Below are 72,089 nucleotides of genomic sequence, written 5' to 3' on the forward strand. Positions count from 1 at the left end.
AATGGGGGAATTCGACCCCTGGGAGCCCGCCATTAATTTCAATGGGGGATTTCGACACCTGGTAGCCCGCCATTCATTTCAATGGGGGAATTCGACCCCTGGGCACCCAAAATTCATTTCTATTGGGAAATTTAGACCCCTGGTCGCCCGCCTTTCATTCCAATGGGGAAATTTCGACCCCTGGTAGCACGGCCATTCATTTCAATGGGGGATTTCGACCCCTGGGAGCCCGCCATTCATTTCAATGGGGGATTTTGACCCCTGGTAGCCCGCCATTCATTTCTATGGGGAAATTTAGACCCCTGGTCGCCTGCCTTTCATTCCAATGGGGAAATTTCAACCCCTGGTAGCACGGCCATTCATTTCAATGAGGGAATTCGACCCCTGGGAGCCCGCCATTAATTTCAATGGGGGATTTCGACACCTGGTAGCCCGCCATTCATTTCAATGGGGGAATTCGACCCCTGGGCACCCAAAATTCATTTCTATTGGGAAATTTAGACCCCTGGTCGCCCGCCTTTCATTCCAATGGGGAAATTTCGACCCCTGGTAGCACGGCCATTCATTTCAATGGGGGATTTCGACCCCTGGGAGCCCGCCATTCATTTCAATGGGGGATTTCGACCCCTGGTAGCCCGCCATTCATTTCTATGGGGAAATTTAGACCCCTGGTCGCCTGCCTTTCATTCCAATGGGGAAATTTCGACCCCTGGTAGCACGGCCATTCATTTCAATGAGGGAATTCGACCCCTGGGCACCCGCCATTCATTTCTATGGGGAAATTTAGACCCCAGGTCGCCTGCCTTTCATTCCAATGGGGAAATTTCGACCCCTGGTAGCACGGCCATTCATTTCAATGAGGGAATTCGACCCCTGGGAGTCCGCCATTCATTTTAATGGGGGAATTCGAACCCTGGGATTCTGCGATTCGACCCCTGGTAGCCAGCCATTCATTTCAATGGGGGATTTCGACCCCTGGGAGCCCGCCATTCATTTCAATGGGGGATTTCGACCCCTGGTAGACCGCCATTCATTTCAATGGGGGATTTCAACCCCTGGTAGCCTACCATTCATTTCATTGGGCGATTTTGACCCCTGGGAGCCCGCCATTCATTTCAATGGGGGAATTTGACCCCTGGGAGCCCGCCATTCATTCCAATGGGGGATTTCGACCCCTGGGCGCCCGCCATTCATTTCAATGGGGGAATTCGACCCCTGGGAACCCGGCCATAAATTTCAATGAGGGAATTCGACCCCTGGGAGCCCGCCATTCATTTCAATGGGGGAATTCGAACCCTGGGAGCCCGCCATTCGAACCCTGGGCCCCCACCATTCATTTCTATGGGAAAATTAGACCCCTGGTCGCCCGCCTTTCATTCCAATGGGGGATTTCGACCCCTGGGCGCCCGCCATTCATTTCTATGGGGAAATTTAGACCCCAGGTCGCCTGCCTTTCATTCCAATGGGGAAATTTCGACCCCTGGTAGCACGGCCATTCATTTCAATGAGGGAATTCGACCCCTGGGAGTCCGCCATTCATTTCAATGGGGGAATTCGAACCCTGGGAGCCTGCGATTCGACCCCTGGTAGCCAGCCATTCATTTCAATGGGGGATTTCGACCCCTGGGAGCCCGCCATTCATTTCAATGGGGGATTTCGACCCCTGGTAGACCGCCATTCATTTCAATGGGGGATTTCGACCCCTGGGCGCCCGCCATTCATTTCAGTGGGGGAATTCGACCCCTGGGAACCCGGCCATAAATTTCAATGAGGGAATTCGACACCTGGGAGCCCGCCATTCATTTAAATGGGGGAATTCGAACCCTGGGAGCCCGCCATTCGAACCCTGGTAGCCAGCCATTCATTTCAATGGGGGATTTTGACCCAGGGTTGCCCGGTTATTCATTTCAATGGGGGAATTCGACCCCTGGGCACCCGCCATTCATTTCTATGGGAAAATTAGACCCCTGGTCGCCCGCCTTTCATTCCAATGGGGAAATTTCGATCCCTGGTAGCACGGCCATTCATTTCAATGGGGCAATTTAGACCCCTGGTCGCCTGCCTTTCATTCCAATGGGGAAATTTCGACCCCTGGTAGCACGGCTATTCATTTCAATGAGGGAATTCGACACCTGGGAGCCCGCCATTCATTTCAATGGGGAAATTCGAACCCTGGGAGCCCGCGATTCGACCCCTGGTAGCCAGCCATTCATTTCAATGGGGGATTTCGACCCCTGGGAGCCAGCCATTCATTTCAATGGGGGATTTCGACCCCTGGTAGCCCGCCATTCATTTCAATGGGGGAATTCGACCCCTGGGCACCCGCCATTCATTTCTATGGGGAAATTTAGACCCCAGGTCGCCTGCCTTTCATTCCAATGGGGAAATTTCGACCCCTGGTAGCACAGCCATTCATTTCAATGAGGGAATTCGACCCCTGGAAGTCACCATTCATTTCAATGGGGGAATTCGAACCCTGGGAGCCTGCGATTCGACCCCTGGTAGCCAGCCATTCATTTCAATGGGGGATTTCGACCCCTGGGAGCCCGCCATTCATTTCAATGGGGGATTTCGACCCCTGGTAGACCGCCATTCATTTCAATGGGGGATTTCAACCCCTGGTAGCCTGCCATTCATTTCATTGGGGGATTTTGACCCCTGGGCGCCCGCCTTTCATTCCAATGGGGAAATTTCGATCCCTGGTAGCACGGCCATTCATTTCAATGGGGGATTTCGACCCCTGGGAGCCCGCCATTCATTTCAATGGGGGATTTCGACCCCTGGTAGCCCGCCATTCATTTCAATGGGGGAATATGACCCCTTGTAGCCCGGCCATTCATTTCAATGGGGGATTTTGACCCCTGGGAGCCCGCCATTCATTTCAATGGGGGATTTCGACCCCTGGTAGACCGCCATTCATTTCAATGGGGTATTTTGACACCTGGTAGCCCGCCATTCATTTCAATGGGGGATTTCGACCCCTGGGCGCCCAGCCATTCATTTCAATGGGGGAATTCGACCCCTGGGCACCCGCCATTCATTTCTATGGAGAAATTTAGACCCTTGGTGGCCTGCCTTTCATTCCAATGGGGAAATTTCGACTCCTGGTAGCACGGCCCTTCATTTCAATGAGAAAATTTGACCCCTGGGAGCCCGCCATTGATTTCAATGGGGGAATTCGAACCCTGGGAGCCCGCGATTCGACCCCTGGTAGCCAGCCATTCCTTTCAATGGGGGATTTCGACCCCTGGGCGCCCGCCATTCATTTCAATGGGGGATTTCGACCCCTGGTAGCCCGCCATTCATTTCATTGGGGGATTTTGACCCCTGGGCGCCCGCCATTCATTTCAATGGGGGAATTCGACCCCTGGGAGCCCGCCATTCATTTCAATGGGGGAATTCGAACCCTGGGAGCCCGCCATTCGAACCCTGGGCACCCACCATTCATTTCTATGGGAAAATTAGACCCCTGGTCGCCCGCCTTCCATTCCAATGGGGGATTTCGACCCCTGGGCGCCCACCATTCATTTCAATGGGGGAATTCGACCCCTGGGAGCCCGCCATTAATTTCAATGGGGGATTTCGACACCTGGTAGCCCGCCATTCATTTCAATGGGGGAATTCGACCCCTGGGCACCCAAAATTCATTTCTATTGGGAAATTTAGACCCCTGGTCGCCCGCCTTTCATTCCAATGGGGAAATTTCGACCCCTGGTAGCACGGCCATTCATTTCAATGGGGGATTTCGACCCCTGGGAGCCCGCCATTCATTTCAATGGGGGATTTTGACCCCTGGTAGCCCGCCATTCATTTCTATGGGGAAATTTAGACCCCTGGTCGCCTGCCTTTCATTCCAATGGGGAAATTTCAACCCCTGGTAGCACGGCCATTCATTTCAATGAGGGAATTCGACCCCTGGGAGCCCGCCATTAATTTCAATGGGGGATTTCGACACCTGGTAGCCCGCCATTCATTTCAATGGGGGAATTCGACCCCTGGGCACCCAAAATTCATTTCTATTGGGAAATTTAGACCCCTGGTCGCCCGCCTTTCATTCCAATGGGGAAATTTCGACCCCTGGTAGCACGGCCATTCATTTCAATGGGGGATTTCGACCCCTGGGAGCCCGCCATTCATTTCAATGGGGGATTTCGACCCCTGGTAGCCCGCCATTCATTTCTATGGGGAAATTTAGACCCCTGGTCGCCTGCCTTTCATTCCAATGGGGAAATTTCGACCCCTGGTAGCACGGCCATTCATTTCAATGAGGGAATTCGACCCCTGGGCACCCGCCATTCATTTCTATGGGGAAATTTAGACCCCAGGTCGCCTGCCTTTCATTCCAATGGGGAAATTTCGACCCCTGGTAGCACGGCCATTCATTTCAATGAGGGAATTCGACCCCTGGGAGTCCGCCATTCATTTTAATGGGGGAATTCGAACCCTGGGATTCTGCGATTCGACCCCTGGTAGCCAGCCATTCATTTCAATGGGGGATTTCGACCCCTGGGAGCCCGCCATTCATTTCAATGGGGGATTTCGACCCCTGGTAGACCGCCATTCATTTCAATGGGGGATTTCAACCCCTGGTAGCCTACCATTCATTTCATTGGGCGATTTTGACCCCTGGGAGCCCGCCATTCATTTCAATGGGGGAATTTGACCCCTGGGAGCCCGCCATTCATTCCAATGGGGGATTTCGACCCCTGGGCGCCCGCCATTCATTTCAATGGGGGAATTCGACCCCTGGGAACCCGGCCATAAATTTCAATGAGGGAATTCGACCCCTGGGAGCCCGCCATTCATTTCAATGGGGGAATTCGAACCCTGGGAGCCCGCCATTCGAACCCTGGGCCCCCACCATTCATTTCTATGGGAAAATTAGACCCCTGGTCGCCCGCCTTTCATTCCAATGGGGGATTTCGACCCCTGGGCGCCCGCCATTCATTTCTATGGGGAAATTTAGACCCCAGGTCGCCTGCCTTTCATTCCAATGGGGAAATTTCGACCCCTGGTAGCACGGCCATTCATTTCAATGAGGGAATTCGACCCCTGGGAGTCCGCCATTCATTTCAATGGGGGAATTCGAACCCTGGGAGCCTGCGATTCGACCCCTGGTAGCCAGCCATTCATTTCAATGGGGGATTTCGACCCCTGGGAGCCCGCCATTCATTTCAATGGGGGATTTCGACCCCTGGTAGACCGCCATTCATTTCAATGGGGGATTTCAACCCCTGGTAGCCTACCATTCATTTCATTGGGCGATTTTGACCCCTGGGAGCCCGCCATTCATTTCAATGGGGGAATTTGACCCCTGGGCGCCCGCCATTCATTTCAATGGGGGAATTCGACCCCTGGGAGCCCGCCATTCATTTCAATGGGGGAATTCGACCCCTGGGAGCCCGCCATTAATTTAAATGGGGGATTTCGACACCTGGTAGCCCGCCATTCATTTCAATGGGGGAATTCGACCCCTGGGAGCACGGCCATTCATTTCAATGAGGGAATTCGACCCCTGGGAGTCCGCCATTCATTTCAATGGGGGAATTCGAACCCTGGGAGCCTGCGATTCGACCCCTGGTAGCCAGCCATTCATTTCAATGGGGGATTTCGACCCCTGGGCTCCCGCCATTCATTTCAATGGGGGAATTCGACCCCTGGGAACCCGGCCATCAATTTCAATGAGGGAATTCGACCCCTGGGAGCCCGCCACTCGTTTCAATGGGGGAATTCGAACCCTGGGAGCCCGCCATTCGACCGCTGGTAGCCCGCCATTCATTTCAATGGGGGATTTCGACCCCTGGGAGACCGCCATTCATTTCATTGGGAGATTTTAACCTCTGGGCGCCCGCCTTTCATTTCAATGGGAGCATTAGACCCCTGGTAGCCCAGCCATTCATTTCAATGAGGGAATTCGACCACTGGGAGCCCGCCATCCGACCGCTGGGCGCCCGTCATTTAAAATGGGGGAATTCGACCACTTGGAGCCCGCCATTCATTTCAATGGGGGATTTCGACCCCTGGTAGCCCACCATTAATTTCAATGGTGGATTTCGAACCCTGGGCGCCCGCTATTCATTTCAATGGGGGATTTCGACCCCTGGTAGACCGCCATTCATTTCAATGGGGGATTTAGAACCCCTGGGCGCCCGCCATTCATTTCAATGGGGGAATTCGACCCCTGGGAACCCGCCATTAATTTCTATGGGGAAATTTAGACCCCTGGTCGCCTGCCTTTGTTGGGTCTGATATTACAGATCCCCTTAGTTACTGACCGTGCACCAAGGAAAAAGGAGGCAGAAGCTGTTGCTTTGTTTTATTGCAACCGCGGCTGGGAGAGGAGAGGAGACGCGAGACCTTAACTCACGTTCGGCTCCGTCCGACTCTCTCTCTTCCCCCGGCCACCTTGTCGCTTTTATTACAGTTAAGTTTCAGTTTCGTTTCATACAAAACATGGTTAAGTTTCTGTTTTCATACGTCATGGAAAAATACAAAACATTAGAGAAAGTTGAGCAGCGCCTCTAAACGACAGTTGATAATATAAAAACATAAAAATATATACAGGATATTCTTTAAAATACACATAATGTTAAGACTACTGTTTTAAGCAACTTCACATTCCCTCCTGTTGTGGATTTAAAAGGACATCAGTAAATACTAAAACAATTAAGTTTTCTCAGTATTACTTCATTAATAGATTCACAACATTTGAACCATTCTCAGGAAATGGCGAAAACCCTTAACTTAAAGGGAAAAATTCCATAACTCCCCCACCGCACGGTGACGAGAACCTCTTGGTCTGAGAATGGAACTGAATTTGAAGTTAGGAAAACACAATAAGATGAGGGTCACACTTTTGTGTCGGTCTCCACAGTGTCAACATAATCCTCTACGCGTAGTAAGTTATATTGACACATCTGGGCCACGAACATACGGGCGACTAACCTCTTAGACATTGGGACAATACAGCAGGAACAAATAACACATAATAAGATAAACATTATAATGATCACAGTCCAAACAATGTCTGAAAAAGGGTCATCTTCTCCTTTGTTCTTCTTCTTTTTGACAAGAATCAGGGGGTAATCCCTTATCTGAGTTCGGTGACCTTTTTGCAGTGACTCTGGTGGATCCACGTCTCTCTCTCAGCGATTTTGAGAGCGGCGGGTGTGGTCAGGAGAACAACGAATGGGCCGTCCCAGCGTGGGCTCGACCATGTTTTCCTTTTTATCACCTTCACCAACACCAGGTCACCCGGGGTCACCGTTTCCTGTGCAGGGGGAATAGAGGTAGAGGGCAGATCATTTGCTCTTGACACAGTCCGTTCTTTAAACAAGTCACATAACCATTTAGTCAGTGGATCTGCCTCTCTTGTTTTGTCTGACCATGGCTGATTTTCCCATAAGGGGAGCACAAAGGGTCTGCCTGTTACTGCCTCAAAGTGCGTGATCCCTTGTGGGTTTGGCGTTATTCTCATGTAAGTTTTTACTAGAGATAAACACTCAGGCCATGGTTTTTTGGTTTCTTCCATGGTCTTTTTGAGTCTTAGTTTAATAGTACCGTTGGTCCGTTCAACTAAGCCTGCGCTCTGTGGATGATATGCACAATGATTTTTTAGGGTGATCCCTAAGTGGATGGCCATATTGTCAACGATGGTATTTACAAAATGGCTACCGTTATCACTCCACAAGACTCGTGGAATGCCATGTTCTGGTATTATGTGTTTACAAATAGCTTTAGCTACTGTGAGGGCGTTTGGATGTTTTGAAGGAACAAGTTCAACCCATTTAGTTAGTGAGTCTACTAACACTAAACAGTACTTGTGCTGACCACTTCTGTGTAGTTCAATAAAGTCCATGTGTAAAACTTCAAATGGGTAGGAGCCCACTGGGCATTTCCCTCTCTGTGGTCTTAAGTTTCCCTGAGCATTGTGACGACAACACACCATACATGACCTACAAAAAGTTTTAAAATAGGTTTGTAAGCCCTGTGGTATTGTCATTGTCTGTTCTACCATAGATATCATCCCTCCTGTTGAGACATGGGACTTCCCATGACTCAATGTGGCTACTGCGTGGAACAGACTGCGGGGGATGACTGGTCGGTCTTCTTTGTGGTAGAGGCCTTCTGGGGTGAGTTCAATGTTCATCATTTTCCATAGTGTTTTTTCTTTGTCTGGAGCGTTGTTTTGCATGTCAATTAGTACTTGTTTTGGAATGTTGTTGTGTTGTTGTGTTTCTTTGTGGTTGGCGAGCATGACGATCTGTGTTTTGTCTTGGCCTGCTTGCTTGGCTGCCAAATCTGCTTTTGCATTTCCTACAGAAACGACGTCTTTTGCTGAGGTGTGAGCTTTGCATTTGCATACTGCTATTTTGGAGGGTAGCAGTACAGCGGCCAAAAGGTCAGTGAGTAATTTGGCGTGTTGAACAGGTTTTCCTGTTGATGTTTTCATTCCTCGTCGAGCCCACATGGCGGCAAAGATGTGCAATGTCGAGTGGGCATATTGGCTGTCGGTCCAAATTGTTACTGCTTTGTCTTTGAATAATTTACATGCTTCTGTTAGCGCGATGAGTTCTGCTGCTTGTGCTGACAGATTTCCTATTAATCGTCCGCTCTTCAGTGTCTTTTGTTGTGTGACCACTGCATAGCCTGTGTTGGTGTTGCCTAGTTCATCTTTGCTTGAGGAACCATCTACAAACACTGCTTCTCCTTCTTGTAAGGGTGTGTCTAACAAATCTCTTCTTGGTTTGCAGATTTCCTCGGTGGCTTCTGTGCAACTGTGTGGTGTCCCATCTGTCTCCACTGGGAGGAGACTTGCAGGATTGAGAGTGCTGCATCTCTTGATGGTAAGATGGGGTTGGGACAACAGTACAGCTGTTAGGCCAAGATGTCTTGCTGGTGAGAGAAATGACATCTTTGTTTGAGTCAAAAGAACATCTACTGAGTGTGTTACTAGTAGAGTGGTGGGATGGAACAACACCAATTCGGCGGATGCTTGGACAGCCATTGCTGCGGCACACACTGCTTGGACACACTGGGGCAGGGCTCTGGCGACAGCATCAAGTTTCTTTGAGTAATAGGCCACTGGTCGCATTTGTGTACCATGTTGTTGGAGTAGGACGGATGTCATGAATCCGTCTTTGCAGTCCACTGTTTGGGTGAACAGTTTCTTGTAGTCGGGTAGGCCCAAAGGGCCTGTGCTTGTGATGGTCTGTTTTATCTGATTGAACTTGTCATTAGCTATTTTCGTCCATGTGATGGGATCGGCCAGGGCGATGTCTTCTTGGTAAATTAAATCCACCAGTGGTTGCGTTATTTCGGCGAAATCCAGAACCCATAGACGGCAAAAGTTCACTAGGCCTAGGAAGGCCATCATCTGTCTTTTGGTCTTTGGTTTGGGGGCATCAAGGATAGCTTGTTTCCGATCAGAGGTTAGTTTTCTTCCTTCTGCCGATATGATGTGACCTAAGAAAACTACTTCGGTCTGAGTCCACTGTAGTTTGGTCAGTGAGGCTTTGTTTCCTGTCTTTGCCAGGTGTTGACACAGTTTCACTGCTTCTTCTTGATTTTCTTCTTTGGTTGGACTGGCGATGAGAATGTCATCTACGTAAATCAAGATTTGAGTGGTTTCACTGTGTTCATGGAGGCTCAGACAGTTGTTGATTTCTTGAGAGAAAATGGTGGGGCTCTCTGCATAGCCTTGGGGTAGTCTCGTATAGGTGTACTTCTTTTGATTAAAGGTGAAACCAAACCAATGACGGGCAGACTCGTGCAATGGGATGGAAAAGAAGGCGTTGCTTAGATCAATTACTGTGAACCATTTCTGTTCTGGCTTCAGCGCATTGAGTAGAGTGTGGGGGTCGGGGACGCAGGGGGCTCTCTGTTTTACTGCCTGATTTACGGCTCTTAAGTCGTGGACCATTCGCCAGGTCGTGGTGTCTGCTTTCTTTACTGGAAAGATTGGAGTGTTACAAGTTACCTTGGGGGCTTCTATGAGCACTCCAGCTTTTACCATGTTCATGATTACTGGTGTGATTCCTTCTTTGGCATCAGGTTTGAGTGGGTATTGATTGATTCGTGGGCGATAGTTTGTTCTTGGTTCAATTGTTACTTCTGTGGCTGTGGTCATTAGGCCCACATCGGTTTTTGACGCTGACCACAGCTGAGGTGGTATTTGATCCATGGCGTCTTTTAGTGCCAGGATCGTGGTTTCCTCCGGATGTCATGTACTTAGGTGGGTGTTGGGGACAAATGTTGTCACCCAGTTTAGTTTTTTCCTCCAGACCACGTTTCCTGATGACATGATGCGTTTAAATCTTCCATCTTGACATGGAGTCCACGGAAGTCGTTGTTCGGACCATGTTACACCTCTTATTTTTGATCCTATGTCTTTCCATCTCCAGCCTGTTGGTTTTGCCAGTGAAATGTGGAAGGGAATGCCAAAGCCTTCATATGTGGTTAATGCATATATGTAATCTGGAAAGATTACTGTGGCTGCCATCCATCCTGCCTGTTCGTCCCAAATTAGGTCTTTTATTTGGGCCCGCATGGTTGTCAATCGGGACCATTGATCAAAGAAGTCTCTGTCCTCTTTGTTCGGGGCGAAGCGGATGGTGGAGTGAAGTGGGTACGTGGTTTGGGGCACCCAATTTGAATTTGGTAGGATTTGTTCTGGCATCTGTTGCAGATTGTTTGTTACTGATGTTGGACCTTTTTGGATCGGATCCAGACTGTAGAATGGGCATGGTTTGTCTTTTCCTTCTAGTACTAACATCTGCATTGGTGTTTCTTGTCCTCTTTTTGTCACGACCATGCTGGAGCCTTCGACCATTAATACAAGGCTCATGGCTTTTATCAAATCTCGTCCGATGAGGTTTTCAGGACAACGAGGCACGTAAACGAAAGTTTGATCTGGGTATTCTGTTCCGTCTTCATCAATAATGGTCAGTGGTTCGGTAAAGTAATGGATGGCTGGTCTACCTCCCACTCCTATGACCATTATTGTGCTTTTTGACAATTTGACACCTGTTGGTAGATCAGTGATCACGGAGGATTGTGCTCCTGAATCCACAATGAATTTCAATGTTGTAGTAAATGGCCCTAAGCCTAGTTTTCTTACTGCTGGGTCAATAGAGGACATCTGGCTAAACAGGACTGTCAGGTCAAGCACCTCGACGATCATTCTGGTGTCATCGGGGTTTTCATCACTTGACCTTTCCTGCTCGCGTCATTCGGTTGGATCCCAGTGGTCAGATTTTGGGGTCTCAATTTTTTGTTTGGAGCGGCAATCTCGGGCAAAGTGGCCGTACTTGCCACAATTGTAGCACACATCCTGTCTGGTGGCTGGTCGGCCTCTTCCTCTTCCGCGTCCACGTCCTCTACCCCGATTGGGTTGGTTTTGGTAGTAAATTGGTCCAGAAGGTGAAGGAGAGGCATGTTGAAAAAATGTGTGCATGGCATTGAAGACTGATGATTGCGCTTTTTGTCTTTTTAGGTCTTCAGCGTGTGAGGCCCAAGCTACGAGATCATTCACCGGGGCAGTTCTCCAGGTGTGGTAATGTTTCTTGATAAAATTGACTGTACCGTCCACTAGTCCATCCAGGAATGTTGCCCGCAGTAATGTTTGGTATGTGCTTTGTGCCTCAGTGCTTTCTTCGATGCCACCATGTAGTTTCAGTACGTCTTGGAGGCGGTCCACATATTTTTGTGCGCTTTCTTCAGGTTCTTGGCGGCATTGGCGGACTTTAGTTAAATCAGGTGGTTTCTTGAACACTGCGATGGCTCTTTCTAAAAGAGTATTTAGGGCGTTGTCTAGTTCTTGGCCTGGTTGGTAGACTTGGCCTCGTTGGTTGGCTGGAGCAAAGGCTCCTTGGAATCTTCCGACTCGATGTCCTGCGGTCAGACGTAGGACGCTTAGTAATTCATTGCCATTGAGGTGATAGGATCCATGTAGTTCTCTAATTGCAGCTGCCCATTTTTCAACGTTATCTTCAATGGGAGGAACTGATGCGCATGAGGCTACTTTTTCTTCTTCGGTCCATGGCCGATAGAGCAGCAAGGTCTGTGGATGAGCAGGTTGACCAGGATTTGGCATTCCATAAGCTGGGTTGGCTACAGCTACCATGGGATATGCTGCCACCTGCTGAATGTCTGGGTATAATTTTGTTGTTGCAGCCAGGACGTCTGCTGTTGGTTTGTTTGATCTTGTACGGCTTCCAATAGGAGGGGAGGCTCTGTCCCCAAAACTCGTGGAGGTTGAGTTTGGGGAGGAGGTAGACGGGGTAGGCGGTTCCCGCTGTTGGTTGACGTTTACTTCCTCTTCTGGATCATTTTGCTGTCGCACTTCAGCCGGTGCATTTCCGTTGTCTCTTCGTCTGGCGCCGGTTTCTTCCGTTGGTCTTATCTTCATCTGGTACATTTTTCTTTCTGTCTTTTCCTTTTTTCTTTTCTCACTTTCCAAAATGCTTTCTGCCCTCATTTTACACTGTTTTATCCACACTTCAACAGCACGGAGTTGTGCTTCCAATTTTTCTACATTCTTTCCCTTTTTAATCTTCTTTGCTCTTTTCTCCAATAAACTTTTCTTAACTTCCTCTTTGTTCCTGACATCTCTCAAAGACGGGTTAAAATCATACTTGGTCACCCAGGATTCCAGATACTTGCACGCATTAGCGTCAAAGCTTGCAATAAACTTAACATCCTGGTGTTGTTCTATTTCTTTTCTCAATGACTGGCCCATTGTTTCTACTCCCGAGCGGGCAGCAGTTACTCCCTCCTAACCTTATCTCATAAACACACACACACACACACAAAAACACACGCACACAAACACACACACACACAAACACAAACTCACACACAAACACACACACTTAGTCTTTTCTGTGGTGCACCACTTTCTAATTTAAAACCATGATTTGTGTTTTAGGCGATTATTTTTAATCGCAGTCAGTTCTGTTCTGACCTGATAAATCTTAGTTATATTGAACACAGATATTTTGGTAAACAATGAGTGGGGAGGTGTAAATTATTACGTATTTACGGCAACGTTTAATTTCCTCTACCCGGGCACCCGAAAACTACACTTTTTTTTTAACAAGTTAAAAACTAGTCAATAAAAGTATTTTGGATCTCATCTAATAAAACCGTGATCCCTTTGATGCCCGGATCATATATACCATGGGTTTTTTTTCTTCTTCTTCACGGGCCAACGCCCAAGCGCTTTTCTTTTACTGCCTTTCATTCCAATGAGGAAATTTCGACCCCTTTTTAGCACGGCCATTCATTTCAATAAGGGATTTCGACCCCTGGGAGCCCGCCATTCATTTCAATGGGGTAATTCGACCCCTGGGAGCCCGCCATTCATTTCAATGGGGGATTTCGACCCCTGGTAGACCGCCATTCATTTTAATGGGGGATTTTGACACCTGGTAGCCCGCCATTCATTTCAATGGGGGATTTCGACCCCTGGGCGCCCGGCCATTCATTTCAATGGGGGAATTCGACCCCTGGGCACCCGGGATTCATTTCTATTGGGAAATTTAGACCCCTGATCGCCCGCCTTTCATTCCAATGGGGAAATTTTGACCCCTGGGAGCCCGCCATTCTTTTCAATGGGGGATTTCGACCCCTTGTAGCCCGGCCATTCATTTCAATGAGGGAATTCGAACCCTGGGAGCCCGCCATTCATTTCAATGGGGGAATTCGAACCCTGGGAGCCCGCGATTCGACCCCTGGTAGCCAGCCATTCATTTCAATGGGGGATTTCGACCCCTGGGAGCCCGCCATTCATTTCAATGGGGGATTTCAACCCCTGGTAGCCCGCCATTCATTTCATTGGGGGATTTTGACCCCTGGGCGCCCGCCATTCATTTCAATGGGGGATTTCAACCCCTGGTTGCCTGCCATTCATTTCATTGGGGGATTTTGACCCCTGGGCGCCCGCCATTCATTTCAATTGGGGAATTCGACCCCTGGGAGCCAGCCATTCATTTCAATGGGGGATTTCGACCCCTAGGCGCCCGCCATTCATTTCAATGGGGGAATTCGACCCCTGGGAGCCCGCCATTCATTTCAATGGGGGATATCGACCCCTGGGCGCTCGCCATTCATTTCAATGGGGTAATTCGACCCCTGGGAGCCCGCCATTCATTTCAATGGGGGATTTCGACCACTTGTAGCCCGGCCATTCATTTCAATGGGGGATTTCGACCCCTGGGCGACCGCCATACATTTCAATGGGGGATTTTGACCCCTGGTAGCCCGCCATTCATTTCAATGGGGGAATTCGACCCCTGGGAGCCTGCCATTCATTTCAATAGGGGATTTCGACCCCCGGTAGCCCGCCATTCATTTCAATGGGGGAATTCGACCCCTGGGGGCCCGTCATTCATTTCAATGGGGGATTTCGACCACTTGGAGCCCGTCATTCATTTCAATGAGGGATTTTGACACCTGGGAGCCCGCCATTCATTTCAATTGTGGATTTCTACCCCTTGTAGCCCACCATAAATTTCAATGGGGGATTTCGACCCCTGGGCGCCCGCCATTCATTTCAATTGGGGAATTCGACCCCTGGGAGCCCGCCATTCATTTCAATGGGGGATTTCGACCCCCGGTACTCCGCCATTCATTTCAATGGGGGATTTCGACACCTGGTAGCCCGCCATTCATTTGAATGAGGGATATCGACCACTTGGAGCCCGTCATTCATTTCAATGAGGGATTTTGACCCCTGGGAGCCCGCCATTCATTTCAATGGTGGATTTCTACCCCTTGTATCCCACCATTAATTTCAATGGGGGATTTCGACCCCTGGGCGCCCGCCATTCATTTCAATTGGGGAATTCGACCCCTGGGAGCCCGCCATTCATTTCAATGGGGGATTTCGACCCCCGGTAGCCCGCCATTCATTTCAATGGGGGATTTCGACCCCTGGGCACCCGTCATTCATTTCTATGGGGAAATTTAAGCCCCTGGTCGCCCGCCATTCATTTCAATGGGGGAATTCGACCCCTGGGAACCCGGCCATCAATTTCAATGAGGGAATTCGACCCCTGGGAGCCCGACATTCATTTCAATTGGAGAATTCGAACCCTGGGAGCCCGCCATTCGAACCCTGGTAGCCAGCCATTCATTTCAATAGGGGATTTTGACCCAGGGGCGCCCGGTCATTCATTTCAATGGGGGAATTCGACCCCTGGGCACCCGCCATTCATTTCTATGGGGAAATTTAGACCCCTGGTCGCCCGCCTTTCATTCCAATGGGGAAATTTCGATCCCTGGTAGCACAGCCATTCATTTCAATGAGGGATTTCGACCCCTGGGAGCCCGCCATTCATTTCAATGGGGGATTTCGACCCCTGGTAGCCCGCCATTCATTTCAATGGGGGAATATGACCCCTTGTAGCCCGGCCATTCATTTCAATGGGGGATTTCGACCCCTGGGAGCCCGCCATTCATTTCAATGGGGGATTTTGACCCCTGGTAGACTGCCATTCATTTCAATGGGGGATTTTGACACCTGGTAGCCCGCCATTCATTTCAATGGGGGATTTCGACCCCTGGGCGCCCAGCCATTCATTTCAATGGGGGAATTTAGACCCCTGGGCGCCCAGCCATTCATTTCAATGGGGTAATTCGACCCCTGGGAGCCCGCCATTCATTTCAATGGGGGATTTCGACCCCTTGTAGCCCACCATAAATTCCAATGGGGGATTTCGACCCCTGGGCGCCCGCCATTCATTTCAATTGGGGAATTCGACCCCTGGGAGCCCGCCATTCATTTCAATGGGGGATTTCGACCCCCGGTACTCCGCCATTCATTTCAGTGGGGGATTTCGACACCTGGTAGCCCGCCATTCATTTGAATGGGGGATTTCGACCACTTGGAGCCCGTCATTCATTTCAATGAGGGATTTCGACCCCCGGTAGCCCGCCATTCATTTCAATGGGGGATTTCAACCCCTGGTAGCCTGCCATTCATTTCATTGGGGGATTTTGACCCCTGGGCGCCCGCCATTCATTTCAATGGGGGAATTCGACCCCTGGGAGCCCGCCATTCATTTCAATGGGGGATTTCGTCCCCTGGGTGCCCGCCATTCATTTGAATGGGGGATTTCGACCCATGGGCGCCCGGCCATTCATTTCAATCGGGGAATTCGACCCCTGGGCACCCGCCATTCATTTCTATGGGGAAATTTAGACCCCTGGTCGCCCGCCTTACATTCCAATGGGGAATTTTTGATCCCTGGTAGCACGGCCATTCATTTCAATGGGGGATTTCGACCCCTGGGAGCCCGCCATTCATTTCAATGGGGGATTTCGACCCCTGGTAGACCGCCATTCATTTTAATGGGGGATTTCGACCCCTGGGCGCCCAGTCATTCATTTCAATGTGGGAATTTGACCCCTGGGCACCCGCCATTCATTTCTATGGAGAAATTTAGACCCCTGGTCGCCTGCCTTTCATTCCAATGGGGAAATTTCGACTCCTGGTAGCACGGCCATTCATTTCAATGAGAAAATTCGACCCCTGGGAGCCCGGCATTGATTTCAATGGGGGAATTCGAACCCTGGGAGCCCGCGATTTGACCCCTGGTAGCCAACCATTCATTTCAATGGGGGATTTCGACCCCTGGGCGCCCGCCATTCATTTCAATGGGGGATTTCGACCCCTGGTAGCCCGCCATTCATTTCATTGGAGGATTTTGACCCCTGGGCGCCCGCCATTCATTTCAATGGGGGATTTCGACCCCTGGTAGCCTGCCATTCATTTCATTGGGGGATTTTGAACCCTGGGCGCCCGCCATTCATTTCAATGGGGGAATTCGACCCCTGGGAGCCCGCCATTCATTTCAATGGGGGATATCGACCCCTGGGCGCTCGCCATTCATTTCAATGGGGTAATTCGACCCCTGGGAGCCCGCCATTCATTTCAATGGGGGATTTCGACCACTTGTAGCCCGGCCATTCATTTCAATGGGGGATTTCGACCCCTGGGCGCCCGCCATACATTTCAAATGGGGGATTTCGACCCCTGGTAGCCCGCCATTCATTTCAATGGGAGAATTCGACCCCTGGGAGCCTGCCATTCATTTCAATAGGGCATTTCGACCCCCGGTAGCCCGCCATTCATTTCAATGGGGGAATTCGACCCCTGGGGGCCCGTCATTCATTTCAATGGGGGATTTCGACCACTTGGAGCCCGTCATTCATTTCAATGAGGGATTTTGACCCCTGGGAGCCCGCCATTGATTTCAATGGTGGATTTCTACCCCTTGTAGCCCACCATAAATTTCAATGGGGGATTTCGACCCCTGGGCGCCCGCCATTCATTTCAATTGGGGAATTCGACCCCTGGGAGCCCGCCATTCATTTCAATGGGGGATTTCGACCCCCGGTACTCCGCCATTCATTTCAATGGGGGATTTCGACACCTGGTAGCCCGCCATTCATTTGAATGGGGGATTTCGACCACTTGGAGCCCGTCATTCATTTCAATGAGGGATTTTGACCCCTGGGAGCCCGCCATTCATTTCAATGGTGGATTTCTACCCCTTGTAGCCCACCATTAATTTCAATGGGGGATTTCGACCCCTGGGCGCCCGCCATTCATTTCAATTGGGGAATTCAACCCCTGGGAGCCTGCCATTCATTTCAATGGGGGATTCGACCCCTGGGCACCCGTCATTCATTTCTATGGGGAAATTTAAGCCCCTGGTCGCCCGCCATTCATTTCAATGGGGGATTTCGACCCCCGGTACTCCGCCATTCATTTCAATGGGGGATTTCGACACCTGGTAGCCCGCCATTCATTTCAATGGGGGATTTTGACACCTGGTAGCCCGCCATTCATTTCAATGGGGGATTTCGACCCCTGGGCACCCGGGATTCATTTCTATTGGGAAATTTAGACCCCTGATCGCCCGCCTTTCATTCCAATGGGGAAATTTTGACCCCTGGGAGCCCGCCATTCATTTCAATGGGGGATTTCGACCCCTTGTAGCCCGGCCATTCATTTCAATGAGGGAATTCGAACCCTGGGAGCCCGCCATTCATTTCAATGGGGGAATTCGAACCCTGGGAGCCCGTGATTCGACCCCTGGTAGCCAGCCATTCATTTCAATGGGGGATTTCGACCCCTGGGAGCCCGCCATTCATTTCAATGGGGGATTTTGACCCCTGGGAGCCAGCCATTCATTTCAATGGGGGATTTCGACCCCTAGGCGCCCGCCATTCATTTCAATGGGGGAATTCGACCCCTGGGAGCCCGCCATCCATTTCTATTGGGAAATTTAGACCCCTGATCGCCCGCCTTTCATTCCAATGGGGAAATTTTGACCCCTGGGAGCCCGCCATTCATTTCAATGGGGGATTTCGACCCCTTGTAGCCCGGCCATTCATTTCAATGAGGGAATTCGAACCCTGGGAGCCCGCCATTCATTTCAATGGGGGAATTCGAACCCTGGGAGCCCGTGATTCAACCCCTGGTTGCCTGCCATTCATTTCATTGGGGGATTTTGACCCCTGGGCGCCCGCCATTCATTTCAATTGGGGAATTCGACCCCTGGGAGCCAGCCATTCATTTCAATGGGGGATTTCGACCCCTAGGCGCCCGCCATTCATTTCAATGGGGGAATTCGACCCCTGGGAGCCCGCCATTCATTTCAATGGGGGATATCGACCCCTGGGCGCTCGCCATTCATTTCAATGGGGTAATTCGACCCCTGGGAGCCCGCCATTCATTTCAATGGGGGATTTCGACCACTTGTAGCCCGGCCATTCATTTCAATGGGGGATTTCGACCCCTGGGCGCCCGCCATACATTTCAATGGGGGATTTCGACCCCTGGTAGCCCGCCATTCATTTCAATGGGGGAATTCGACCCCTGGGAGCCTGCCATTCATTTCAATAGGGGATTTCGACCCCCGGTAGCCCGCCATTCACTTCAATGGGGGAATTCGACCCCTGGGGGCCCGTCATTCATTTCAATGGGGGATTTCGACCACTTGGAGCCCGTCATTCATTTCAATGAGGGATTTTGACCCCTGGGAGCCCGCCATTCATTTCAATGGTGGATTTCGACCCCTGGGCGCCCGCCATTCATTTCAATTGGGGAATTCGACCCCTGGGAGCCCGCCATTCATTTGAATGGGGGATTTCGACCACTTGGAGCCCGTCATTCATTTCAATGAGGGATTTTGACCCCTGGGAGCCCGCCATTCATTTCAATGGTGGATTTCTACCCCTTGTATCCCACCATTAATTTCAATCGGGGATTTCGACCCCTGGGCGCCCGCCATTCATTTCAATTGGGGAATTCGACCCCTGGGAGCCCGCCATTCATTTCAATGGGGGATTTCGACCCCTGGGAGCCCGCCATTCATTTCAATGGGGGATTTCGACCCCTGGGCACCCGTCATTCATTTCTATGGGGAAATTTAAGCCCCTGGGAACCCGGCCATCAATTTCAATGAGGGAATTCGACCCCTGGGAGCCCGACATTCATTTCAATTGGGGAATTCGAACCCTGGGAGCCCGCCATTCGAACCCTGGTAGCCAGCCATTCATTTCAATAGGGGATTTTGACCAAGGGGCGCCCGGTCATTCATTTCAATGGGGGAATTCGACACCTGGGCACCCGCCATTCATTTCTATGGGGAAATTTAGACCCCTGGTCGCCCGCCTTTCATTCCAATGGGGAAATTTCGATCCCTGGTAGCACGGCCATTCATTTCAATGGGGGATTTTGACCCCTGGGAGCCCGCCATTCATTTCAATGGGGGATTTCGACCCCTGGTAGCCCACCATTCATTTCAATGGGGGAATATGACCCCTTGTAGCCCGGCCATTCATTTCAATGGGGGATATCGACCCCTGGGAGCCCGCCATTCATTTCAATGGGGGATTTTGACCCCTGGTAGACCGCCATTCATTTCAATGGGGGATTTTGACACCTGGTAGCCCGCCATTCATTTCAATGGGGGATTTCGACCCCTGGGCGCCCAGCCATTCATTTCAATGGGGGAATTTCGACCCCTGGGCACCCGGGATTCATTTCTATTGGGAAATTTAGACCCCTGATCGCCCGCCTTTCATTCCAATGGGGAAATTTTGACCCCTGGGAGCCCGCCATTCATTTCAATGGGGGATTTCGACCCCTTGTAGCCCGGCCATTCATTTCAATGAGGGAATTCGAACCCTGGGAGCCCGCCATTCATTTCAATGGGGGAATTCGAACCCTGGGAGCCCGTGATTCGACCCCTGGTAGCCAGCCATTCATTTCAATGGGGGATTTCGACCCCTGGGAGCCCGCCATTCATTTCAATGGGGGATTTTGACCTCTGGGAGCCAGCCATTCATTTCAATGGGGGATTTCGACCCCTAGGCGCCCGCCATTCATTTCAATGGGGGAATTCGACCCCTGGGAGCCCGCCATCCATTTCTATTGGGAAATTTAGACCCCTGATCGCCCGCCTTTCATTCCAATGGGGAAATTTTGACCCCTGGGAGCCCGCCATTCATTTCAATGGGGGATTTCGACCCCTTGTAGCCCGGCCATTCATTTCAATGAGGGAATTCGAACCCTGGGAGCCCGCCATTCATTTCAATGGGGGAATTCGAACCCTGGGAGCCTGTGATTCAACCCCTGGTTGCCTGCCATTCATTTCATTGGGGGATTTTGACCCCTGGGCGCCCGCCATTCATTTCAATTGGGGAATTCGACCCCTGGGAGCCAGCCATTCATTTCAATGGGGGATTTCGACCCCTCGGCGCCCGCCATTCATTTCAATGGGGGAATTCGACCCCTGGGAGCCCGCCATTCATTTCAATGGGGGATATCGACCCCTGGGCGCTCGCCATTCATTTCAATGGGGTAATTCGACCCCTGGGAGCCCGCCATTCATTTCAATGGGGGATTTCGACCACTTGTAGCCCGGCCATTCATTTCAATGGGGGATTTCGACCCCTGGGCGCCCGCCATACATTTCAATGGGGGATTTCGACCCCTGGTAGCCCGCCATTCATTTCAATGGGGGAATTCGACCCCTGGGAGCCTGCCATTCATTTCAATAGGGGATTTCGACCCCCGGTAGCCCGCCATTCACTTCAATGGGGGAATTCGACCCCTGGGGGCCCGTCATTCATTTCAATGGGGGATTTCGACCACTTGGAGCCCGTCATTCATTTCAATGAGGGATTTTGACCCCTGGGAGCCCGCCATTCATTTCAATGGTGGATTTCGACCCCTGGGCGCCCGCCATTCATTTCAATTGGGGAATTCGACCCCTGGGAGCCCGCCATTCATTTGAATGGGGGATTTCGACCACTTGGAGCCCGTCATTCATTTCAATGAGGGATTTTGACCCCTGGGAGCCCGCCATTCATTTCAATGGTGGATTTCTACCCCTTGTATCCCACCATTAATTTCAATCGGGGATTTCGACCCCTGGGCGCCCGCCATTCATTTCAATTGGGGAATTCGACCCCTGGGAGCCCGCCATTCATTTCAATGGGGGATTTCGACCCCTGGGAGCCCGCCATTCATTTCAATGGGGGATTTCGACCCCTGGGCACCCGTCATTCATTTCTATGGGGAAATTTAAGCCCCTGGGAACCCGGCCATCAATTTCAATGAGGGAATTCGACCCCTGGGAGCCCGACATTCATTTCAATTGGGGAATTCGAACCCTGGGAGCCCGCCATTCGAACCCTGGTAGCCAGCCATTCATTTCAATAGGGGATTTTGACCAAGGGGCGCCCGGTCATTCATTTCAATGGGGGAATTCGACACCTGGGCACCCGCCATTCATTTCTATGGGGAAATTTAGACCCCTGGTCGCCCGCCTTTCATTCCAATGGGGAAATTTCGATCCCTGGTAGCACGGCCATTCATTTCAATGGGGGATTTTGACCCCTGGGAGCCCGCCATTCATTTCAATGGGGGATTTCGACCCCTGGTAGCCCACCATTCATTTCAATGGGGGAATATGACCCCTTGTAGCCCGGCCATTCATTTCAATGGGGGATATCGACCCCTGGGAGCCCACCATTCATTTCAATGGGGGATTTTGACCCCTGGTAGACCGCCATTCATTTCAATGGGGGATTTTGACACCTGGTAGCCCGCCATTCATTTCAATGGGGGATTTCGACCCCTGGGCGCCCAGCCATTCATTTCAATGGGGGAATTTAGACCCCTGGGCGCCCAGCCATTCATTTCAATGGGGTAATTCAACCCCTGGGAGCCCACCATTCATTTCAATGGGGGATTTCGACCACTTGGATCCCGCCATTCATTTCAATGAGGGATTTTGACCCCTGGGAGCCCGCCATTCATTTCAATGGTGGATTTCTACCCCTTGTAGCCCACCATAAATTTCAATGGGGGATTTCGACCCCTGGGCGCCCGCCATTCATTTCAATTGGGGAATTCGACCCCTGGGAGCCCGCCATTCATTTCAATGGGGGATTTCGACCCCCGGTACTCCGCCATTCATTTCAATGGGGGATTTCGACACCTGGTAGCCCGCCATTCATTTGAATGGGGGATTTCGACCACTTGGAGCCCGTCATTCATTTCAATGAGGGATTTTGACCCCTGGGAGCCCGCCATTCATTTCAATGGTGGATTTCTACCCCTTGTATCCCACCATTAATTTCAATGGGGGATTTCGACCCCTGGGCGCCCGCCATTCATTTCAATTGGGGAATTCGACCCCTGGGAGCCCGCCATTCATTTCAATGGGGGATTTCGACCCCCGGTTGCCCGCCATTCATTTCAATGGGGGATTTCGACCCTTGGGCACCCGTCATTCATTTCTATGGGGAAATTTAAGCCCCTGGTCGCCCGCCATTCATTTCAATGGGGGAATACGACCACTTGGATCCCGTCATTCATTTCAATGGGGGATTTTGACCCCTGGTAGCCCGCCATTAATTTCAATGGGGGATTTCGACCCCTGGTAGCCCACCATTAATTTCAATGGGGGATTTCGACCCCTGGGCGCCCGCTATTCATTTCAATGGGGGAATTCGACCCCTGGGAGACTGCCATTCATTTCAATGGGGGATTTCGACCCCTGGTAGACCGCCATTCATTTCAATGGGGGATTTCGACCCCTGGGCGCCCGCCATTCATTTCAATGGGGGAATTCGACCCCTGGGAGCCCGCCATTCATTTCAATGGGGGATTTCGACCACTTGGAGCCCGTCATTCATTTCAATGGGGGATTTCGACCCCTGGGAGCATGCCATTCATTTCAATGGGGGATTTCGACCCCTGGTAGCCCACCATTCATTTCAATTGGGGATTTCGACCCCTGGGCGCCCGCCATTCATTTCAATGGGGGAATTGGACCCCTGGGAGCCCGCCATTCATTTCAATGGGGGATTTCGACCCCTGGTAGACCGCCATTCATTTCAATGGGGGATTTCGATCCCTGGTAGCACGGCCATTCATTTCAATGGGGGATTTCGACCCCTGGGAGCCCGCCATTCATTTCAATGGGGGATTTCGACCCCTGGTAGCCCGCCATTCATTTCAATGGGGGAATGTGAAGTTGCTTAAAACAGTAGTCTTTTTTTATTTATTTTTTTATTTTATTTTTTTTTTAGAGCTCAGTATTGTTCATTCGATTTGACATCATCATTGCTCTCCTTTTTTTTTTTTTTTTTTTTTTTAAAAAACAACAAATCAATTAAAAAAATTTTAATAAATGTTTTTTTTTTTTTTTTTTAAATACATATACATATATATATACATATACACACATATATATATATATATATATATATATATATATATATATATATATATATATATATACTTTTTTTTTGGTATGTGGGTGAGTATGTGTATGTGCGTGTGTGTGTGTGTGTGTGTGTGTGTGTGTGTGCGTGCGTGCGTGCGTGCGAGCGTGTGTGTATTCATCAGTTCACCTAAAGCCCATTAAAAAAAATCCCATACTAATAATATAATATAATAATAAATTGCCAAATGGAGAAACATCAATGTAAGTTATCACGATGTAGTGGCTCTCGCTAACAGACAGAATTAAGTAACCGGAATTAGGTTAAAAAATTCTATATACGTAGACCATGTTTCTATAAATTTTGATATTTGGTTTTTATTTGAGGCAGATATTTTTTCCATTAAAATGTGATTTATGAGGAGGTTAGACCATTGGTCGATATTCAGAGTTTGTTTATTTTTCCAGTTAACAAGAATTGTTTTTTTAGCGATAGTAAGGGCTACAAGTGTAGATTGAAATTGTTTATGTGGTAAATCAGTTGTTGTTAGGTCACCTAGCAAACACAAGTTTGGAGATAAAGGTATCCTACAGTCCAAAATAGCGGAAAGTTTTTCTAAGACTTTAGTCCAGAAATACATAACCGGAGTACATAACCATAAAGCATGAACATAAGTGTCTGTAGTGTTTTGTAAGCATTGGAGACAAATGTCGGAGTCTGAGAGTCCCATTTTCTTCATCATATATTGAGTAATGTATGTTCTGTGAATAACTTTATATTGGATAAGTTGTAAATTTGTGTGTTTTGTCATTTTAAATGCGTTTTCACAAACTTGAATCCAAAAGTCAGGTTCCGGTGCTATAGACAAGTCTGTCTCCCATTTCGAGATGGGTAAAGACATTTTATCAGTATATGAAAGTAACTTATATATTTTTGAAAGTTTTTTTGTTGTTGTCGGAGAAAGCTTGTTAATATCTTTAGCTAAAACAGGCGGTTGGAGCGTACCCCGAAGTGTTGGAATTTTTTTCTTTATCATATTTTTAACTTGTAGATAATGTAAAAAATTTCCGTTTTTTATATTGTATTTTTGGAGCAAGGATGTATATGATATAAACATATTATCTGAGAAGAGATGGTGGAGATGTGTAATTCCTTTCTGCTCCCACACAGCTAAATGAAACGGTTGGTTGTTAAGTTGAAAGTCGGGGTTATGCCATAGGGGAGAAAGTCCACAGGGCTCCACTTGGGCTTTTGTCAATTCTAGTGCCTTCCACCAGGCAGTCACGGTGGCGGAAATCATTGGGTTTTTAAAACAATTATGGCGCTTAATCGATGTTGTAATAAAGAGTAAATCTCGAAGTCTGAGGTTATTACAATCCTTCTGTTCTAGTTCCAACCAACAGTTAGTGTCTCTGTTGGGTTGTGCCCATAGAACGATATATTGTAGCTGGTTAGCTATATAGTAGTACATAAAATTTGGTGCCTCTAGACCACCTTTGGATTTGCTTTTCTGAAGAGTAGATAGACTAATCTTTGCTTTTTTTTTATTCCAGTAAAATTTTGTTACGGCTGAGTCCAACAACTGGAACCATTTAGCCGTAGGTTTAAATGGAATCATTGAGAAAAAATAGTTTATTTTAGGTAAAACTTTCATTTTAATGGTGGCTATTCGTCCTATTAGAGAAATAGGAAGATTATTCCAGCGCTCCAAGTCACTATAAATGTTATCCAGAAGTGGAGAAAAGTTTAAATGAATTAAATCAGTTAATTTAGGTGAGATTTTTATGCCTAAGTATTTTAAATTACCTATAGGAAATAAGTAGTGTGGGTCCTGGCTTGCAGGGTTCCATGAATTTTCTGTAATAGGTAGAAGTGTTGATTTTGTCCAGTTAATAGAATAATCTGATAACTGTGAGAATTTAGTTATTAAATTAAATACTTCCCCTAGCGAAGTAGCCGGCTTTTCTAAATAAAGTAAGATGTCATCGGCATATAGATTAATTTTATGTTCTGTTACCCCAGAGTGAATTCCTTGAATCCTTCTTTCCTGGCGTATGGCTAATGCAAGTGGCTCAATAAATATTGCAAATAATAAAGGGGATAGTGGGCATCCCTGTCTTGTGCCTCTCTGTAAAGTAAAGCTCTGAGATATAATCCCATTAGTAGTAACTGTAGCTTTTGGAGAATCATATAATACTGATACCCAGTGGATAAATGATTTCCCAAAGCCAAATTTATTTAAAACAGCAAAGAGGAAGGACCAGTTAACTTTGTCGAAAGCTTTTTCTGCATCCAATGATATAATAACTGCCTTTTTATCATGCCGCTGTGACATGCTAATAAGGTTAAAGAGTCTCCTAATATTATTAGTAGAGTGCCGATCTTTAATAAAGCCTGTTTGGTCGCTATGAATAATTGTCGAGATTACTGTTTCTAGTCTAGATGTGAAAGCCTTAGTGATAATTTTAATATCAGTATTAATTAGTGAAATCGGACGGTAACTTGATGGAAGGGTGGGGTCTTTTTCTGGCTTTAATAAAAGTTTAATTGCTGCTGTATTCATGTGTGGGCGTATGTAACCCTTAGTTTTAATTTCTGTTACTACTCTTAAGAATAGTGGAGCAAGCATTAACCAGAAGTGCTTAAAAAATATAGCCGGATAACCATCCGGGCCAGGTGCTTTGCCATTAGGCATACTATCTAGAGCACTGTACAACTCGTTTATAGTAAGTGGCGCATCTAACATGTCTTTATATTCAGTAGTTAACTGAGGCATATTTAAGCTACTGAGGAATGCCTCAATATGCTCAGGGTTAGGCTTGTTAGTTTCTAAGTATAGGTTACGATAATAGTTATAAAAAATGTGATTAATTTCTTCTGGTGATTGTGTGCATTCACCAGTTGTCCCTTTAATCGCCGTTATAAGAGACTTTTCCCGATTGCGTTGAAGTTGGTTTGCAAGAAATTTACCTGATTTGTTATTATATTCAAAGTTGTTATATCTCAATTGTTGTATTATAAATTCTGTCTTTTTAGTTAGCATATCGTCTAACTGTATTTTTGTATTTTGTAAGTCAGTCCATATTTGGTTATTTGGGTTTATTGCGTACTCATCCGTCAGTTGTTTAATTTTATCTTCCAAGTCTTTTTCTGATTTTTGATCCTGTTTCTTTTTATAAGATGAATATGATATAATTTTACCTCTAATTACTGCTTTCCCAGTTTCCCAGAGAAGAGATGGCGATAGGTCTGGAGAGTCATTTATTTCCAAAAAGTCTGCCCATTCTTTTCTTATAATTTTGTCAAACTCTGCGTCGTTTAGCAGTGAGATGTTAAACCGCCATGTCGGTGGTGGTTTAAAGGTATAATCAACTTGTAGGGAAAGGGAGACTGGTGCATGGTCGCTAATAATAATAGGATGTATTTTTGTAACAGTTTTATCAGCAATAGAGTTATTTGTAAGAAAATAATCAATTCTTGAAAAAGACCGGTGCACAGCGGAAAAGAAGGTAAATTCCTTCTTATTTGGGTTTTTAAGTCTCCAGCTGTCGACGAGGCCAAAGTCATCCATATATTCCCCTATTACTTTAGTAGATTGTAATCGTCTACATGTTGTTTTATTAGAACGGTCAACTAATGGATTTAAGACTGTGTTAAAGTCTCCTCCAATAATAATAGTAGAGTTCGCTGCTAAATCAAACAGCTGAGAGAAAAATTCATGGAAAAAGGCCGGATCATCATTATTAGGGGCATATAAATTACCAAGTGTATATATTTTATTAAATATAGTCACCTGAATAATAATGTATCGGCCCTCTGGGTCTATTATTGTATTATTTAAAGTAAAGAGTAAATTCTTATGTATGAGTATACAGACTCCTCTTTGTCTACTATTATAAGGGGCAGAGTACGTTTGGCTAAAATTCTTATCAATAAGTAATTTTTCTTCAGATTTTTGTAGGTGGGTTTCTTGTAGGAGGCAAATATCTGCTTTTAATTTTAAGAGATGGTCTAAAGTTTTTATTCTTTTTGCTTCTGAGCGAGCGCCACAAACATTCCAGGAAACCAGAACTAATTTATGCATACAAACAATATAGACTCAGTCCTGTGTATATATCTGCATAGGCCATTTGTCAGTATTAGTATGTTATAGGATAGAATCAAAGTGGTTAGGTGGTTTATGTAATTTGTGTAAAATATGAGGTAACGAGTAAGTAAATATAAAAAACAGGTAGGGAGGTAAAAGTAAAGGAAGTTAACGGGGGATTAAACATAAAAATACACCAATAACTGGTAACCTAAGCGAGATTTTTGTTTAAATATACTTTAGATATAGTTATGTATTTAATAATATATTTATAATATCGTCTAAACATAATGAGTATTCATATTTAAGGTTTTATAACCACATATACAGTATATGTATACATCTAATGATCAAACAAAGTTTAGTTCCACCAATGCCATTTAGAACAGCCAGGGAGTGGAGTTGGGGTTCCGGAATAGTTGGCCATCGATGTATAGTTTATCGACGACCATCGCAGTCCGTTTACCCTCCTGCCTATTTTGTTTCATTATAGGAAACAGTACCTTTCGCCGCTCATTAATCTCTCTCGGGAATTGGTCGTTCATTCCAAATGAGGTCCCTTTAAGCTCCCGTCCTTTACTTTTAACAAATTCTTTCTGTTTAAAATGCTCAAACTTGGCGATAATAGGACGGGGTCTGTTGCCCCTAGGGGCTCCAAGCCGATGTACCCGGTGAAAAGAGATGTTATTTACCGACTCCTGAGGAATTTTTAACGACGTCGTCATAAATTTTTTTATCTCAACCTCTGGATTGTCAGAGGTATTCTCGGATATTCCTGAGAATATTAAATTCTCCCGCATGCTACGGGATTGAATATCCAGAACAGTTTCTTTTAGCGTTTTATTTTCCTTTTTAACGGTTTCTAACTCGGCTGAAACGGTCACGAGTGTAGAGTGTAACTCGGCATTGTCTCGTTGGAGCTCACTTACTTGTTGGCTGAAGAATTCCATACTTACTTTCAATTCTTTGACGTCCTCGCTGATTAGGGAGAGGACCTCTAATTTTTTATTTATGGACTCCAGCATACTGACCGAAACCTCCGTAGTGGCTAGGTTCTCCGTGTCCGTCGCTGAATCATTTTTCCTCTTTTTCGAAGGTTTTCTCGACAGTTTCTCGACGGAAGGATTCTCCATCGCGCAGCTGTAAAAATATGCGTCGATGAAGCGTTCGAGGTCCTCCACGTTGGGTGGTATTCCAAATCTGTCGGATGAAAAAGAGAGGGGGAAAAAAAAGAAAGGCAAGATATATGATGGTTAAATTTGGATTAGTTTAGTATAATAGAGCTAATTCTATCTTAGCAGCAGGGCGCCGCCATGTTGGGGTTTCCCGGTCTCGCTGTAGGTCTCGCGATAGTCACAGCATCTCGCGCATGCGTCCAAACACCTGCATGCGTCCAAAACCTTCATCTAAAACAGTAGTCTTAACATTATGTGTATTTTAAAGAATATCCTGTATATATTTTTATGTTTTTATATTATCAACTGTCGTTTAGAGGCGCCGCTCAACTTTCTCAAATGTTTTGTATTTTTCCATGACATATGAAAACAGAAACTTAACCATGTTTATATGAAACAAAACTGAAACTTAACTGTAATAAAAGCGACGAGGTGGCCGGGGGAGGAGAGAGAGTCGGACGGAGCCGAGCGTGAGTTAAGGTCTCGCGTCTCCTCTTCTCTCCCAGCCGCGGTTGCAATAAAACAAAGCAACAGCTTCTGCCTCCTTTTTCCTTTGTGCACGGTCGGTAACTAAGGGGATCTGTAATATCAGACCCAACATTTAACTGGTGCCGAAACCTGGGACCTGCATCTGGACGGACGACCGCCGCCGAACCGAGGACACCGAGAATCTGTCGACAGCGTCTCCCCTTGCGGGACGGGTCTCCCTGCTCCGGCCCCGGCCGTTCGCCCGGACACCGGGTCCTGCGAACCAGACCGGCACCGAGGACTAACAGGTATTATGCTGTTTAATTATCACGATTTACACAAAAGTTTGAAAAAGGAACACTAAATATACTGTAGAAGTAACATAAAATAGAAAAGTGGGGAGTAAAAGCAAAGCGCTTGGGCGTTGGCCCGTGAAGATAGAAAAACCCATGGTATATATGATCCGGGCATCAAAGGGATCACGGTTTTATTAGATGAGATCCAAAATACTTTTATTGACTAGTTTTTAACTTGTTAAATAAAAGTGTAGTTTTCGGGTGCCCGGGTAGAGGAAATTAAATGTTGCCGTAAATACGTAATAATTTACACCTCCCCACTCATTGTTTACCAAAATATCTGTGTTCAATATAACTAAGATTTATCAGGTCAGAACAGAACTGACTGCAATTAAAAATAATCGCCTAAAACACAAATCATGGTTTTAAATTAGAAAATGGTGCACCACAGAAAAGACTGAGTTTGTGTTTGTGTGTGTGTGTGTGTGTGTGTGTGTGTGGGTGTGTACTGTATGTGTTTGTGATAAGGAAAAGGGAGTAACTGCTGCCCGCTCCGGAGTAGAAACAATGGGCCAGTCATTGAGAAAAGAAATAGAACAACACCAGGATGTTAAGTTTATTGCAAGCTTTGATTCTAATGCGTGCAAGTATCTGGAATCCTGGGTGACCAAGTATGATTTTAACCCGTCTTTGAGAGATGTCAGGAACAAAGAGGAAGTTAAGAAAAGTTTAGTGGAGAAAAGAGCAAAGAAGATTAAAAAGGGAAAGAATGTAGAAAAATTGGAAGCACAACTACGTGCTGTTGAAGTGTGGATAAAACAGTGTAAAATGAGGGCAGAAAGCATTTTGGAAAGTGAGAAAAGAAAAAAGGAAAAGACAGAAAGAAAAATGTACCAGATGAAGATAAGACCAACGGAAGAAAGCAGACACCACGACCTGGCGAATGGTCCACGACTTAAGAGCCGTAAATCAGGCAGTAAAACAGAGAGCCCCCTGCGTCCCCGACCCCCACACTACTCAATGCGCTGAAGCCACAACAGAAATGGTTCACAGTAATTGATCTAAGCAACGCCTTCTTTTCCATCCCATTGCACGAGTCCGCCCGTCATTGGTTTGGTTTCACCTTTAATCAAAAGAAGTACACCTATACGACACTACCCCAAGGCTATGCAGAGAGCCCCACCATTTTCTCTCAAGAAATCAACAACTGTCTGAGCCTCCATGAACACAGTGAAACCACTCAAATCTTGATTTACGTAGATGACATTCTCATCGCCAGTCCAACCAAAGAAGAAAATCAAGAAGAAGCAGTGAAACTGTGTCAACACCTGGCAAAGACAGGAAACAAAGCCTCACTGACCAAACTACAGTGGACTCAGACCGAAGTAGTTTTCTTAGGTCACATCATAACGGCAGAAGGAAGAAAACTAACCTCTGATCGGAAACAAGCTATCCTTGATGCCCCCAAACCAAGACCAAAAGACAGATGATGGCCTTCCTAGGCCTAGTGAACTTTTGCCGTCTATGGGTTCTGGACTTCGCCGAAATAATGCAACCACTGGTGGATTTAATTTACCAAGAAGACATCGCCCTGGCCGATCCCATCACATGGACGAAAAAAGCTAATGAGAAGTTCAATCAGATAAAACAGACCATCACAAGCACAGGCCCCTTGGGCCTACCCGACTACAAGAAACTGTTTACCCAAACAGTGGACTGCAAAGACGGATTCATGACATCCGTCCTACTCCAACAACATGGTACACAAATACGACCAGTGGCCTACTACTCAAAGAAACTTGATGCTGTCGCCAGAGCCCTGCCCCAGTGTGTCCAAGCAGTGTGTGCCTCAGCAATGGCTGTCCAAGCATCCGCCGAATTGGTGTTGTTCCATCCCACCACTCTACTAGTAACACACTCAGTAGATGTTCTTTTGACTCAAACAAAGATGTCATTTCTCTCACCAGCAAGACATCTTGGCCTAACAGCTGTACTGTTGTCCCAACCCCATCTTACCATCAAGAGATGCAGCACTCTCAATCCTGCAAGTCTCCTCCCAGTGGAGACAGATGGGACACCACACAGTTGCACAGAAGCCACCGAGGAAAACTGCAAACCAAGAAGAGATTTGTTAGACACACCCTTACAAGAAGGAGAAGCAGTGTTTGTAGATGGTTCCTCAAGCAAAGATGAACTAGGCAACACCAACACAGGCTATGCAGTGGTCACACAACAAAAGACACTGAAGAGCGGACGATTAATAGGAAATCTGTCAGCACAAGCAGCAGAACTCATCGCGCTAACAGAAGCATGTAAATTATTCAAAGACAAAGCAGTAACAATTTGGACCGACAGCCAATATGCCCACTCGACATTGCACATCTTTGCCGCCATGTGGGCTCGACGAGGAATGAAAACATCAACAGGAAAACCTGTTCAACACGCCAAATTACTTACTGACCTTTTGGCCGCTGTACTGCTACCCTCCAAAATAGCAGTATGCAAATGCAAAGCTCACACCTCAGCAAAAGACGCCGTTTCTGTAGGAAATGCAAAAGCAGATTTGGCAGCCAAGCAAGCAGGCCAAGACAAAACAAAGATCGTCATGCTCGCCAACCACAAAGAAACACAACAACACAACAACATTCCAAAACAAGTACTAATTGACATGCAAAACAACGCTCCACACAAAGAAAAAACACTATGGAAAATGATGAACATTGAACTCACCCCAGAAGGCCTCTACCACAAAGAAGACCGACCAGTCATCCCCCGCAGTCTGTTCCACGCAGTAGCCACATTGAGTCATGGGAAGTCCCATGTCTCAACAGGAGGGATGATATCTATGGTAGAACAGACAATGACAATACCACAGGGCTTACAAACCTATTTTAAAACTTTTTGTAGGTCATGTATGGTGTGTTGTCGTCACAATGCTCAGGGAAACTTAAGACCACAGAGAGGGAAATGCCCAGTGGGCTCCTACCCATTTGAAGTTTTACACATGGACTTTATTGAACTACACAGAAGTGGTCAGCACAAGTACTGTTTAGTGTTAGTAGACTCACTAACTAAATGGGTTGAACTTGTTCCTTCAAAACATCCAAACGCCCTCACAGTAGCTAAAGCTATTTGTAAACACATAATACCAGAACATGGCATTCCACGAGTCTTGTGGAGTGATAACGGTAGCCATTTTGTAAATACCATCGTTGACAATATGGCCATCCACTTAGGGATCACCCTAAAAAATCATTGTGCATATCATCCACAGAGCGCAGGCTTAGTTGAACGGACCAACGGTACTATTAAACTAAGACTCAAAAAGACCATGGAAGAAACCAAAAAACCATGGCCTGAGTGTTTATCTCTAGTAAAAACTTACATGAGAATAACGCCAAACCCACAAGGGATCACGCACTTTGAGGCAGTAACAGGCAGACCCTTTGTGCTCCCCTTATGGGAAAATCAGCCATGGTCAGACAAAACAAGAGAGGCAGATCCACTGACTAAATGGTTATGTGACTTGTTTAAAGAACGGACTGTGTCAAGAGCAAATGATCTGCCCTCTACCTCTATTCCCCCTGCACAGGAAACGGTGACCCCGGGTGACCTGGTGTTGGTGAAGGTGATAAAAAGGAAAACATGGTCGAGCCCACGCTGGGACGGCCCATTCGTTGTTCTCCTGACCACACCCGCCGCTCTCAAAATCGCTGAGAGAGAGACGTGGATCCACCAGAGTCACTGCAAAAAGGTCACCGAACTCAGATAAGGGATTACCCCCTGATTCTTGTCAAAAAGAAGAAGAACAAAGGAGAAGATGACCCTTTTTCAGACATTGTTTGGACTGTGATCATTATAATGTTTATCTTATTATGTGTTATTTGTTCCTGCTGTATTGTCCCAATGTCTAAGAGGTTAGTCGCCCGTATGTTCGTGGCCCAGATGTGTCAATATAACTTACTACGCGTAGAGGATTATGTTGACACTGTGGAGACCGACACAAAAGTGTGACCCTCATCTTATTGTGTTTTCCTAACTTCAAATTCAGTTCCATTCTCAGACCAAGAGGTTCTCGTCACCGTGCGGTGGGGGAGTTATGGAATTTTTTCCCTTTAAGTTAAGGGTTTTCGCCATTTCCTGAGAATGGTTCAAATGTTGTGAATCTATTAATGAAGTAATACTGAGAAAACTTAATTGTTTTAGTATTTACTGATGTCCTTTTAAATCCACAACAGGAGGGAATGTGAAGTTGCTTAAAACAGTAGTCTTAACATTATGTGTATTTTAAAGAATATCCTGTATATATTTTTATGTTTTTATATTATCAACTGTCGTTTAGAGGCGCCGCTCAACTTTCTCAAATGTTTTGTATTTTTCCATGACATATGAAAACAGAAACTTAACCATGTTTATATGAAACGAAACTGAAACTTAACTGTAATAAAAGCGACGAGGTGGCCGGGGGAGGAGAGAGAGTCGGACGGAGCCGAGCGTGAGTTAAGGTCTCGCGTCTCCTCTTCTCTCCCAGCCGCGGTTGCATTAAGACAAACAAGCAGCTTCTGCCTCCTTTTTCCTTTGTGCACGGTCGGTAACTAAGGGGATCTGTAATATCAGACCCAACAGGGAATATGACCCCTTGTAGCCCGGCCATTCATTTCAATGGGGGATTTCGACCCCTGGGAGCCCGCCATTCATTTCAATGGGGGATTTCGACCCCTGGTAGACCGCCATTCATTTCAATGGGGGATTTTGACACCTGGTAGCCCGCCTTACATTTCAATGGGGGATTTCGACCCCTGGGCGCTCAGCCATTCATTTCAATGGGGGAATTTAGACCCCTGGTCGCCTGCCTTTCATTCCAATGGGGAAATTTCGACCCCTGGTAGCACGGCCATTCATTTCAATGGGGGATTTCGACCCCTGGTAGCCCGCCATTCATTTCAATAAGGGAATTTGATCCCTGGGAGCCCGCCATTCATTTCAATGGGGGATTTCGACCACTGGGAGCCAGCCATTCATTTCAATGGGGGATTTCGACCCCTAGGCGCCCGCCATTCATTTCAATGGGGGAATTCGACCCCTGGGAGCCCGCCATTCATTTCAATGGGGGATTTTGACACCTGGTAGCCCGCCATTCATTTCAATGGGGGATTTAGACCCCTGGGCGCCCGGCCATTCTTTTCAATGGGGAAATTTAGACCCCTGGTAGCACGGCCATTCATTTCAATGAGGGAATTCGACCCCTGGGAGCCCGCCATTCATTTCAATGGGGGAATTCGAACCCTGGGAGCCCGCGATTCGACCCCTGGTAGCCAGCCATTCATTTCAAGAGGGGATTTCGACCCCTGGGAGCCCGCCATTCATTTCAATGGGGGATTTCAACCCCTGGTAGCCCGCCATTCATTTCATTGGGGGATTTTGCCCCGTGGGCGCCCGCCATTCATTTCAATGGGGGATTTCAACCCCTGGTAGCCTGCCATTCATTTCATTGGGGGATTTTGAACCCTGGGCGCCCGCCATTCATTTCAATGGGGGAATTCGACCCCTGGGAGCCCGCCATTCATTTCAATGGGGGAATTCGACCCCTGGGAGCCCGCCATTCATTTCAATGGGGAATTTCGACCACTTGGAGCCCGACATTCATTTCAATGAGGGATTTCTACCCCTTATAGCCCACCATTAATTTCAATGGGGGATTTCGACCTCTGGGCGCCCGCCATTCATTTCAATGGGGGAATTCGACCCCTGGGAGCCCGCCATTCATTTCAATAGGGGATTTCGACCCCCGGTAGCCCGCCATTCATTTCAATGGGGGATTTCGACACCTGGTAGCCCGCCATTCATTTGAATGGGGGATTTCGACCCCTGGGCGCCCCGCCATTCATTTCAATGGGGGATTTCGACCCCTGGTAGCCTGCCATTCATTTCATTGGGGGATTTTGACCACTGAGCGCCCGCCATACATTTCAATGGGGGATTTCGACCCCTGGGAGCCCGCCATTCATTTCAATGGGGGATTTCGACCCCTGGTAGACCGCCATTCATTTCAATGGGGGATTTTGACACCTGGTAGCCCGCCTTTCATTTCAATGGGGGATTTCGACCCCTGGTAGCACGGCCATTCATTTCAATGGGGGATTTCGACCCCTGGTAGCCCGCCATTCATTTCAATAAGGGAATTTGATCCCTGGGAGCCCGCCATTCATTTCAATGGGGGATTTCGACCACTGGGAGCCAGCCATTCATTTCAATGGGGGATTTCGACCCCTAGGCGCCCGCCATTCATTTCAATGGGGGAATTCGACCCCTGGGAGCCCGCCATTCATTTCAATGGGGGATTTTGACACCTGGTAGCCCGCCATTCATTTCAATGGGGGATTTAGACCCCTGGGCGCCCGGCCATTCTTTTCAATGGGGGAAATTTAGACCCCTGGTAGCACGGCCATTCATTTCAATGAGGGAATTCGACCCCTGGGAGCCCGCCATTCATTTCAATGGGGGAATTCGAACCCTGGGAGCCCGCGATTCGACCCCTGGTAGCCAGCCATTCATTTCAATAGGGGATTTCGACCCCTGGGAGCCCGCCATTCATTTCAATGGGGGATTTCAACCCCTGGTAGCCCGCCATTCATTTCATTGGGGGATTTTGCCCCGTGGGCGCCCGCCATTCATTTCAATGGGGGATTTCAACCCCTGGTAGCCTGCCATTCATTTCATTGGGGGATTTTGAACCCTGGGCGCCCGCCATTCATTTCAATGGGGGAATTCGACCCCTGGGAGCCCGCCATTCATTTCAATGGGGGAATTCGAACCCTGGGAGCCCGCGATTCGACCCCTGGTAGCCAGCCATTCATTTCAATGGGGGATTTCGACCCCTGGGAGCCCGCCATTCATTTCAATGGGGGATTTCAACCCGTGGTAGCCCGCCATTCATTTCATTGGGGGATTTTGCCCCGTGGGCGCCCGCCATTCATTTCAATGGGGGATTTCAACCCCTGGCAGCCTGCCATTCATTTCATTGGGGGATTTTGACCCCTGGGCGCCCGCCATTCATTTCAATGGGGGAATTCGACCCCTGGGAGCCCGCCATTCATTTCAATGGGGGATTACGACCCTTGGGGGCCCGCCATTCAATTCAATGGGGGATTTCGACCCCTGGGCGCCCAGCCATTCATTTCAATGGGGGAATTCGACCCCTGGGCACCCGCCATTTATTTCTATGGAGAAATTTAGACCCCTGGTTGCCCGCCATTCATTTCAATGGGGGATTTCGACCCCTGGGCGCCCAGCCATTCATTTCAATGGGGTAATTCGACCCCTGGGAGCCCGCCATTCATTTCAAGGGGGGATTTCGACCACTTGGAGCCCGCCATTCATTTCAATGGGGGATTTCGACCCCTGGGCGCCCGCCATTCATTACAATGGGGAATTTCGACCCCTGGTAGCCCGCCATTCATTTCAATGGGGGAATTCGAACCCTGGGAGCCTGCCATTCATTTCAATGGGGGATTTCGACCCCCGGTAGCCCGCCATTCATTTCAATGGGGGAATTCGACCCCTGGGAGCCCGCCATTCATTTCAATGGGGAATTTCGACCACTTGGAGCCCGACATTCATTTCAATGAGGGATTTTGACCCCTGGGAGCCCGCCATTCATTTCAATGGTGGATTTCTACCCCTTATAGCCCACCATTAATTTCAATGGGGGATTTCGACCTCTGGGCGCCCGCCATTCATTTCAATGGGGGAATTCGACCCCTGGGAGCCCGCCATTCATTTCAATGGGGGATTTCGACCCCCGGTAGCCCGCCATTCATTTCAATGGGGGATTTCGACACCTGGTAGCCCGCCATTCATTTGAATGGGGGATTTCGACCCCTGGGCACCCCGCCATTCATTTCAATGGGGGATTTCGACCCCTGGTAGCCCGCCATTCATTTCATTGGGGGATTTTGACCCCTGGTCGCCCGCCATTCATTTCAATGGGGGAATTCGACAACTGGGAGCCCGCCATTCATTTCAATGGGGGATTTCGATCACTGGGTGCCCGCCATTATTTTCAATTGCATTCGACCCCTGGGGGAATTTGCCCCTGGGAACCCGGCCATCAATTTCAATGAGGGAATTCGACCCCTGGGCGCCCGCCATTCATTTCAATGGGGGATTTCGACCCCTGGTAGCCCGCCATTCATTTCATTGGGAGATTTTGACCTCTGGGCGTCCGCCATTCATTTCTTTGGGGGCATTCGACCCCTGGTAGCCCAGCCATTCATTTCAATGAGGGAATTCGACCACTGGGAGACCGCCATTCGACCGCTGGGCGCCCGCCATTCATTTCAATGGGGGAATTCGACCACTTGGATCCCGTCATTCATTTCAATGGGGGATTTTGACCCCTGGGAGCCCGCCATTCATTTCAATGGGGGAATTCGACCCCTGGGAGCCCGCCATTCTTTTCAATGGGGGATTTCGACCACTTGGATCCGTGATTCATTTCAATGGGGGATTTCGACCCCTGGGAGCATGCCATTCATTTCAATGGGGGATTTCGACCCCTGGTAGGCCACCATTCATTTCAATGGGGGATTTCGACCCCTGGGCGCCCGCCATTCATTTCAATGTGGGAATTGGACCCCTGGGAGCCCGCCATTCATCTCAATGGGGGATTTCGACCCCTGGTAGACCGCCATTCATTTCAAAGGGGGATTTTGACACCTGTAAGCCCGGCCATTCATTTCAATGGAGGAATTCGACCCCTGGGCACCCGCCATTCATTTCTATGGGGAAATTTAGACCCCTGGTTGCCCGCCTTTCATTCCAATGGGGGATTTCGACCCCTGGTAGCCTGCCATTCATTTCATTGGCGGATTTTGACCCCTGGGCGCCCGCCATTCATTTCAATGGGGGAATTCGACCCCTGGGCACCCGGGATTCATTTCTATGAGGAAATTTAGACCCCTGGTCGCCCGCCTTTCATTCCAATGGGGAAATTTTGACCCCTGGGAGCCCGCCATTCATTTCAATAAGGGATTTCGAACCCTTGTAGCCCGGCCATTCATTTCAATGAGGGAATTCGAACCCTGGGAGCCCGCGATTCGACCCCTGGTAGCCAGCCATTCATTTCAATGGGGGATTTCGACCCCTGGGCGCCCGCCATTCATTTCAATGGGGGATTTCGACCCCTGGTAGCCCGCCATTCATTTCATTGGGGGATTTTGACCACTGAGCGCCCGCCATTCATTTCAATGGGGTAATTCAACACCTGGGAGCCCGCCATTCATTTCAATGGAGGAATTCGCCCCTGGGAACCCGGGCATCAATTTCAATTAGGGAATTCGACCCCTGGGCGCCCGCCATTCTTTTCAATGGGGGATTTCGACCCCTGGTAGCCCGCCATTCATTTCATTGGGAGATTTTGACCTCTGGGCGTCCGCCATTCATTTCTTTGGGGGCATTCGATCCCTGGTAGCCCAGCCATTCATTTCAATGAGGGAATTCGAGCCCTGGGAGCCCGCCATTAATTTCAATGGGGGATTTCGACCCCTGGTAGCCCACCATTAATTTCAATGGGGGATTTCGACCCCTGGGCGCCCGCTATTCATTTCAATGGGGGAATTCGACCCCTGGGAGACCGCCATTCATTTCAATGGGGGATATCGACCCCTGGTAGACCGCCATTCATTTCAATGGGGGATTTCGACCCCTGGGCGCCCGCCATTCATTTCAATGGGGGAATTCGACCACTGGGAGCCCGCAATTCATTTCAATGGGGGATTTCGACCACTTGGAGCCCGTCATTCATTTCAATGGGGGATTTTGACCCCTGCGAGCATGCCATTCATTACAATGGGGGATTTCGACCCCTGGTAGCCCACCATTCATTTCAATGGGGGATTTCGACTCCTGGGCGCCCGGCCATTCATTTCAATGGGGTAATTCGACCCCTGGGCACCCGCCATTCATTTCAACGGGGGAATTCGACCCCTGGGAACCTGTCCATCAATTTCAATGAGGGAATTCGACCCCTGGGAGCCCGCCACTCGTTTCAATGGGGGAATTCGAACCCTGGGAGCCCGCCATTCGACCGCTGGTAGCCCGCCATTCTTTTCAATGGGGGATTTCGACCCCTGGAAGACCGCCATTCATTTCATTGGGAGATTTTGACCTCTGGGCGCCCGCCTTTCATTTCAATGGGAGCATTAGACCCCTGGTAGCCCAGCCATTCATTTCAATGAGGGTATTCGACCACTGGGAGCCCGCCATTCGACCGCTGGGCGCCCGCCATTCATTTAAATGGGGGAATTCGACCACTTGGAGCCCGCCATTCATTTCAATGAGGGTATTCGACCACTGGGAGCCCGCCATTCGACCGCTGGGCGCCCGCCATTCATTTAAATGGGGGAATTCGACCACTTGGAGCCCGCCATTCATTTCAATGGGGGATTTCGACCCCTGGTAGCCCACCATTAATTTCAATGGTGGATTTCGAACCCTGGGCGCCCGCTATTCATTTCAATCGGGGAATTCGACCCCTGGTAGAGCGCCATTCATTTCAATGGGGGATTTAGAACCACTGGGCGCCCGCCATTCATTTCAATGGGGGAATTCGACCCCTGGGAACCCGCCATTCATTTCTATGGGGATATTTAGACCCCTGGTCGCCTGCCTTTCATTCCAATGAGGAAATTTCGACCCCTTTTTAGCACGGCCATTCATTTCAATGTGGGAATTCGAACCATGGGAAACCGCGATTCATTTCAATGGGGGATTTCGACCCCTGGTAGCCCGCCATTCATTTCAATGGGGGATTTCGACCCCTGTTAGACCGCCATTCATTTTAATGGGGGATTTCGACCCCTGGGCGCCCGGCCATTCATTTCAATGGGGGAATTCGACCCCTGGGCACCCGGGATTCATTTCTATGAGGAAATTTAGACCCCTGGTCGCCCGCCTTTAATTCCAATGGGGAAATTTTGATCCCTGGGAGCCCGCCATTCATTTCAATGGGGGATTTCGACCCCTTGTAGCCCGGCCATTCATTTCAATGAGGGAATTCGAACCCTGGGAGCCCACGATTCGACCCCTGGTAGCCAGCCATTCATTTCAATGGGGGATTTCGACCCCTGGGCGCCCGCCATTCATTTCAATGGGGGATTTCGACCCCTGGTAGCCCGCCATTCATTTCATTGGGGGATTTTGACCACTGAGCGCCCGCCATTCATTTCAATGGGGTAATTCAACACCTGGGAGCCCGCCATTCATTTCAATGGAGGAATTCGCCCCTGGGAACCCGGCCATCAATTTCAATTAGGGAATTCGACCCCTGGGCGCCCGCCATTCATTTCAATGGGGGATTTCGACCCCTGGTAGCCCGCCATTCATTTCATTGGGAGATTTTGACCCCTGGGCGCCCGCCATTCATTTCAATGGGGGAATTCGACCCCTGGGCACCCGGGATTCATTTCTATGAGGAAATTTAGACCCCTGGTCGCCCGCCTTTCATTCCAATGGGGAAATTTTGACCCCTGGGAGCCCGCCATTCATTTCAATAAGGGATTTCGACCCCTTGTAGCCCGGCCATTCATTTCAATGAGGGAATTCGAACCCTGGGAGCCCGCGATTCGACCCCTGGTAGCCAGCCATTCATTTCAATGGGGGATTTCGACCCCTGGGCGCCCGCCATTCATTTCAATGGGGGATTTCGACCCCTGGTAGCCCGCCATTCATTTCATTGGGGGATTTTGACCACTGAGCGCCCACCATTCATTTCAATGGGGTAATTCAACACCTGGGAGCCCACCATTCATTTCAATGGAGGAATTCGCCCCTGGGAACCCGGCCATCAATTTCAATTAGGGAATTCGACCCCTGGGCGCCCGCCATTCTTTTCAATGGGGGATTTCGACCCCTGGTAGCCCGCCATTCATTTCATTGGGAGATTTTGACCTCTGGGCGTCCGCCATTCATTTCTTTGGGGGCATTCGATCCCTGGTAGCCCAGCCATTCATTTCAATGAGGGAATTCGAGCCCTGGGAGCCCGCCATTAATTTCAATGGGGGATTTCGACCCCTGGTAGCCCACCATTAATTTCAATGGGGGATTTCGACCCCTGGGCGCCCGCTATTCATTTCAATGGGGGAATTCGACCCCTGGGAGACCGCCATTCATTTCAATGGGGGATATCGACCCCTGGTAGACCGCCATTCATTTCAATGGGGGATTTCGACCCCTGGGCGCCCGCCATTCATTTCAATGGGGGAATTCGACCACTGGGAGCCCGCAATTCATTTCAATGGGGGATTTCGACCACTTGGAGCCCGTCATTCATTTCAATGGGGGATTTTGACCCCTGCGAGCATGCCATTCATTACAATGGGGGATTTCGACCCCTGGTAGCCCACCATTCATTACAATGGGGGATTTCGACCCCTGGGCGCCCGGCCATTCATTTCAATGGGGTAATTCGACCCCTGGGCACCCGCCATTCATTTCTATGGGGAAATTTAGACTCCTGGTCGCCCGCCTTTCATTCCAATGGGGGATTTCGATCCCTGGTAGCCTGCCATTCATTTCATTGGGGGATTTTGACCCCTGGGCGCCCGCCATTCATTTCAATGGGGAAATTCGACCCCTGGGAGCCCGCCATTCATTTCAATGGGGGATTTCGACCCCTGGGCACCCGCCATTCATTTCAATGGGGGAATTCGACCCCTGGGAACCTGTCCATCAATTTCAATGAGGGAATTCGACCCCTGGGAGCCCGCCACTCGTTTCAATGGGGGAATTCGAACCCTGGGAGCCCGCCATTCGACCGCTGGTAGCCCGCCATTCATTTCAATGGGGGATTTCGACCCCTGGTAGACCGCCATTCATTTCATTGGGAGATTTTGACCTCTGGGCGCCCGCCTTTCATTTCAATGGGAGCATTAGACCCCTGGTAGCCCAGCCATTCATTTCAATGAGGGTATTCGACCACTGGGAGCCCGCCATTCGACCGCTGGGCGCCCGCCATTCATTTAAATGGGGGAATTCGACCACTTGGAGCCCGCCATTCATTTCAATGGGGGATTTCGACCCCTAGTAGCCCACCATTAATTTCAATGGTGGATTTCGAAACCTGGGCGCCCGCTATTCATTTCAATGGGGGAATTCGACCCCTGGTAGAGCGCCATTCATTTCAATGGGGGATTTAGAACCACTGGGCGCCCGCCATTCATTTCAATGGGGGAATTCGACCCCTGGGAACCCGCCATTCATTTCTATGGGGAAATTTAGACCCCTGGTCGCCTGCCTTTCATTCCAATGAGGAAATTTCGACCCCTTTTTAGCACGGCCATTCATTTCAATGTGGGAATTCGAACCATGGGAAACCGCGATTCATTTCAATGGGGGATTTCGACCCCTGGTAGCCCGCCATTCATTTCAATGGGGGATTTCGACCCCTGTTAGACCGCCATTCATTTTAATGGGGGATTTCGACCCCTGGGCGCCCGGCCATTCATTTCAATGGGGGAATTCGACCCCTGGGCACCCGGGATTCATTTCTATGAGGAAATTTAGACCCCTGGTCGCCCGCCTTTCATTCCAATGGGGAAATTTTGATCCCTGGGAGCCCGCCATTCATTTCAATGGGGGATTTCGACCCCTTGTAGCCCGGCCATTCATTTCAATGAGGGAATTCGAACCCTGGGAGCCCACGATTCGACCCCTGGTAGCCAGCCATTCATTTCAATGGGGGATTTCGACCCCTGGGCGCCCGCCATTCATTTCAATGGGGGATTTCGACCCCTGGTAGCCCGCCATTCATTTCATTGGGGGATTTTGACCACTGAGCGCCCGCCATTCATTTCAATGGGGGAATTCGACCCCTGGTAGACAGCCATTCATTTCAATGGGGGATTTTGACACATGGTAGCCCGCCATTCATTTCAATGGGGGATTACGACCCCTGGGTGCCCGCCATTCATTTCAATGGGGGAATTCGACCCCTGGTAGACAGCCATTCATTTCAATGGGGGATTTTGACACATGGTAGCCCGCCATTCATTTCAATGGGGGTTTTCGACCCCTGGAAGCCCGCCATTCATTTCATTGGGATATTTTGACCTCTGGGCGCCCGCCATTCATTTCAATGGGGGCATTAACCCCTGGTAGCCAAGCCATTCATTTCAATGAGGGAATTCGACCACTGGGAGCCCGCCATTCGACCGCTGGGCGCCCGCCATTCATTTCAATGGGGGAATTCGACCACTTGGAGCCCGCCATTCATTTCAATGGGGGATTTCGACCCCTGGTAGCCCACCATTCATTTCAATGGGGGATTTCGACCCCTGGGTGCCCGCTAATTATTTCAATGGGGGAATTCGACCCCTGGGAGCCCGACATTCATTTCAATGGGGGATTTTGACCCCTGGTAGACCGCCATTCATTTCAATGGGGTATTTAGAACCCCTGGGCGCCCGCCATTCATTTCAATGGGGGAATTCAACCACTGGGCGCCCGCCATTCGACCGCTGGGCGCCCGCCATTCATTTCAATGGGGGAATTAAACCACTTGGAGCCCGCCATTCATTTCAATGGGGGAATTCGACCCCTGGTAGCCCACCATTCATTTCAATGGGGGATTTCGACCCCTGGGCGCCCGCCATTCATTTCAATGGGGGAATTCGATCCCTGGTAGACCGCCATTCATTTCAATGGGGGATTTTGACACCTGGTAGCCCGCCATTCTTTTCAATGAGGGAATCCGACAACTGGGAGCCCGCCATTCATTTCAATGCGGGAAATCGAACCCTGGGAGCCCGCCATTCGACCCCTGGTAGCCAGCCATTCATTTCAATGGGGGATTTCGACCCCTGGGCGCCCGCCATTCATTTCAATGGGGGATTTCGACCCCTGGGTGCCCACCATTCATTCATTCATTTCAATGGGGGAATTCGACCCCTGGGAAAACGCCATTCATTTCAATGGGGGAATACGACACCTGGGAGCGCGCCATTCATTTCAATGGGTGATTTCGACCCCTGGTAGCCCGCCATTCATTTCATTGGGAGATTTTGACCTCTGGGCGCAGGCCATTCATTTCAATGGGGGCATTAGACCCCTGGTAGCCCAGCCATTCATTTCAATGATGGAATTCGACCACTGGGAGCCCGCCTTTCGACCACTGGGCGCCCGCCATTTATTACAATGGGGGAATTCAACCACTTGGAGCCCGACATTCATTTCAATGGGGGATTTCGACCCCTGGTAGCCCACCATTCATTTCAATGGGGGATTACGACCCCTGGGTGCCCGCCATTCATTTCAATGGGGGAATTCGACCCCTGGTAGACAGCCATTCATTTCAATGGGGGATTTTGACACATGGTAGCCCGCCATTCATTTCAATGGGGGATTTCGACCCCTGGTAGCCCGCCATTCATTTCATTGGGAGATTTTGACTCCTGTTCGCCCGCCATTCATTTCAATGGGGGAATTCGACCACTTGGAGCCCGCCATTCATTTCAATGGGGGATTTCGACCCCTCGTAGCCCACCATTCATTTCGATGGGGGATTTCGACCCCTGGGCGCCCGCTAATTATTTCAATGGGGGAATTCGACCCCTGGGAGCCCGACATTCATTTCAATGGGGGATTTTGACCCCTGGTAGACCGCCATTCATTTCAATGGGGTATTTAGAACCCCTGGGCGCCCGCCATTCATTTGAATGGGGGATTTCGACCCCTGGGGACCCGCCATTCATTTCTATGGGGAAATTTAGACCCCTGGCCGCCTGCCTTTCATTCCAATGAGGAAATTTCGACCCCTGGTAGCACGGCCATTCATTTCAATGAGTGATTTCGACCCCTGGGAGCCCGCCATTCATTTCATTTGGGGAATCCGAACCATGGGAAACTGCGATTCATTTCAATGAGGGATTTCGACCCCTGGTAGCCCACCATTAATTTCAATGTTGGATTTCGACCCCTGGGCGCCCGCCATTCATTTCAATGGGGGATTTCGACCCCTGGTAGCCAACCATTAATTTCAATGGGGGATTTCGACCCCTGGGAGCCCGCCATTCATTTCAATGGGGGATTTTGACACCTGGTAGCCCGCCATTAATTTCAATGGGGGATTTCGACCCCTGGGCGCCCGCCATTCATTTCAATGGGGGATTTCGACCCCTGGTAGCCAACCATTAATTTCAATGGGGGATTTCGACCCCTGAGCGCCTGCCATTCATTTCAATGGGGGAATTCGACCCCTGGGAGCCCGCCATTCATTTCAATGGGGGATTTTGACACCTGGTAGCCCGCCATTAATTTCAATGTTGGATTTCGACCCCTGGGCGCCCGGCCATTCAATTCAATGGGGGAATTCGACCCCTGGGCACCCGCCATTCATTTCTATGGGGAAATTTAGACCCCTGGTAGCCCGCGATTAATTTCAATGGGGGATTTCGACCCCTGGGCGCCTGGCCATTCATTTCAATGGGGGAATTCGACCCCTGGGCACCCGCCATTCATTTCTATGGGGGATTTCGACCCCTGGGCGCCCGCTATTCATTTCAATGGGGGAATTCGACCCCTGGGAACCCGGCCATTAATTTCAATGAGGGAATTCGACCCCTGGTAGCCTGCCATTCATTTCATTGGGGGATTTTGACTCCTGGGCGCCCGCAATTCATTTCAATGGGGGATTTCGACCCCTGGGAGCCCGCCATTCGACCCCTGGTAGCCAGCCATTCATTTCAATGGGGGAAATCGAACCCTGGGAGCCCGCCATTCGACCCCTGGTAGCCAGCCATTCATTTCAATGGGGGATTTCGACCCCTGGGCGCCCGCCATTCATTTCAATGGGGGATTTCGACCATGTGTGCCCGCCATTCATTCATTCATTTCAATGGGGGAATTCGACCCCTGGGAGCCCGCCATTCATTTCAATGGGGGAATTCGACCACTGGGAGACCGCCATTCATTTCAATGCGGGAAATTGAACCCTGGGAGCCCGCCATTCGACCCCTGGTAGCCAGCCATTCATTTCAATGGGGGATTTCGACCCCTGGGCGCCCGCCATTCATTTCAATGGGGGATTTCGACCCCTGGGTGCCCGCCATTCATTCATTCATTTCAATGGGGGATTTCGACCCCTGGGAGCCCGCCATTCATTTCAATGGGGGAATACGACACCTGGGAGCCCGCCATTCATTTCAATGGGGGATTTCGACCCCTGGTAGCCCGCCATTCATTTCATTGGGAGATTTTGACCTCTGGGCGCACGCCATTCATTTCAATGGGGGCATTAGACCCCTGGTAGCCCAGCCATTCATTTCAATGATGGAATTCGACCACTGGGAGCCCGCCATTCGACCGCTGGGCGCCCGCCATTCATTTCAATGGGGGAATTCAACCACTTGGAGCCCGCCATTCATTTCAATAGGGGATTTCGACCCCTGGTAGCCCACCATTCATTTCAATGGGGGATTTCGACCCCTGGGTGCCCGCCATTCATTTCAATGGGGGAATTCGACCCCTGGTAGACCGCCATTCATTTCAATGGGGGATTTTGACACCTGGTAGCCCGCCATTCATTTCAATGTGGGATTTCGACCCCTGGTAGCCCGCCATTCATTTCATTGGGAGATTTTGACCTCTGGGCGCCCGCCATTCATTTCAATTGGGGCATTAGACCCCTGGTAGCCAAGCCATTCATTTCAAAGAGGGAATTCGACCACTGGGAGCCCGCCATTCGACCGCTGGGCGCCCGCCATTAATTTCAATGGGGGAATTCGACCACTTGGAGCCCGCCATTTATTTCAATGGGGGATTTCGACCCCTGGTAGCCCACCATTAATTTCAATGGGGGATTTTGACCCCTGGGAGCCCGCTAATTATTTCAATGGGGGAATTTGACCCCTGGGAGCCCGACATTCATTTCAATGGGGGATTTTGACTCCTGGTAGACCGCCATTCATTTCAATGGGGTATTTAGAACCCCTGGGCGCCCGCCATTCATTTCAATGGGGGAATTCGACCCCTGGGCACCCGCCATTCATTTCTATGGGGAAATTTAGACCCCTGGCCGCCTGCCTTTCATTCCAATGAGGAAATTTCGACCCCTGGTAGCACGGCCATTCATTTCAATGAGTGATTTCGACCCCTGGGAGCCCGCCATTCATTTCAATTGGGAAATTCGAACCGTGGGAAACTGCGATTCATTTCAATGGGGGATTTCGACCCCTGGTAGCCCACCATTAATTTCAATGTGGGATTTCGACCCCTGGGCGCCCGCCATTCATTTCAATGGGGGATTTCGACCCCTGGTAGCCCACCATTAATTTCAATGGGGGATTTCGACCCCTGAGCGCTCGCCATTCATTTCAATGTGGGAATTCGACCCCTGGGAGCCCGCCATTCATTTCATTGGGGGATTTTGACCCCTGGGCGCCCGCAATTCATTTCAATGGGGGATTTCGACCCCTGGGAGCCCGCCATTCATTTCAATGGGGGATTTCGACCAGTGGTAGACCGCCATTCATTTCAATGGGGGATTTTGACACCTGGTAGCCCGCCATTAATTTCAATGGGGGATTTCGACCCCTGGGCGCCCGGCCATTCATTTCAATGGGGGCATTAACCCCTGGTAGCCAAGCCATTCATTTCAATGAGGGAATTCGACCACTGGGAGCCCGCCATTCGACCGCTGGGCGCCCGCCATTCATTTCAATGGGGGAATTCGACCACTTGGAGCCCGCCATTCATTTCAATGGGGGATTTCGACCCCTGGTAGCCCACCATTCATTTCAATGGGGGATTTCGACCCCTGGGTGCCCGCTAATTATTTCAATGGGGGAATTCGACCCCTGGGAGCCCGACATTCATTTCAATGGGGGATTTTGACCCCTGGTAGACCGCCATTCATTTCAATGGGGTATTTAGAACCCCTGGGCGCCCGCCATTCATTTCAATGGGGGAATTCAACCACTGGGCGCCCGCCATTCGACCGCTGGGCGCCCGCCATTCATTTCAATGGGGGAATTAAACCACTTGGAGCCCGCCATTCATTTCAATGGGGGAATTAAACCACTTGGAGCCCGCCATTCATTTCAATGGGGGAATTCGACCCCTGGTAGCCCACCATTCATTTCAATGGGGGATTTCGACCCCTGGGCGCCCGCCATTCATTTCAATGGGGGAATTCGATCCCTGGTAGACCGCCATTCATTTCAATGGGGGATTTTGACACCTGGTAGCCCGCCATTCTTTTCAATGAGGGAATCCGACAACTGGGAGCCCGCCATTCATTTCAATGCGGGAAATCGAACCCTGGGAGCCCGCCATTCGACCCCTGGTAGCCAGCCATTCATTTCAATGGGGGATTTCGACCCCTGGGCGCCCGCCATTCATTTCAATGGGGGATTTCGACCCCTGGGTGCCCACCATTCATTCATTCATTTCAATGGGGGAATTCGACCCCTGGGAAAACGCCATTCATTTCAATGGGGGAATACGACACCTGGGAGCGCGCCATTCATTTCAATGGGTGATTTCGACCCCTGGTAGCCCGCCATTCATTTCATTGGGAGATTTTGACCTCTGGGCGCACGCCATTCATTTCAATGGGGGCATTAGACCCCTGGTAGCCCAGCCATTCATTTCAATGATGGAATTCGACCACTGGGAGCCCGCCTTTCGACCACTGGGCGCCCGCCATTCATTTCAATGGGGGAATTTAACCACTTGGAGCCCGACATTCATTTCAATGGGGGATTTCGACCCCTGGTAGCCCACCATTCATTTCAATGGGGGATTACGACCCCTGGGTGCCCGCCATTCATTTCAATGGGGGAATTCGACCCCTGGTAGACAGCCATTCATTTCAATGGGGGATTTTGACACATGGTAGCCCGCCATTCATTTCAATGGGGGATTTCGACCCCTGGTAGCCCGCCATTCATTTCATTGGGAGATTTTGACCTCTGGGCGCCCGCCATTCATTTCAATGGGGGCATTAACCCCTGGTAGCCAAGCCATTCATTTCAATGGGGGAATTCGACCACTTGGAGCCCGCCGATCATTTCAATGGGGGATTTCGACCCCTCGTAGCCCACCATTCATTTCAATGGGGGATTTCGACCCCTGGGCGCCCGCTAATTATTTCAATGGGGGAATTCGACCCCTGGGAGCCCGACATTCATTTCAATGGGGGATTTTGACCCCTGGTAGACCGCCATTCATTTCAATGGGGTATTTAGAACCCCTGGGCGCCCGCCATTCATTTGAATGGGGGAATTCGACCCCTGGGCACCCGCCATTCATTTCTTTGGGGACATTTAGACCCCTTGCCGCCTGCCTTTCATTCCAATGAGGAAATTTCGACCCCTGGTAGCACGGCCATTCATTTCAATGAGTGATTTCGACCCCTGGGAGCCCGCCATTCATTTCAATTGGGGAATCCGAACCATGGGAAACTGCGATTCATTTCAAAGAGGGATTTCGACCCCTGGGCGCCCGCCATTCATTTCAATGGAGGATTTCGACCATGGGTGCCCGCCATTCATTCATTTATTTCAATTGGGGAATTCGACCCCTGGGAGCCCGCCATTCATTTCAATGGGGGAATTCGACCACTGGGAGACCGCCATTCATTTCAATGCGGGAAATTGAACCCTGGGAGCCCGCCATTCGACCCCTGGTAGCCAGCCATTCATTTCAATGGGGGATTTCGACCCCTGGGCGCCCGCCATTCATTTCAATGGGGGATTTCGACCCCTGGGTGCCCGCCATTCATTCATTCATTTCAATGGGGGATTTCGACCCCTGGGAGCCCGCCATTCATTTCAATGGGGGAATACGACACCTGGGAGCCCGCCATTTATTTCAATGGGGGATTTCGACCCCTGGTAGCCCACCATTAATTTCAATGGGGGATTTTGACCCCTGGGAACCCGCTAATTATTTCAATGGGGGAATTCGACCCCTGGGAGCCCGACATTCATTTCAATGGGGGATTTTGACTCCTGGTAGACCGCCATTCATTTCAATGGGGTATTTAGAACCCCTGGGGGCCCGCCATTCATTTCAATGGGGGAATTCGACCCCTGGGCACCCGCCATTCATTTCTATGGGGAAATTTAGACCCCTGGCCGCCTGCCTTTCATTCCAATGAGGAAATTTCGACCCCTGGTAGCACGGCCATTCATTTCAATGAGTGATTTCGACCCCTGGGAGCCCGCCATTCATTTCAATTGGGAAATTCGAACCGTGGGAAACTGCGATTCATTTCAATGGGGGATTTCGACCCCTGGTAGCCCACCATTAATTTCAATGTGGGATTTCGACCCCTGGGCGCCCGCCATTCATTTCAATGGGGGATTTCGACCCCTGGTAGCCCACCATTAATTTCAATGGGGGTTTTCGACCCCTGAGCCCTCGCCATTCATTTCAATGGGGGAATTCGACCCCTGGGAGCACGCCATTCATTTCATTGGGGGATTTTGACCCCTGGGCGCCCGCAATTCATTTCAATGGGGGATTTCGACCCCTGGGAGCCCGCCATTCATTTCAATGGGGGATTTCGACCAGTGGTAGCCCGCCATTCATTTCAATGGGGGATTTTGACACCTGGTAGCCCGCCATTAATTTCAATGGGGGATTTCGACCCCTGGGCGCCCGGCCATTCATTTCAATGGGGGAATTCGACCCCTGGTAGCCCGCCATTCATTTCTATGGGGAAATTTAGACCCCAGGTCGCCCGCCTTTCATTCCAATACGGAAATTTCGACCCCTGGGCGCCCGCCATTCATTTCAATGGGGGATTTCGACCCCTGGGCGCCCGCCATTCATTTCAATGGGGGAATTCGACCCCTGGGAACCCGGCCATTAATTTCAATGAGGGAATTCGACCCCTGGTAGCCCGCCATTCATTTCATTGGGGGATTTTGACCCCTGGGAGCCCGCCATTCATTTCAATGGGGGATTTTGACACCTGGTAGCCCGCCATTAATTTCAATGGGGGATTTCGACCCCTGGGCGCCCGGCCATTCAATTCAATGGGGGAATTCGACCCCTGGGCACCCGCCATTCATTTCTATGGGGAAATTTAGACCCCTGGTAGCCCGCGATTAATTTCAATGGAGGATTTCGACCCCTGGGCGCACGGCCATTCATTTCAATGGGGGAATTCGACCCCTGGGCACCCCCATTCATTTCTATGGGGGATTTCGACCCCTGGGCGCCCGCTATTCATTTCAATGGGGGAATTCGACCCCTGGGAACCCGACCATTAATTTCAATGAGGGAATTCGACCCCTGGTAGCCCGCCATTCATTTCATTGGGGGATTTTGACCCCTGGGCGCCCGCAATTCATTTCAATGGGGGATTTCGACCCCTGGGAGCCCGCCATTCGACACCTGGTAGCCAGCCATTCATTTCAATGGGGGAAATCGAACCCTGGGAGCCCGCCATTCGACCCCTGGTAGCCAGCCATTCATTTCAATGGGGGATTTCGACCCCTGGGCGCCCGCCATTCATTTCAATGGGGGATTTCGACCCCTGGGTGCCCGCCATTCATTTCAATGGGGGAATTCGACCCCTGGTAGACCGCCATTCATTTCAATGGGGGATTTTGACACCTGGTAGCCCGCCATTCATTTCAATGTGGGATTTCGACCCCTGGTAGCCCGCCATTCATTTCATTGGGAGATTTTGACCTCTGGGCGCCCGCCATTCATTTCAATTGGGGCATTAGACCCCTGGTAGCCAAGCCATTCATTTCAAAGAGGGAATTCGACCACTGGGAGCCCGCCATTCGACCGCTGGGCGCCCGCCATTCATTTCAATGGGGGAATTCGACCACTTGGAGCCCGCCATTTATTTCAATGGGGGATTTCGACCCCTGGTAGCCCACCATTAATTTCAATGGGGGATTTTGACCCCTGGGAGCCCGCTAATTATTTCAATGGGGGAATTCGACCCCTGGGAGCCCGACATTCATTTCAATGGGGGATTTTGACTCCTGGTAGACCGCCATTCATTTCAATGGGGTATTTAGAACCCCTGGACGCCCGCCATTCATTTCAATGGGGGAATTCGACCCCTGGGCACCCGCCATTCATTTCTATGGGGAAATTTAGACCCCTGGCCGCCTGCCTTTCATTCCAATGAGGAAATTTCGACCCCTGGTAGCACGGCCATTCATTTCAATGAGTGATTTCGACCCCTGGGAGCCCGCCATTCATTTCAATTGGGAAATTTGAACCGTGGGAAACTGCGATTCATTTCAATGGGGGATTTCGACCCCTGGTAGCCCACCATTAATTTCAATGTGGGATTTCGACCCCTGGGCGCCCGCCATTCATTTCAATGGGGGATTTCGACCCCTGGTAGCCCACCATTAATTTCAATGGGGGATTTCGACCCCTGAGCGTTCGCCATTCATTTCAATGGGGGAATTCGACCCCTGGGAGCCCGCCATTCATTTCATTGGGGGATTTTGACCCCTGGGCGCCCGCAATTCATTTCAATGGGGGATTTCGACCCCTGGGAGCCCGCCATTCATTTCAATGGGGGATTTCGACCAGTGGTAGACCGCCATTCATTTCAATGGGGGATTTTGACACCTGGTAGCCCGCCATTAATTTCAATGGGGGATTTCGACCCCTGGGCGCCCGGCCATTCATTTCAATGGGGGAATTCGACCCCTGGGCAACCGCCATTCATTTCTATGGGGAAATTTAGACCCCTGGTCGCCCGCCTTTCATTCCAATACGGAAATTTCGACCCCTGGGCGCCCGCCATTCTTTTCAATGAGGGAAACAGACAACTGGGAGCCCGCCATTCATTTCAATGCGGGAAATCGAACCCTGGGAGCCCGCCATTCGACCCCTGGTAGCCAGCCATTCATTTCAATGGGGGATTTCGACCCCTGGGCGCCCGCCATTCATTTCAATGGGGGATTTCGACCCCTGGGTGCCCGCCATTCATTCATTCATTTCACTGGGGGAATTCGACCCCTGGGAGCCCGCCATTCATTTCAATGGGTGATTTCGACCCCTGGGAGCCCGCCATTCATTTCATTGGGAGATTTTGACCTCTGGGCGCACGCCATTCATTTCAATGGGGGCATTAGACCCCTGGTAGCCCAGCCATTCATTTCAATGATGGAATTCGACCACTGGGAGCCCGCCTTTCGACCACTGGGCGCCCGCCATTCATTTCAATGGGGGAATTCAACCACTTGGAGCCCGACATTCATTTCAATGGGGGATTTCGACCCCTGGTAGCCCACCATTCATTTCAATGGGGGATTACGACCCCTGGGTGCCTGCCATTCATTTCAATGGGGGAATTCGACCCCTGGTAGACAGCCATTCATTTCAATGGGGGATTTTGACACATGGTAGCCCGCCATTCATTTCAATGGGGGATTTCGACCCCTGGTAGCCCGCAATTCATTTCATTGGGAGATTTTGACCTCTGGGCGCCCGCCATTCATTTCAATGGGGGCATTAACCCCTGGTAGCCAAGCCATTCATTTCAATGAGGGAATTCGACCACTGGGAGCCCGCCATTCGACCGCTGGGCGCCTGCCATTCATTTCAATGGGGGAATTCGACTACTTGGAGCCCGCCATTCATTTCAATGGGGGATTTCGACCCCTCGTAGCCCACCATTCATTTCAATGGGGGATTTCGACCCCTGGGCGCCCGCTAATTATTTCAATGGGGGAATTCGACCCCTGGGAGCCCGACATTCATTTCAATGGGGGATTTTGACCCCTGGTAGACCGCCATTCATTTCAATGGGGTATTTAGAACCCCTGGGCGCCCGCCATTCATTTGAATGGGGGAATTCGACCCCTGGGCACCCGCCATTCATTTCTATGGGGAAATTTAGACCCCTGGCCGCCTGCCTTTCATTCCAATGAGGAAATTTCGACCCCTGGTAGCACGGCCATTCATTTCAATGAGTGATTTCGACCCCTGGGAGCCCGCCTTTCATTTCAATTGGGAAATCCGAACCATGGGAAACTGCGATTCATTTCAATGAGGGATTTCGACCCCTGGTAGCCCACCATTAATTTCAATGTGGGATTTCGACCCCTGGGCGCCCGCCATTCATTTCAATGGGGGATTTCGACCCCTGGTAGCCAACCATTAATTTCAATGGGGGATTTCGACCCCTGAGCGCCTGCCATTCATTTCAATGGGGGAATTCGACCCCTGGGAGCCCGCCATTCATTTCAATGGGGGATTTTGACACCTGGTAGCCCGCCATTAATTTCAATGGGGGATTTCGACCCCTGGGCGCCCGGCCATTCAATTCAATGGGGGAATTCGACCCCTGGGCACCCGCCATTCATTTCTATGGGGAAATTTAGACCCCTGGTAGCCCGCGATTAATTTCAATGGGGGATTTCGACCCCTGGGCGCCCGGCCATTCATTTCAATGGGGGAATTCGACCCCTGGGCACCCGCCATTCATTTCTATGGGGGATTTCGACCCCTGGGCGCCCGCTATTCATTTCAATGGGGGAATTCGACCCCTGGGAACCGGGCCATTAATTTCAATGAGGGAATTCGACCCCTGGTAGCCCGCCATTCATTTCATTGGGGGATTTTGACCCCTGGGCGCCCGCAATTCATTTCAATGGGGGATTTCGACCCCTGGGAGCCCGCCATTCGACCCCTGGTAGCCAGCCATTCATTTCAATGGGGGAAATCGAACCCTGGGAGCCCGCCATTCGACCCCTGGTAGCCAGCCATTCATTTCAATGGGGGATTTCGACCCCTGGGCGCCCACCATTCATTTCAATGGGGGATTACGACCCCTGGGTGCCTGCCATTCATTTCAATGGGGGAATTCGACCCCTGGTAGACAGCCATTCATTTCAATGGGGGATTTTGACACATGGTAGCCCGCCATTCATTTCAATGGGGGATTTCGACCCCTGGTAGCCCGCAATTCATTTCATTGGGAGATTTTGACCTCTGGGCGCCCGCCATTCATTTCAATGGGGGCATTAACCCCTGGTAGCCAAGCCATTCATTTCAATGAGGGAATTCGACCACTGGGAGCCCGCCATTCGACCGCTGGGCGCCTGCCATTCATTTCAATGGGGGAATTCGACTACTTGGAGCCCGCCATTCATTTCAATGGGGGATTTCGACCCCTCGTAGCCCACCATTCATTTCAATGGGGGATTTCGACCCCTGGGCGCCCGCTAATTATTTCAATGGGGGAATTCGACCCCTGGGAGCCCGACATTCATTTCAATGGGGGATTTTGACCCCTGGTAGACCGCCATTCATTTCAATGGGGTATTTAGAACCCCTGGGCGCCCGCCATTCATTTGAATGGGGGAATTCGACCCCTGGGCACCCGCCATTCATTTCTATGGGGAAATTTAGACCCCTGGCCGCCTGCCTTTCATTCCAATGAGGAAATTTCGACCCCTGGTAGCACGGCCATTCATTTCAATGAGTGATTTCGACCCCTGGGAGCCCGCCTTTCATTTCAATTGGGAAATCCGAACCATGGGAAACTGCGATTCATTTCAATGAGGGATTTCGACCCCTGGTAGCCCACCATTAATTTCAATGTGGGATTTCGACCCCTGGGCGCCCGCCATTCATTTCAATGGGGGATTTCGACCCCTGGTAGCCAACCATTAATTTCAATGGGGGATTTCGACCCCTGAGCGCCTGCCATTCATTTCAATGGGGGAATTCGACCCCTGGGAGCCCGCCATTCATTTCAATGGGGGATTTTGACACCTGGTAGCCCGCCATTAATTTCAATGGGGGATTTCGACCCCTGGGCGCCCGGCCATTCAATTCAATGGGGGAATTCGACCCCTGGGCACCCGCCATTCATTTCTATGGGGAAATTTAGACCCCTGGTAGCCCGCGATTAATTTCAATGGGGGATTTTGACCCCTGGGCGCCCGGCCATTCATTTCAATGGGGGAATTCGACCCCTGGGCACCCGCCATTCATTTCTATGGGGGATTTCGACCCCTGGGCGCCCGCTATTCATTTCAATGGGGGAATTCGACCCCTGGGAACCCGGCCATTAATTTCAATGAGGGAATTCGACCCCTGGTAGCCCGCCATTCATTTCATTGGGGGATTTTGACCCCTGGGCGCCCGCAATTCATTTCAATGGGGGATTTCGACCCCTGGGAGCCCGCCATTCGACCCCTGGTAGCCAGCCATTCATTTCAATGGGGGAAATCGAACCCTGGGAGCCCGCCATTCGACCCCTGGTAGCCAGCCATTCATTTCAATGGGGGATTTCGACCCCTGGGCGCCCGCCATTCATTTCAATGGGGGATTTCGACCATGGGTGCCCGCCATTCATTCATTCATTTCAATTGGGGAATTCGACCCCTGGGAGCCCGCCATTCATTTCAATGGGGGAATTCGACCACTGGGAGACCGCCATTCATTTCAATGCAGGAAATTGAACCCTGGGAGCCCGCCATTCGACCCCTGGTAGCCAGCCATTCATTTCAATGGGGGATTTCGACCCCTGGGCGCCCGCCATTCATTTCAATGGGGGATTTCGACCCCTGGGTGCCCGCCATTCATTCATTCATTTCAATGGGGGATTTCGACCCCTGGGAGCCCGCCATTCATTTCAATGGGGGAATACGACACCTGGGAGCCCGCCATTTATTTCAATGGGGGATTTCGACCCCTGGTAGCCCACCATTAATTTCAATGGGGGATTTTGACCCCTGGGAGCCCGCTAATTATTTCAATGGGGGAATTCGACCCCTGGGAGCCCGACATTCATTTCAATGGGGGATTTTGACTCCTGGTAGACCGCCATTCTTTTCAATGGGGTATTTAGAACCCCTGGGCGCCCGCCATTCATTTCAATGGGGGAATTCGACCCCTGGGCACCCGCCATTCATTTCTATGGGGAAATTTAGACCCCTGGCCGCCTGCCTTTCATTCCAATGAGGAAATTTCGACCCCTGGTAGCACGGCCATTCATTTCAATGAGTGATTTCGACCCCTGGGAGCCCGCCATTCATTTCAATTAAGAAATTCGAACCGTGGGAAACTGCGATTCATTTCAATGGGGGATTTCGACCCCTGGTAGCCCATCATTAATTTCAATGTGGGATTTCGACCCCTGGGCGCCCGCCATTCATTTCAATGGGGGATTTCGACCCCTGGTAGCCCACCATTAATTTCAATGGGGGATTTCGACCCCTGAGCCCTTGCCATTCATTTCAATGGGGGAATTCGACCCCTGGGAGCACGCCATTCATTTCATTGGGGGATTTTGACACCTGGTAGCCCGCCATTAATTTCAATGGGGGATTTCGACCCTTGGGCGCCCGGCCATTCAATTCAATGGGGGAATTCGACCCCTGGGCACCCGCCATTCATTTCTATGGGGAAATTTAGACCCCTGGTAGCCCGCGATTAATTTCAATGGGGGATTTCGACCCCTGGGCACCCGCCATTCATTTCTATGGGGGATTTCGACCCCTGGGCGCCCGCTATTCATTTCAATGGGGGAATTCGACCCCTGGGAACCCGTCCATTAATTTCAATGAGGGAATTCGACCCCTGGTAGCCCGCCATTCATTTCATTGGGGGATTTTGACCCCTGGGCGCCCGCAATTCATTTCAATGGGGGATTTCGACCCCTGGGAGCCCGCCATTCGACCCCTGGTAGCCAGCCATTCATTTCAATGGGGGAAATCGAACCCTGGGAGCCCGCCATTCGACCCCTGGTAGCCAGCCATTCATTTCAATGGGGGATTTCGACCCCTGGGCGCCCGCCATTCATTTCAATGGGGGATTTCGACCCCTGGGTGCCCGCCATTCATTTCAATGGGGGAATTCGACCCCTGGTAGACCGCCATTCATTTCAATGGGGGATTTTGACACCTGGTAGCCCGCCATTCATTTCAATGTGGGATTTCGACCCCTGGTAGCCCGCCATTCATTTCATTGGGAGATTTTGACCTCTGGGCGCCCGCCATTCATTTCAATTGGGGCATTAGACCCCTGGTAGCCAAGCCATTCATTTCAAAGAGGGAATTCGACCACTTGGAGCCCGCCATTCGACCGCTGGGCGCCCGCCATTTATTTCAATGGGGAATTCGACCACTTGGAGCCCGCCATTTATTTCAATGGGGGATTTCGACCCCTGGTAGCCCACCATTAATTTCAATGGGGGATTTTGACCCCTGGGAGCCCGCTAATTATTTCAATGGGGGAATTCGACCCCTGGGAGCCCGACATTCATTTCAATGGGGGATTTTGACTCCTGGTAGACCGCCATTCATTTCAATGGGGTATTTAGAACCCCTGGGCGCCCGCCATTCATTTCAATGGGGGAATTCGAACCCTGGGCACCCGCCATTCATTTCTATGGGGAAATTTAGACCCCTGGCCGCCTGCCTTTCATTCCAATGAGGAAATTTCGACCCCTGGTAGCACGGCCATTCATTTCAATGAGTGATTTCGACCCCTGGGAGCCCGCCATTCATTTCAATTGGGAAATTCGAACCGTGGGAAACTGCGATTCATTTCAATGGGGGATTTCGACCCCTGGTAGCCCACCATTAATTTCAATGTGGGATTTCGACCCCTGGGCGCCCGCCATTCATTTCAATGGGGGATTTCGACCCCTGGTAGCCCACCATTAATTTCAATGGGGGATTTCGACCCCTGAGCGCTCGCCATTCATTTCAATGGGGGAATTCGACCCCTGGGAGCCCGCCATTCATTTCATTGGGGGATTTTGACTCCTGGGCGCCCGCAATTCATTTCAATGGGGGATTTCGACCCCTGGGAGCCCGCCATTCATTTCAATGGGGGATTTCGACCAGTGGTAGACCGCCATTCATTTCAATGGGGGATTTTGACGCCTGGTAGCCCGCCATTAATTTCAATGGGGGATTTCGACCCCTGGGCGCCCGGCCATTCATTTCAATGGGGGAATTCGACCCCTGGGCAACCGCCATTCATTTCTATGGGGGATTTTGACGCCTGGTAGCCCGCCATTAATTTCAATGGGGGATTTCGACCCCTGGGCGCCCGGCCATTCATTTCAATGGGGGATTTCGACCCCTCATAGCCCACCATTCATTTCAATGGGGGATTTCGACCCCTGGGCGCCCGCTAATTATTTCAATGGGGGAATTCGACCCCTGGGAGCCCGACATTCATTTCAATGGGGGATTTTGACCCCTGGTAGACCGCCATTCATTTCAATGGGGTATTTAGAACCCCTGGGCGCCCGCCATTCATTTGAATGGGGGAATTCGACCCCTGGGCACCCGCCATTCATTTCTATGGGGAAATTTAGACCCCTGGCCGCCTGCCTTTCATTCCAATGAGGAAATTTCGACCCCTGGTAGCACGGCCATTCATTTCAATGAGTGATTTCGACCCCTGGGAGCCCGCCTTTCATTTCAATTGGGAAATCCGAACCATGGGAAACTGCGATTCATTTCAATGAGGGATTTCGACCCCTGGTAGCCCACCATTAATTTCAATGTGGGATTTCGACCCCTGGGCGCCCGCCATTCATTTCAATGGGGGATTTCGACCCCTGGTAGCCAACCATTAATTTCAATGGGGGATTTCGACCCCTGAGCGCCTGCCATTCATTTCAATGGGGGAATTCGACCCCTGGGAGCCCGCCATTCATTTCAATGGGGGATTTTGACACCTGGTAGCCCGCCATTAATTTCAATGGGGGATTTCGACCCCTGGGCGCCCGGCCATTCAATTCAATGGGGGAATTCGACCCCTGGGCACCCGCCATTCATTTCTATGGGGAAATTTAGACCCCTGGTAGCCCGCGATTAATTTCAATGGGGGATTTCGACCCCTGGGCGCCCGGCCATTCATTTCAATGGGGGAATTCGACCCCTGGGCACCCGCCATTCATTTCTATGGGGGATTTCGACCCCTGGGCGCCCGCTATTCATTTCAATGGGGGAATTCGACCCCTGGGAACCCGGCCATTAATTTCAATGAGGGAATTCGACCCCTGGTAGCCCGCCATTCATTTCATTGGGGGATTTTGACCCCTGGGCGCCCGCAATTCATTTCAATGGGGGATTTCGACCCCTGGGAGCCCGCCATTCGACCCCTGGTAGCCAGCCATTCATTTCAATGGGGGAAATCGAACCCTGGGAGCCCGCCATTCGACCCCTGGTAGCCAGCCATTCATTTCAATGGGGGATTTCGACCCCTGGGCGCCCGCCATTCATTTCAATGGGGGATTTCGACCATGGGTGCCCGCCATTCATTCATTCATTTCAATTGGGGAATTCGACCCCTGGGAGCCCGCCATTCATTTCAATGGGGGAATTCGACCACTGGGAGACCGCCATTCATTTCAATGCAGGAAATTGAACCCTGGGAGCCCGCCATTCGACCCCTGGTAGCCAGCCATTCATTTCAATGGGGGATTTCGACCCCTGGGCGCCCGCCATTCATTTCAATGGGGGATTTTGACCCCTGGGAGCCCGCTAATTATTTCAATGGGGGAATTCGACCCCTGGGAGCCCGACATTCATTTCAATGGGGGATTTTGACTCCTGGTAGACCGCCATTCATTTCAATGGGGTATTTAGAACCCCTGGGCGCCCGCCATTCATTTCAATGGGGGAATTCGACCCCTGGGCACCCGCCATTCATTTCTATGGGGAAATTTAGACCCCTGGCCGCCTGCCTTTCATTCCAATGAGGAAATTTCGACCCCTGGTAGCACGGCCATTCATTTCAATGAGTGATTTCGACCCCTGGGAGCCCGCCATTCATTTCAATTAAGAAATTCGAACCGTGGGAAACTGCGATTCATTTCAATGGGGGATTTCGACCCCTGGTAGCCCACCATTAATTTCAATGTGGGATTTCGACCCCTGGGCGCCCGCCATTCATTTCAATGGGGGATTTCGACCCCTGGTAGCCCACCATTAATTTCAATGGGGGATTTCGACCCCTGAGCCCTTGCCATTCATTTCAATGGGGGAATTCGACCCCTGGGAGCACGCCATTCATTTCATTGGGGGATTTTGACACCTGGTAGCCCGCCATTAATTTCAATGGGGGATTTCGACCCTTGGGCGCCCGGCCATTCAATTCAATGGGGGAATTCGACCCCTGGGCACCCGCCATTCATTTCTATTGGGAAATCCGAACCATGGGAAACTGCGATTCATTTCAATGAGGGATTTCGACCCCTGGTAGCCCACCATTAATTTCAATGTGGGATTTCGACCCCTGGGCGCCCGCCATTCATTTCAATGGGGGATTTCGACCCCTGGTAGCCAACCATTAATTTCAATGGGGGATTTCGACCCCTGAGCGCCTGCCATTCATTTCAATGGGGGAATTCGACCCCTGGGAGCCCGCCATTCATTTCAATTAGGGATTTTGACACCTGGTAGCCCGCCATTAATTTCAATGGGGGATTTCGACCCTTGGGCGCCCGGCCATTCAATTCAATGGGGGAATTCGACCCCTGGGCACCCGCCATTCATTTCTATGGGGAAATTTAGACCCCTGGTAGCCTGCGATTAATTTCAATGGGGGATTTCGACCCCTGGGCACCCGCCATTCATTTCTATGGGGGATTTCGACCCCTGGGCGCCCGCTATTCATTTCAATGGGGGAATTCGACCCCTGGGAACCCGACCATTAATTTCAATGAGGGAATTCGACCCCTGGTAGCCCGCCATTCATTTCATTGGGGGATTTTGACCCCTGGGCGCCCGCAATTCATTTCAATGGGGGATTTCGACCCCTGGGAGCCCGCCATTCGACCCCTGGTAGCCAGCCATTCATTTCAATGGGGGAAATCGAACCCTGGGAGCCCGCCATTCGACCCCTGGTAGCCAGCCATTCATTTCAATGGGGGATTTCGACCCCTGGGCGCCCGCCATTCATTTCAATGGGGGATTTCGACCCCTGGGTGCCCGCCATTCATTTCAATGGGGGAATTCGACCCCTGGTAGACCGCCATTCATTTCAATGGGGGATTTTGACACCTGGTAGCCCGCCATTCATTTCAATGTGGGATTTCGACCCCTGGTAGCCCGCCATTCATTTCATTGGGAGATTTTGACCTCTGGGCGCCCGCCATTCATTTTAATTGGGGCATTAGACCCCTGGTAGCCAAGCCATTCATTTCAAAGAGGGAATTCGACCACTGGGAGCCCGCCATTCGACCGCTGGGCGCCCGCCATTCATTTCAATGGGGGAATTCGACCACTTGGAGCCCGCCATTTATTTCAATGGGGGATTTCGACCCCTGGTAGCCCACCATTAATTTCAATGGGGGATTTTGACCCCTGGGAGCCCGCTAATTATTTCAATGGGGGAATTCGACCCCTGGGAGCCCGACATTCATTTCAATGGGGGATTTTGACTCCTGGTAGACCGCCATTCATTTCAATGGGGTATTTAGAACCCCTGGGCGCCCGCCATTCATTTCAATGGGGGAATTCGAACCCTGGGCACCCGCCATTCATTTCTATGGGGAAATTTAGACCCCTGGCCGCCTGCCTTTCATTCCAATGAGGAAATTTCGACCCCTGGTAGCACGGCCATTCATTTCAATGAGTGATTTCGACCCCTGGGAGCCCGCCATTCATTTCAATTGGGAAATTCGAACCGTAGGAAACTGCGATTCATTTCAATGGGGGATTTCGACCCCTGGTAGCCCACCATTAATTTCAATGTGGGATTTCGACCCCTGGGCGCCCGCCATTCATTTCAATGGGGGATTTCGACCCCTGGTAGCCCACCATTAATTTCAATGGGGGATTTCGACCCCTGAGCGCTCGCCATTCATTTCAATGGGGGAATTCGACCCCTGGGAGCCCGCCATTCATTTCATTGGGGGATTTTGACCCCTGGGCGCCCGCAATTCATTTCAATGGGGGATTTCGACCCCTGGGAGCCCGCCATTCATTTCATTGGGGGATTTTGACCCCTGGGCGCCCGCCATTCTTTTCAATGAGGGAATCCGACAACTGGGAGCCCGCCATTCATTTCAATGCGGGAAATCGAACCCTGGGAGCCCGCCATTCGACCCCTGGTAGCCAGCCATTCATTTCAATGGGGGATTTCGACCCCTGGGCGCCCGCCATTCATTTCAATGGGGGATTTCGACCCCTGGGTGCCCGCCATTCATTCATTCATTTCACTGGGGGAATTCGACCCCTGGGAGCCCGCCATTCATTTCAATGGGTGATTTCGACCCCTGGTAGCCCGCCATTCATTTCATTGGGAGATTTTGACCTCTGGGCGCACGCCATTCATTTCAATGGGGGCATTAGACCCCTGGTAGCCCAGCCATTCATTTCAATGATGGAATTCGACCACTGGGAGCCCGCCTTTCGACCACTGGGCGCCCGCCATTCATTTCAATGGGGGAATTCAACCACTTGGAGCCCGACATTCATTTCAATGGGGGATTTCGACCCCTGGTAGCCCACCATTCATTTCAATGGGGGATTACGACCCCTGGGTGCCCGCCATTCATTTCAATGGGGGAATTCGACCCCTGGTAGACAGCCATTCATTTCAATGGGGGATTTTGACACATGGTAGCCCGCCATTCATTTCAATGGGGGATTTCGACCCCTGGTAGCCCGCAATTCATTTCATTGGGAGATTTTGACCTCTGGGCGCCCGCCATTCATTTCAATGGGGGCATTAACCCCTGGTAGCCAAGCCATTCATTTCAATGAGGGAATTCGACCACTGGGAGCCCGCCATTCGACCGCTGGGCGCCTGCCATTCATTTCAATGGGGGAATTCGACCACTTGGAGCCCGCCATTCATTTCAATGGGGGATTTCGACCCCTCGTAGCCCACCATTCATTTCAATGGGGGATTTCGACCCCTGGGCGCCCGCTAATTATTTCAATGGGGGAATTCGACCCCTGGGAGCCCGACATTCATTTCAATGGGGGATTTTGACCCCTGGTAGACCGCCATTCATTTCAATGGGGTATTTAGAACCCCTGGGCGCCCGCCATTCATTTGAATGGGGGAATTCGACCCCTGGGCACCCGCCATTCATTTCTATGGGGAAATTTAGACCCCTGGCCGCCTGCCTTTCATTCCAATGAGGAAATTTCGACCCCTGGTAGCACGGCCATTCATTTCAATGAGTGATTTCGACCCCTGGGAGCCCGCCATTCATTTCAATTGGGGAATCCGAACCATGGGAAACTGCGATTCATTTCAATGAGGGATTTCGACCCCTGGTAGCCCACCATTAATTTCAATGTGGGATTTCGACCCCTGGGCGCCCGCCATTCATTTCAATGGGGGATTTCGACCCCTGGTAGCCAACCATTAATTTCAATGGGGGATTTCGACCCCTGAGCGCCTGCCATTCATTTCAATGGGGAAATTCGACCCCTGGGAGCCCGCCATTCATTTCAATGGGGGATTTTGACACCTGGTAGCCCGCCATTAATTTCAATGGGGGATTTCGACCCCTGGGCGCCCGGCCATTCAATTCAATGGGGGAATTCGACCCCTGGGCACCCGCCATTCATTTCTATGGGGAAATTTAGACCCCTGGTAGCCCGCGATTAATTTCAATGGGGGATTTCGACCCCTGGGCGCCCGGCCATTCATTTCAATGGGGAAATTCGACCCCTGGGCACCCGCCATTCATTTCTATGGGGGATTTCGACCCCTGGGCGCCCGCTATTCATTTCAATGGGGGAATTCGACCCCTGGGAACCCGGCCATTAATTTCAATGAGGGAATTCGACCCCTGGTAGCCCGCCATTCATTTCATTGGGGGATTTTGACCCCTGGGCGCCCGCAATTCATTTCAATGGGGGATTTCGACCCCTGGGAGCCCGCCATTCGACCCCTGGTAGCCAGCCATTCATTTCAATGGGGGAAATCGAACCCTGGGAGCCCGCCATTCGACCCCTGGTAGCCAGCCATTCATTTCAATGGGGGATTTCGACCCCTGGGCGCCCGCCATTCATTTCAATGGGGGATTTCGACCATGGGTGCCCGCCATTCATTCATTCATTTCAATTGGGGAATTCGACCCCTGGGAGCCCGCCATTCATTTCAATGGGGGAATTCGACCACTGGGAGACCGCCATTCATTTCAATGCGGGAAATTGAACCCTGGGAGCCCGCCATTCGACCCCTGGTAGCCAGCCATTCATTTCAATGGGGGATTTCGACCCCTGGGCGCCCGCCATTCATTTCAATGGGGGATTTCGACCCCTGGGTGCCCGCCATTCATTCATTCATTTCAATGGGGGATTTCGACCCCTGGGAGCCCGCCATTCATTTCAATGGGGGAATTCGACCACTGGGAGACCGCCATTCATTTCAATGCGGGAAATTGAACCCTGGGAGCCCGCCATTCGACCCCTGGTAGCCAGCCATTCATTTCAATGGGGGATTTCGACCCCTGGGCGCCCGCCATTCATTTCAATGGGGGATTTCGACCCCTGGGTGCCCGCCATTCATTCATTCATTTCAATGGGGGATTTCGACCCCTGGGAGCCCGCCATTCATTTCAATGGGGGAATACGACACCTGGGAGCCCGCCATTTATTTCAATGGGGGATTTCGACCCCTGGTAGCCCACCATTAATTTCAATGGGGGATTTTGACCCCTGGGAGCCCGCTAATTATTTCAATGGGGGAATTCGACCCCTGGGAGCCCGACATTCATTTCAATGGGGGATTTTGACTCCTGGTAGACCGCCATTCATTTCAATGGGGTATTTAGAACCCCTGGGCGCCCGCCATTCATTTCAATGGGGGAATTCGACCCCTGGGCACCCGCCATTCATTTCTATGGGGAAATTTAGACCCCTGGCCGCCTGCCTTTCATTCCAATGAGGAAATTTCGACCCCTGGTAGCACGGCCATTCATTTCAATGAGTGATTTCGACCCCTGGGAGCCCACCATTAATTTCAATGTGGGATTTCGACCCCTGGGCGCCCGCCATTCATTTCAATGGGGGATTTCGACCCCTGGTAGCCCACCATTAATTTCAATGGGGGATTTCGACCCCTGAGCCCTCGCCATTCATTTCAATGGGGGAATTCGACCCCTGGGAGCACGCCATTCATTTCACTGGGGGATTTTGACCCCTGGGCGCCCGCAATTCATTTCAATGGGGGATTTCGACCCCTGGGAGCCCGCCATTCATTTCAATGGGGGATTTCGACCAGTGGTAGACCGCCATTCATTTCAATGGGGGATTTCGACCCCTGGTAGCCCGCCATTCATTTCATTGGGGGATTTTGACCCCTGGGCGCCCGCAATTCATTTCAATGGGGGATTTCGACCCCTGGGAGCCCGCCATTCGACCCCTGGTAGCCAGCCATTCATTTCAATGGGGGAAATCGAACCCTGGGAGCCCGCCATTCGACCCCTGGTAGCCAGCCATTCATTTCATTGGTGGATTTTGACCCCTGGGCGCCCGCAATTCATTTCAATGGGGGATTTCGACCCCTGGGAGCCCGCCATTCATTTCAATGGGGGATTTCGACCCATGGTAGCCCACCATTCATTTCAATGGGGGATTTCGACCCCTGGGCGCCCGCCATTCATTTCAATGGGGGAATTCGATCCCTGGTAGACCGCCATTCATTTCAATGGGGGATTTTGACACCTGGTAGCCCGCCATTTATTTCAATGGGGGATTTCGACCCCTGGTAGCCCAGACATTCATTTCAATGAGGGAATTCGACCACTGGGAGATCGCCATTCATTTCAATGCGGGAAATCGAACCCTGGGAGCCCGCCATTCGACCCTTGGTAGCCAGCCATTCATTTCAATGGGGGATTTCGACCCCTGGGCGCCCGCCATTCATTTCAATGGGGGATTTCGACCCCTGGGTGCCCGCCATTCATTCATTCATTTCAATGGTGGAATTCGACCCCTGGGAGCCCGCCATTCATTTCAATGGGGGAATACGACACCTGGGAGCCCGCCATTCATTTCAATGGGGGATTTCGACCACTGGTAAACCGCCATTCATTTCATTGGGAGATTTTGACCTCTTGGCGCACGCCATTCATTTCAATGGGGGCATTAGACCCCTGGTAGCCCAGCCATTCATTTCAATGAGGGAATTCAACCACTGGGAGCCCGCCATTCGACCGCTGGGCGCCCGCCATTCATTTCAATGGGGGAATTCAACCACTTGGAGCCCGCCATTCATTTTAATGGGGGATTTCGACCCCTGGTAGCCCACCATTCATTTCAATGGGGGATTTCGACCCCTGGGCGCCCGCCATTCATTTCAATGGGGGAATTCGATCCCTGGTAGACCGCCATTCATTTCAATGGGGGATTTTGACACCTGGTAGCCCGCCATTCATTTCAATGGGGGATTTCGACCCCTGGTAGCCCAGCCATTCATTTCAATGAGGGAATTCGACCACTGGGAGCCCGCCATTCATTTCAATGCGGGAAATCGAACCCTGGGAGCCCGCCATTCGACCCCTGGTAGCCAGCCATTCATTTCAATGGGGGATTTCGACCCCTGGGCGCCCGCCATTCATTTCAATGGGGGATTTCGACCCCTGGGTGCCCGCCATTCATTCATTCATTTCAATGGGGGAATTCGACCCCTGGGAGCCCGCCATTCATTTCAATGGGGGAATACGACACCTGGGAGCCCGCCATTCATTTCAATGGGGGATTTCGACCCCTGGTAGCCCGCCATTCATTTCATTGGGAGATTTTGACCTCTGGGCGCACGCCATTCATTTTAATGGGGGCATTAGACCCCTGGTAGTCCAGCCATTCATTTCAATGATGGAATTCGACCACTGGGAGCCCGCCATTCGACCGCTGGGCGCCCGCCATTCATTTCAATGGGGGAATTCAACTACTTGGAGCCCGCCATTCATTTCAATGGGGGATTTCGACCCCTGGTAGCCCACCATTAATTTCAATGGGGGATTTCGACCCCTGGGCGCCCGCTAATTATTTCAATGGGGGAATTCGACCCCTGGGAGCCCGACATTCATTTCAATGGGGGATTTTTACACCTGGTAGCCCGCCATTCATTTCAATGGGGGATTTCGACCCCTGGTAATCCGCCATTCATTTCATTGGGAGATTTTGACCTCTGGGCGCCCGCCATTCATTTCAATGGGGGCATTAGACCCCTGGTAGCCAAGCCATTCATTTCAATGAGGGAATTCGACCACTGGGAGCCCGCCATTCGACCGCTGAGCGTCCGCCATTCATTTCAAATGGGGGAATTCGACCACTTGGAGCCCGCCATTCATTTCAATGGGGGATTTCGACCCCTGGTAGCCCACCATTAATTTCAATGGGGGATTTCGACCCCTGGGCGCCCGCTAATTATTTCAATGGGGGAATTCGACCCCTGGGAGCCCGACATTCATTTCAATGGGGGATTTTGACCCCTGGTAGACCGCCATTCATTTCAATGGGGTATTTAGAACCCCTGGGCGCCCGCCATTCATATCAATGGGGGAATTCGACCCCTGGGCACCCGATATTCATTTCTTTGGGGAAATTTCGACCCCTGGCCGCCTGCCTTTCATTCCAATGAGGAAATTTCGACCCCTGGTAGCACGGCCATTCATTTCAATGAGTGATTTCGACCCCTGGGAGCCCGCCATTCATTTCAATTGGGGAATTCGAACCATGGGAAACTGCGATTCATTTCAATGGGGGATATCGACCCCTGGTAGCCCACCATTAATTTCAATGTGGGATTTCGACCCCTGGGCGCCCGCCATTCATTTCAATGGGGGATTTCGACCCCTGGTAGCCCACCATTAATTTCAATGGGGGATTTCGACCCCTGAGCGCCCGCCATTCATTTCAATGGGGGAATACGACCCCTGGGAGCCCGCCATTCATTTCAATGGGGGATTTCGACCCCTGGTAGACCGCCATTCATTTCAATGGGGGATTTTGACACCTGGTAGCCCGCCATTAATTTCAATGGGGGATTTCGACCCCTGGGCGCCCGGCCATTCATTTCAATGGGGGAATTCGCCCCTGGGCACCCGCCATTCATTTCTATGGGGAAAATTAGACCCCTGGTCGCCCGCCTTTCATTCCAATAGGGAAATTTCGACCCCTAGTAGCACGGCCATTCATTTCAATGGGGGATTTCGACCCCTGGGAGCCCACCATTCATTTCAATCGGGGATTTCGACCCCAGGTAGCCCGCCATTAATTTCACTGGGGGAATTTGACCCCTTGTAGCCCGGCCATTCATTTCAATGAGGGAATTCGACCCCTGGGAGCCCGCCATTCATTTCAATGTGGGTTATTCGAACCCTGGCCGCCCGGCCATTCATTTCAATGGGGGAATTCGACCCCTGGGAGCCTGCCATTCATTTCTATGGGGAAATTTAGACCCCTGGTCGCCCGCCTTTCATTCCAATGGGGAAATTTCGACCCCTGGGAGCCCGCCATTCATTTCAACGGGGGATTTGGACCCCTGGGAGCCCACCATTCATTTCAATGGGGGATTTCGACCCCTGGGCGCCCGCCATTTATTTCAATGGGGGCATTAGACCCCTAGTAGCCAACCCATTTATTTCAATGAGGGAATTCGACCACTGGGAGCCCGCCATTCGACCGCTGGGCGCCCGCCATTCATTTCAATGGGTGAATTCGACCACTTGGTGCCCGCCATTCATTTCAATGGGGGATTTCGACCCCTGGTAGCCCACCATTAATTTCAATGGGGGATTTCGACCCCTGGGCGCCCGCTAATTATTTCAATGGGGGAATTCGACCCCTGGGAGCCCGCCATTCATTTCAATGGGGGATTTTGACCCCTGGTAGACCGTCATTCATTTCAATGGGGTATTTAGAACCCTTGGGCGCCCGCCATTCATTTCAATGGGGGAATTCGACCCCTGGGCACCCGCCATTCATTTCTATGGGGAAATTTAGACCCCTGGCCGCCTGCCTTTCATTCCAATGAGGAAATTTCGACCCCTGGTAGCACGGCCATTCATTTCAATGAGTGATTTCGACCCCTGGGAGCCCGCCATTCATTTCAATTGGGGAATTCGAACCATGGGAAACTGCGATTCCCCTCCGTGAGTCATCACCTTATCGTGGTGGAGGGGTTTGCGTGCCCCAATGAGCCTGGGAGCTATGTTGTCCGGGGCTTCATGCCCCTGGTAGGGCCACCCAAGGCAAACAGGTCCTAGGTGAGTGACCAGACAAAGCATGGCCCAAACGACCCCAATGACGAATACAAACCTTGGATTTTCGTTTCCCTTGCCCGGACGCGGGTCACCGGGGCCCCCCTCTGGAGCTAGGCCTAGAGGTGGGGCTCGAAGGCGAGCGTCTGGTGGCCGGGCCTATACCCATGGGGACCGGCCGGGCACAGCCCGAAAAGGCAACGTGGGTCCCCCTTCCCATGGGCTCAGCACCGGTGGAAGTGGCCAAAGGGGGGGGCCTTGGCGGTCTGACCCCCGGCTACTGAAGCTAGCTCTGGGGACATGGAATGTCACCTCTCTGACAGGGAAGGAGCTCGAACTGGTGTGCGAGGCTGAGTAGTTCCGACTAGATATAGTCGGACTCACCTCCACACACGGCTTGGGTTCTGGTACCAATCCTCTCGAGAGGGGCTGGACCCTCTTCCACTCTGGAGTTGCCCACGGTGAGAGGCGCAGAGCAGGTGTGGGCATACTCATTGCCCCCCAGCTAGCCGCCTGTACGTTGGGGTTTACCCCGGTGAATGAGAGGGTAGCCTCCCTCCGCCTTCGGGTGGGGGGACGGGTCATGACTGTTGTTTGTGCTTATGCACCGAACAGCAGCTCAGAGTACCCACCATTTCTGGAGTCCTTGGAGGGTGTGCTGGAGAGCGCACCCCCTGGAGACTCCCTCGTTCTACTGGGGGACTTCAACGCTCACGTGGGTAATGACAGTGAGACCTGGAGGGGCGTGATTGGGAGGAATGGCCCCCCCGATCGAAACCCGAGTGGTGTTTTGTTATTGGACTTCTGTGCTCGCCACGGACTGTCCATAACGAACACCATGTTCAAGCACAAGAGTGTCCATATGTGCACCTGGCACCAGGACACCCTAGGCCGTAGTTCGATGATCGACTTTGTAGTCGTGTCATCGGACTTGCGGCCGTATGTGTTGGACACTCGGGTTAAGAGAGGGGCGGAGCTGTCAACTGATCACCACCTGGTGGTGTGTTGGCTCCGATGGCGGGGTAAGATGCCGGTCCGACCAGGCAGGCCCAAACGTACTGTGAGGGTCTGCTGGGAACGTCTGGCAGAATCCCTTGTCAGAAAGAGTTTCAACG

General features: G+C 50.7%; 1 long non-coding RNA gene across 1 annotated transcript; it reads left to right on the forward strand.

Moving 5' to 3' along the window:
- Positions 1–8,321: 8,321 nt before the first annotated feature.
- On the forward strand, positions 8,322–34,307 carry LOC144054975 (uncharacterized). Its single transcript, XR_013294747.1, has 4 exons — positions 8,322–8,401; positions 8,754–8,846; positions 11,495–11,549; positions 29,609–34,307. It is a non-coding gene; the product is annotated as an uncharacterized LOC144054975 (long non-coding RNA).
- The last annotated feature ends 37,782 nt before the right edge of the window (positions 34,308–72,089 follow it).

Source organism: Vanacampus margaritifer, chromosome 7 (genome assembly GCF_051991255.1).
Source record: "Vanacampus margaritifer isolate UIUO_Vmar chromosome 7, RoL_Vmar_1.0, whole genome shotgun sequence".
Taxonomy (NCBI): domain Eukaryota; kingdom Metazoa; phylum Chordata; class Actinopteri; order Syngnathiformes; family Syngnathidae; genus Vanacampus; species Vanacampus margaritifer.